At 40.3% G+C, this 72089-nt stretch overlaps 2 protein-coding genes across 3 annotated transcripts in view; both read right to left on the bottom strand.

The window, feature by feature from the left end:
- Window positions 1-235: 235 nt before the first annotated feature.
- Window positions 236-20896, bottom strand: USF3 (upstream transcription factor family member 3). The gene is made up of 5 exons (XM_068972638.1): window positions 20850-20896; window positions 19560-19588; window positions 16437-16519; window positions 9363-9459; window positions 236-6666 (listed from the first exon to the last, which is right to left on the bottom strand). The coding sequence occupies exons 1-5, from the start codon at window positions 20894-20896 to the stop codon at window positions 236-238; spliced, it is 6687 nt and encodes a 2228-aa protein (XP_068828739.1).
- Window positions 20897-58301: 37405 nt separating this feature from the next.
- NAA50 (N-alpha-acetyltransferase 50, NatE catalytic subunit) overlaps window positions 58302-72089 on the bottom strand; it is a 31350-nt gene continuing 17562 nt past the window's right edge. The window contains exons 2-5 of one of the 2 annotated variants that reach the window (XM_068966030.1): window positions 63024-63157; window positions 62488-62607; window positions 62118-62184; window positions 58302-61414 (exon numbers count right to left, since the gene is read on the bottom strand). In XM_068966030.1, the coding sequence (XP_068822131.1) occupies window positions 61237-61414; window positions 62118-62184; window positions 62488-62607; window positions 63024-63157 (499 nt within the window). In that variant the 3' untranslated portion in view covers window positions 58302-61236. Of the gene's footprint in view, window positions 61415-62117; window positions 62185-62487; window positions 62608-63023; window positions 63161-72089 lie in introns of both variants that reach the window. The other variant, XM_068966020.1, reaches the window with a different exon arrangement.

The raw sequence follows: 72089 nt of genomic DNA on the forward strand, positions 1-72089 counted from the left end.
TTTAAAGCACACACCGTGCAGTTAAAAATGAAAGATAAATTTTTTTTTGACAACCTAGTATGTGCCTCATCTCTGACATGGCTTTCTTACATTCAGAAGATAACTGGCAACTGATTAGACAAACACAAGGAGATACACTCACACAATCTCTCTCTTCCTGTGCATGTATGTGTGAACACACACACAAATATATTTGTAATCTCACTCATTACACTTATGTTTAGTCAGTTGGTATTTAAACAGCTGAACTGCAATCATGACCTAAGATATGGCTTATGTTGTGGGCAGGTCTGTTGGAGGACTGCTTGGAAGAGTCTGAGGCAGAGGAGTTTGCTATCGTAAGCAAAGGGGACATCGCTGAGCCGTCAGGAAGAGCTGTAGCTATTTCTGGAAACAAAGATGTCATATTAAAATTGGATAAGTGAGAGTTGGTCATGTGCATTGGGGGCATGTCGGGAAGAAGAGGAAAACTTGGTTGAGCAAAGCCAACAGGTCGGGGAGGAGACAGAATTGATCCAAATCGGTTATTCAAACTTCCACTGTTTACCTTCTCTGTGCTGGGATTTGAGAACATTTGATTAGAAAAATATGGGATTGAAATATCATTGGACAGCGTGGGATGAGCAGGAGAGTATGGAGGATAGAAGGAGGGGAGAGTATTTTGGGGATCCACAGGGATGAGGGCTGGGGTTCGAGTGGCACTAGGCTGAGTAACCTGTGGAATAAAAGAAGCATTAGCGTTTATTGGCGGGTTCATGCCACCCTCAGGGATAAAAGGAAAACCAAAATTTTGTGATAGCGTGTGCTGGTCAGGCACTGAATTATCATTAGGTACTTGTGGGCTATCTGGCATGAAACGAACAATACTTCCTCTCTTTTCTGCAGCAGGTTGTTGGCGTCCAAGAATCATACTGCCGCCAGTAGACAGAGGAAGGTGAGGAAGACTTGGATCAAAGACATTGCTATGTCTTGGGTTTCCAGAGCGAGTCCTTTCAGGTGGACGAATTTTGGAACCGCTGCTGTCTTGCAATGGATGCCTTGATCGCTGGGGAACTGAAGAACTGGTTTGACGTACAGGAGGCCCTTGGTCAGCATTTCCGTGAGACGCAGACGGATGCGGCAAAGCTGGCCTTACGACCCCATGCATGTTGGTTGTGACTGGAGGGTTCATGTGGCCCTTGGCCCCATGACTGTCAGTAATCCTCATGGGATTGGACTTCTGTACAGAAACATTGGGACTCGTGTTTCGACCTTGAATATCTCCTGAAGATGAAGAACTTGAAAATGGAATATTCAAGGTGCTGTTCCGGGTGTTAATTGCGCCTAGGGACATGTCACAGCTCTCCCTACTCTGACTCTCACTCTCCCTTCTAATATGGACACTTTCATGGCTCGGGGGACAGTTATATTCAATTGCAGAGGAGGGACCACACTGTGTATTCCTCTGATGTTCTGAGAGGGATCTCTGACTCCCAATGACCTGATCGCCCAGGTGAGGGGCAAGTAAACTCTGCATGAAACTTTGGTGACATGTATTTTCACTGTCCCTTGTTGGGATAGCATTTCCTGTTGGGATGCTCTGAACTGGTGGATAAGGTAATCGCTTTTGGCGGTCGACTGGTGGTGGACCAGGGTTTTGACTAATACGAAAAGCTTGGGGCTGCATACTCCTCAAGGATGATACAGGGTTACCTATTTCATTATTTCTTGAAGACTGTACTTCAAAATTATTCTGGGGCTGCTGACTGGCTCCACTTGGTTTAAATGTCTGACAGTCAGAAAGGCGGATATCTGAGGCAGTATGGTCCACACGACCCTGCATATTATGAATGGCTAAACTCTTGTTTCTGGGAACATCAAGGTAGCTTCTCATTTCAAGCTGATCTGAAACTCTGGAACCCTGAATCGATATACCCATTCTCTGCTCTGAATTAGAAGATGTTTTTCCAATGAGTGCCTCAGCAGAGTAACTTGAAACTCTGTTTCTCTCCGGCCTGTGTGGCGCACAGGTCATGTCTGAAGGTCTCGTCACAATACTCGATTGGGATGCCATTTGCTGCTCTATGCCTCTTGATGTCAACAGCCTCTGCATTGGATTATGCCCAGATACGTGTTCAGAAGAAACCCCCGGAGCTTGCTGCCGGCTTCCCACCTCCTGCTGGTGCAGAATATCTTGACTGAGATGGTTCTGGTGGTTCCGGCTGGTGGAAGGGTTCTCACAACCCTTCTCTGCCTGGGAGGTTCCAAAATGTTGCTGCACCTGTTGCTGCATCTGCTGATGGTGTGGGTGCGGCTGCCCGCTCTTAGGTCGGGATTGGTCAGCTCCATGATGCTTGGGTTGTAAAGACAGCTGAGAGGCCTGAGTGCCCTGAACAAGATTCCTTTTTTTTTGCATCTGAACTTCCTGTTGCAGGGTTCTCTGTTGGTGGACGCTGTGGGGCTGAGAGTGGACAGAGCTCTCTGCGTGAGGTATGTGACGCTGCAGCTGATACAAGTGATGCCTCTCTCTCAACTGCCCTGCTTGCTGCTGCTGCTTTAAGTAGAGGTGGTTACTATGTAGGTGAGGTACCCCTTGAGCTGGAACATGTTGCTGCAGGGCCTGCAGATGTTGGCCGGCCTGGGCTGGCTGCTGCTCAGCAATGGAAGCCTGTGAACTACACTGAACCTCGGTCTGCCTCAACGCGGGGACCACAAAGTTGTTACTAGGAGGAAATAATCGGGTAAGGCCGTCCCCATGTGCTGGGTTGCTAATAGGCACAACTGAGTTTGAAGAGTTGGGAGGGATCTGACCAACCATCATTTGAGTTTGATCGGAAATGCTGTCTGGAGTTCGGCTCATCAGGGACAGACCTTCAAGCCGGAGTGGGGCTGGCTGACAATGCTTCTGACGTTTAGCTGAAGACAGTAAAAGGTCATCCTGGACAGCACGCTTAGCAGAGTCTTTACGGCTTTCGTGACTTGGCTTTAAGAGTGGCTCTGGAATCGGTGTGTTTGGTACGGTACCAGCCATAGTATTTAGCTGTTCTTGGGAGTATTCGGTCATCAGGGATGGTCCAGGAGGCTGACTGCCATAGGAGCCAGATGAAACTGTCAGATTCACTGTTGTAGGAACAGCTGTTTGCCCTGAAGTTTGGGATAAACCAGTGCAGCTGACCAGAGGATGGCTGAGGGTACTCTGGTGGATAAGATTATTCACACTTAAACTGGTGATGCTTGGTGGTTGGGAAGTCGAAACCTGTAAAGAGGCATTTGATGTTTTCATTCCTATAGAACAACTTGGTTTTTCAAGGGGCCTATCCACAGTGGCTTCAATTGAGTCCTGAGAATTAAATTCATTTGGTGCTGCTTCTACCTGTCCTGGACCATTCTCTTTAGGTATCTGTGTTTTGAAAGGCTGGTCTCCCTCTAAAGAGGATGCTTCAGAAGGCTTTGAAGGAACTTCCCGTATATCAGCTGGTACCTGGGTACCAGCTCTTCCCTTCTCAAGGTTCTCCTGGTCAAAAATAGCTCGTGCTGCAAGAGCAACTATATCAGTTTGCTCCACAAAGGTACAGCTGTCACACGTATTAGTCGTTGCACTGCTGGTGACATCCTCTCTGGCTGTTTCAGGAAGCATAGATGCAACCGAGAAACTACGACTACTGCCAGAGCTGGTCGACATGGGCGAGTCAGCCTGCCTACTGGTGAGCAAAGAACCATTAATAACCTCCTGGTCAGGGATGCAGGAATGAGGCTGTCCTGGATCTCTATCATCACTGTTCATCAGTAATAGCTCCTGTTTGGGATGTAACTCAACATTTGAATCAACTATTTTAGAATTTTCTGAAGAGAAGTCAGGATGGTCCACCTGGACTGAAAGAGATGATTTCTGAGGGTCTTTTTCTTTAGCAAGACCAGACAGCAGTGCAGTTAAACCTTGCCCCTTTAAGAGACCTGCGGTTTGTACTGTATCTGATGACTCTTGCTCAGCCCTGCAAGGGTCGGCAATGACTTCTACCTCAGAAACACAGTTAGTACTTGTAGTGCTCGTGGCAGATGAAAGATGAGAAACCTGAGAGGCCAAGACGGGGGCATCATTCGCAGAGGAAATCAACACACTGGCCGACGTGCAGGATTTGGCAGCCTCTGGCAACGCCAAACTACTTGGTGGCTTATCCTGAGATGTCTCTCGTTGCGAAATGGGGAGAAAATCTTTGGATTTTGCTGGGGCCATTGTAAATTGCTCACTTGTTACAGATTCTTGAGAGGGTGAGCTAGACTCTTCGGCTGACTTAGATTTGGGTACAGACTCAGGCATCACTGATTCAGAATTCAGAACATTCAAAGAATGTGAACCAGAAACACTTACACTATTTGTCTGGGACACAATGGCAGATGGTAACACACCAGGGAGGCTTTCCAGAAGTCCGTCATTACAGGATGGCTCTGCGGAACCTTCAGTGCTGGGGCCATCTGACTTGCCCCCATCTCTGACTGGATTCAGGGAGCAGGCTGACTTGTTGGTGGCTAAGTGTTTCTTGACACCCGGCTTCTTATTCAACCTTTTTGCCTTCGTGTTAGGCAAACAAGCCACAGTGTTCACTGAGGGAGTAGTCACTAGGTTATAAGTACTGGGTGGTGTGGCTGAATTATCTGTTGTCACGGGAGGTGCTACAGTTGTTAATGAAATACAGTTAGCTGGGGTGATTTGACTATTTGCAGCAGTCTGAGGATGGACTGGCTGGCTAACAGACAACTGTACACAGCTTTGCCCAGCCATCTGCGATATGCTTTGATTGAGGCTGGCCAAAGCGCCAAACGTATTCAGGGCAACATTGGTATTTGGATCTTCGCTGGTGGTGGGCTGAATAATTTGCATAGGGGTTTGATTTGTAGTTCCTGATGAAGACATCACAGGCTGCAAAGCAAAGAGCTGTCCATTTAAAGAAATGGTTTGAGGCTGCTGTTGGCTGGATACAGTAACAGAAAAAGTTTGTGTGGAATTCGATGCTGATAAAGATGTAGGTCGTGGTAATATGTGGACAAGGTGCTTTCCTCCAAAAGTCTGCGGGGTGGAAACATTTTGCACTGAATTGTTAGACCCTATGATAGCACTGGCTCCATTGACAGGGAGTCGAACAGAACCAGGAGGTGGAGCAGAGAGAAGTGGCAAAGTATTCTGGTTAGCTGCCTGGATGATGACTATCTGCTGACCTACTGTTTGGTTGGGAACCTCTGCCCTCATCACTGTTGGGCACGGGGTGGTGCTGGGTGGTTGAAGAATGATAACGTTCTGATTAGCGGGAGCTGCATTAACAGCCGACCCCACTGGCTGAGCCATCTGAATCACCTGCATGGCGGAATTCAATGGGAGGATACTTTTTGGAGGCTGAGACTTAACTTGTGGCTGGGTGATCAGTGGCTGCACAGGTAAGGGTGGACAGGAAGGCAAGGTTACAACTACTTGCTCAACTGGCTGCCCCTCTGCTGGAAAGGAATTATTCAAGCTGATGCCTGGAGCCACGCATCTACTGTGGTTGGCTGTGGTGGGGCTAGTGCCAGACTCATTTAATACCGGGGTCACAGCAGAAGACGGTGTCTGGCTTAAGGGCTGAATAGTGTTTCCCGCCAGTTGCAAAGTAGTCCACGTTGTCTGTGTGTTTCCAGCTGAGGAAATTCGGGTAAGACTATTCATGTTTTTCAAATCTGAAGCACTGACAGCTGAAGAAGGCAAAGAGCAAGAAAGAGTCCAACCACTGTCCATAGGGTTTGCAGAAAGGGTGCTTACAGGCATGGCGGTCATCCCTCCTCCAGGGACAGACGGGGCCACCACCATGGTAACACTTGCGGAGTCTGCACCCTTGCTACTGCTTGCCACACAAGAATCACCGACAGGTCTGGGAGGCTGGGAGCAGACTGTGGTGGTGACAGAAACAACCAGGGTGGTTTGAAGATCACTTCTGTGATCTTGTGCGCTCAGGCAGGACTCACTTCCAGGCTGTCCTTGAGTGGCAGTTGCTGAGCAGCTGGAGGAGATGCTTGTGGCACAAGGGACTGTTTTCTTCAATACTTGGGGGCTTTCTTGCCCCTTCTTATTTTCAGAAGAATTTTGATCATTTAGACACGTGTGCGATGAACGATGCTGGGGTGGTTCAGGCCCAACAGGAACAGCGATCAGTGAGCTGCTGGTGGGACCAAGCACACTCGACTCACTTTCGGAGGTGGAGAGCTCGAGAATGTTTTGAGCAGAAAGAGCAGCAGGAAGACAAAGAGGAACAGGCTGGTTGGCAGCCAATGCAGAAACTGTGGTCTGATGCCATGGCTTGTTTTCAGAAGGGTAAACTCCAGAAATAGACACAGGAGTCACAAGATTGCAAGTCCTCTGCACTGGCACCACATTGGCAGTTTGCTTTTGTAAATTATGACCAACATTAAAGGTTATCCCCTGAACAGCTGTTCCCTGGCTGTTTCCACCAGGCTGACTCCCATTGGAATAAACAATGATATTTTTTTGAACCTGGTCACTGGGAATAACAACAGAGACCTTTGAATTTTTAAGATTTCCTTTCCAGTGGATTGTGGGGTCGTCATATAAACATATGTCATTTGCTTTTAGTAATTCAATATATCGGCCATTTTCCTTTTGAATTTCTTCCAGTTGTTTACGTAGCTTTTTAATTTCTTCAGCTATAATATCAAAAAGAAAAAAAATTTTTAAATTACCTCTAAATGTCAGTATTTACATTCATTTAAGAAAGAGCTGTATACTGAGCTACTGAATTCCAATTTTAGCAGCCTGAATACCTCAATTGAGAATCTTCAGCTCTTTTATAATATATGTTCTTTCTTCTTTTTAGAATGGTATCTCAAACCTCTACTCAATCCTTTTAAAGGTACATATCTTTAAAGATCAACAACTCAAAAGTCAAAAATTACTCATAATGTAGAAATCTCAAAATTACCGAATTCAAAATAGGGCAGCTAAAAAGGTGAACCAAGGAAAGACATAATGCTATCATGGAAACGTGCTAGGAAAATAACACTGAATATCAATATAGTAGCATTTCAATGTTAAAATAACAAACATTACTTATGGTGGTAACAGTCTTTTCCCCCCTCCCCCAACTGACCATACCTGCCACCCAGTTTGTGCAATCTCAGTACCCCAACTAGGGACTGAACCCATGTCACACAGGGAAAGTTCAGAATCCTAACCACTAGGCAACCAGGGAACTCCAGACAGTCTCTTTTATAAATAGCTTTGAAACAGTAGAGACCAAGTAGAACATGTAAGAAGTAAGGTGGGAAGGCGATAAGAAAGCATCAATGGTGAAACTTGCATTTTCCTTGGTAGGGCCATGTACTCTACTGAGGAATGAAGATGTCTGTGATGCCCTAAACCATTTTAAAAGAGACAGCCTCACTCATGGATCCTACTAAGGGTTAGGCTTGGCTGCTGGTATTTATGCTCTGTGACCCTATATAGCTCCACCTGCCTTGTCATAGTGGTAGGCATTCACCACTCCCTCCACCAAAGGCAGCTGATCCTCAAGACCAATACCCTACATGGTAGCCTGAAATAAAAAGTTCTGTTCCAACAAGGAGGAGCTGAGACTATCAAATTTCTTTTCTCAGGTATTTAAACAGGAGACACAGAAGAAAGATGCCAATGTGCTACAGACATCAGAAATTAAAGGACAATTATCATGGACTAAATAATAAAGATGACTGTTCTCACTTACTGGACACTTACTATATGCCTGGTACTTTTCATTCACAAAAACAGTAACAACAAGAGATAACAGATTACATTTATTAAGCATTTTCTATGTTCTGGGGTTTACTCTAAGTGCTTTACCTGTGTTATCTCTTTTAATCCTCATAACGACCATGAGATGGGAACTACCTTTGTCATCATTACTTTTAGATGTAAAACAACAGGTTCAGAATAACCATATAATTTGTTTAAAGTTGACCAGATAGATGTTACAATTATCTTCATTTTAAGATAGAGAGACTGAGACTTGGCGCTGACTAAAGGAACCCAAGACTCAAACCCTGGTGGTCCTGACTCCCAAGGCCACTGCTGTGGTCACGGCGTGAGACTGTCACATGGACAGTGAGCATGCGGAGGAAGCTGTTGGGAGGAGAAAAGAAGAGAGAGCAGAGGCACGCACACACACACACAAAGGATGATGACAGAAATGACAACACAATAGGACTTGAGGGGCCTCAGGTGGCCCCCAACTCCTGGTCTGGCTATTCAGCTCCTCTTGAATCCCATGCCACTTGAGTTTCCCTTCTCCTTAAGGTAACTCGATGGCCTCAGACACTGGGCTATGAAACCAGAGGAGCCCTCACTAGAAACGTATACACCACTCTAGCCTTATCATCCCTTTTGTGGGTGCCAAACACTGATTGGTTACCAAACATTGATTATGTATCTAATTGCCCGACAGCAGCATAAAACAGGACCTGGACCATAAAAGACAGCTGGCTGAGGCAGGTGGGGTGAGCTGTCATCTAACTTAAAAGTAAACAAGAATTCAGAGCGCTGACCTTCTAGATGTGCCTTCCAGTATCCTCCTCATTTCTTACAATAATCACTGGTTTGCATCATCTCCACCTCAACAAATTCCGCCTTTGTTTCTCTCCTTTTAAGGTGACCTACTGAGTTGTCACAGGAGATTCTCTCTCTGCTATTCTCAGAGACATAAATGAAACATGGCTCAAACTGCCCTACCCCTCAGAGCTTTATACTTGCCTGGGGTGTATTTCTTTTCAGCTGTCAAAAGGAAACCTTCCCTTCAGTGCAAGTGGGAAAACAGAACTCATCTGACAGCATTAAAAAAGTCACCTCTAAAAATTAATCCTATTAAATGATCAGGAAATCTGAGTCACACAATACACGCAGTACACACAGTTATGAACTGAATGCTTTGGCCTTTCGAGTTAATTCACAGTTGAGGGTTGACACAGGCATATGCCTGTTTTTACGTTACACTGAGCAGGACTCCCCCTACATCCTCTTATGGGATTTTCCCTAGCTGGGAGATCCATCTAGAATAAAGGAGAAACAGAACTATTCATGAGTTAAGCAAACAGAAAGTACAAAAAAGAGTATAAAATAAAAATTGTGTATGCCTACAAGGTAAGAATTGGGGAAGAGATATGCCTACAAAGAAGAGGGGAAGAGATAAACTTGAATAAAGGCTGAATTTATTTACAACACTATTCTTACAGACCCACTGAATACATGGTCTTAATAATGTTTCGGGGCAAAAAAACCTTCTGTATCCTCATACAGTATCGTAAGTTGCACTGTGTCACAAAGGCCTGAACACTGAAAAAACAATGAAAAGAAAGAATCTCAAAATCTTTACCTTGTTCATTGTTTCCTCCGTTAAGCAGGAGTTCATCGTTCTGCCTTTTCAGTTCTGTTATGTACTTAAAGGCTTGGTCCAGGATCATATTCTTGCTCTGTGAAAGAAAGTCAACCATTTAAAAGTTTCACTGGAGGTTAAGAACTTGCCAGAAGAAAATTAAAGCTTTGGTTTTTCCGATACGTATGATACATATCTTTTCACAATTTAAAACTGGCACTGTAATTCAAAAACTTCTACTATTCACCTTTTACTTATTTAGTATTTATTGAGGCTCTGTTCTAGGCACTGGGGATGTAATAAACAAAAAGGACAAAGTTCTTGACCTTGAGGAATATTACTTGTTTATGAGGAATTATTATATAAAAATATTTATATTTACAAATAAAATCAGGTGGTGCCAAGTGTTATGAAGAAAAATAAAGTAGGGGCTTTTACTCTTTTAATCAAGTCACCTCCCCTCCAGGCTCCAGTTTGAATTTAGATGCATCTTTCTCCAGGAACTCTTTCATGGGCCTCTCTGTTCTAGAATTCTGCGTCTGTCTACAATGAGGGAGACCTGGGTTCAATCCCTGGGTCGGGAAGATCCCCTAGAGAAGGAAATGGCAATCCACTCCAGTACTATTCCCTGGAAAATCCCATGGACAGAGGAGCCTGGTAGGCTACAGTCCATGGGGTCGCAAAGAGTCGGACACGACTGAGCGACTTCACTTCACTTTCACTTTGGGTAAACTGCAGTAATTGTTTCTCTCTTACTAGAATATTTACTGTATGCTAGAATCACAACATAGCATAATGGGTGGGAATGCAGGCTCCTCCACTTAGCATTTTTGTAACTTGGGAAAGTAACTTAGTCTTTCTAAACCTCAGTTCATTTGTAAAATGGGGATAATAAAAATGTCTACTTTGAAGGTGTGGTAATGTTAAAGGCTTTATACAGAGAGACTCTTTGAACCCGATGGGGTATAGAAAAAAAGTGCTTCATAAGTGTTAGGTACTTGTGGCTACTATATATCTGGTCCTATGTTAAGTACTTCAAATGCATTATTTCTTGGACTCATTAGAACTATGTTGTTATTCCTTACTTTTTTAAACTTTATTGAGGTACAATTGACTAAGATATTTAAAAAAAAAGTAATAGTAAAGAAGGGTAAGGAAGGAGTCACAGAGATGGCAGAGGTTACTCTGTGCTGTGGACTGAATGTTTGTGTCCCCCCATAATCCATGTTGAGGCCCTAATCCCTGAAGTGATGGGGCCTTTGGAAGATAATTAGGTCATGAGGGTCTATTCTCATGGACGAGCTCACTGCCCTCAGAAGAAAAAACATGAGAGAGGTGATTACTGTCTCTGCCATGTGAGGACACAACCAGGAAGAAGGCCATGAGGAACCAACCAGCTGGCACCTTGGTCTGGGACTCCCAGCCTCCAGAATTGTGAGAAATGCATTTCTGTCGCTTAAGTCACTCAGTCTATGGATGTTCTTAGAACAACCCAAACTGACTTAGACATTCTGCTACAATATATTTCATAACGGGAGGCTGAGGAAGGCTCTCTGTGAGGTGATGTCTAAGCAAAACTTTGAAGGGAGTATAAGAAGGCATGCCCTGTGCACATCTGGAGAAAGAAGGCTCAAGCAGCAGGACTGGCAAGGACTAAGGCCTCCAGGCAGGGTTGAGTTTGGCGTGTTGGAGGAACAGAATGAGACAAATGAGATGAATGAGACAAAAGGCAAGTACACAGGGAAACAGTGGGAGGAGACAGGGCAGAGAGGGCCTTTGCGGCTGCTGCTGCTGCTAAGTCGCTTCAGTCGTGTCCGACTCTGTGCGACCCCAGAGACGGCAGCCCACCAGGCTCCCCGTCCCTGGGATTCTCCAGGCAAGAACACTGGAGTGGGTTGCCATTTCCTTCTCCAATGCATGAAAGTGAAAAGCGAAAGAGAAGTCGCTCAGTCGTGCCCAACCCTCAGCGACCCCATGGACTGCAGCCTTCCAGGCTCCTCCATCCATGGGATTTTCCAGGCAAGAGTACTGAAGTGGGGTGCCATTGCCTTCTCCGGAGAGGGCCTTTAAGACCATGCAAAAATTTCAGATTTTAATGTTATCCTTTACTCTATCAACCACAACTACAAACTATTCTAAACAGTAGGTTGAGATAACAATGGCACTTGATTGGGTTTTGGTGCCATGCTCCTAGTATATTCCATTTCTAAGCTTTTACAGAAAGGTTGTATTTTACATCAAAGTCCATGTATACTTTATTCAAATTTTTAAAATGGAAAACATAATATATACATAATGCAAAAAATGTAAATAACGAAGAGATATATAATGAAAAGCACATTCCTTTTGACTTTAGCCCTCTAAAGCCCTTTCCAGAGTCAACCAAGTTACTTATGTATCTTTCCAGAAATATTACATGCCAATACACGTATATGTTATATATATGTATATGTATACACACACACACACACATATCTTTTTTAAAAAATCCAAATAGAAGGATACTATAAACTACGTTACATGGATACAACTAGAGATTATCATACTAAGTGAAGCAAGTCAGAAAGAGACGGACAAATACCATATGGTATCACTTTTATGTGGAATCTAAAACACAGCACAAATGAACCTATCCACGAAACAGAAACAGACTCACAGACACTGAGATGGGACTTGTGGTTGCCAAGGTGGAGGGAGGGAGGGAAAGGGATGGACTGGAAGTCTGGGGTTGGTAGATGCAAACTATTATATTTAGAATGCGTAACAAGGTTCCACTGTATAGCACAGGGATATCCCTGGGATAAACCATAGTGGAAATGAATTTTTAAAAGAGAAATATATATATGCATATAACTGAATCATTCTGCTGTACAGTAGAGATTGACACAATATTATCAGCCAACTATACTTCAATAATACTTCCCTGATAGCTCAGGTGATAAAGAATCTGCCTGCAATGCAGGAAACCCTGGTTTGATTCCTGGGTTGGGAAGATCCACTGGAGAAAGGGTAGTTTACCCACTCCAGTATACTTGGTCTTCCCTTGTGGCTCAGCTGGTAAAGAATCTGCCTGCAATGCAGGAGACCTGGGTTCAATCGCTGGTTGGGAAGATCCCTTGGAGAAGGGAAAGGCAACCCACTCTAGAGTCTGGCCTGGAAAATTCCACGGACTGTATAGTCCCTGAGGTCGCAAAGAGTCGGACACAACTGAGCGACTTTTACTTCATACTTCAATAAAAAGATTTTTAAGCATGTTTTAATTTTTAAAAACATACTTTGGATATTATGGTCATTTTAACAATATTAATTCTTTGAATCCTTGAGCATGGTATATCTTTCCATTTGTTTGTGTCGTCTTTAATTTTGTTCACCTGTGTCTTACAGCTTTCCAAGTACAAGTTTTTACCTCCTTAGTTAAGAGTTATTCCTAGGTATTTTGTAGCTTTTGATGCAACTGTAAATGGGATTGTTTTCTTAATTTCTTTTTCAGATAGTTTGCTCTTAGTGTACAGAAACATAACTGATTTCTGTATGTTAATTTTGTATCCTGTAAATGTATCATACAACTTTACTAAATTCATTCATGAGTTCTAGTAGTTTCCTGGTGGCATCATTAGGATTTTCTATGAAGAATACCATGTTATCTGCAAAGAGTAAAAGTTTACTTCTTTCTTTCCAATTTAGATTCATTTTCTTTGTTTTTCTTATCTGATTTCTGTGGCTAGCACTTTTTTTCTATTGGAAGATAATTACTTTACAATGTTGTGTTGGTTTCTGCCATACAACAACATGAATCAGCCGTAAGTATACATATGTCCTCTCCTTCTTGAACCTCCCTCCCACCCCTCCATCCCATCCCACCTCTCAAGGTTGTCACAGAGCACCAGGTTGAGCTTCCCGTTATAAAGCAACTTCCCACTATTTTACATACGGTAATGTAAATGCTTCAATGCTATTCTCTGAATTCATCCCACCCTCTCCTTCCCCCATGTGTCCCCAAGTTCTCTATGTCTGCATCTCTATTCCTGCCCTGCAAATATGTTCATCAGTATCATTTTCCTTGATTCCATTTATATGCATTAATATATGATATTTGTTTTTCTCTTTCTGACTTACTTCACTCTGTATAACAGGCTCTAGGTTCATCCACCTCACTAGAACTGACTCAAATTTGCTCCTTTTTATGGCTGAGTAATATTCCATCTATATATACCCATTCATCTGTTGATGGGCATCTAGGTTGCTTCCATGTCCCGGCTATTGTAAATAGTGTTGCAATGAATACTGGGGTGTGACTAGCACTTCTAACACTATGATGAGTAAAAGTGGCAAGAGTGGGCATTCTTGTCCTGAATAAATGCTTGCAGCTTTTTACCACTGGGTATGTTAGCTGTGGGCTTGTCATATATGGCTTTATTATGCTGAGGTATGTTTTCTCTATACCCACTTTGTTGGGAGCTTTTATCATAAACGGATGTTGAATTTTGTCAAAAGCTTTTTCTACATCTATTGAGATGATCATATGATTTTTATTTTTCATTTTATTAATATGGTATAAAACATTGATTGCTCTGCAGAGAGTGAACCATTCTTCCATCACAGGGATAAACCCTTCTTGATCATTGTTTATGATTTTTTAATGTACTTTCGAATTTGATTTGCTTATATTTTGTTAAGAATTTTTACATCTACATTCATCAATGATATTGGCCAGTAATTTTTGCACTCTTGGTTTGAAAGGATTAATATTGTTAAAATGAGCATACTACCCAAGGCAATCTACAGATTCAATGCAAAATCAAAATACCAATGGCATTTTTCACAGAACTAGAACAAATAATTTCAATATTTGTATGGAAACAATCTTGAAAAAGAATAAAGTTGGAGGTATCATGTTCCTTTATTTCAAATTATACTACAAAGCTGCAGTAATCAAAACAATATGGTACTGTCCTAACACACACACAGAGCAATGAACAGAATAGAGAGCCCAGAAGTAAACCTATCCATTTATGGTCAATTAATCTATGACAAAGGAGCCAAGAATACTTTGAGGAAAAAAGACAATCTCTTCAGTACATGGGAAAACTGGACAGCTACACATAAAAGAATAAAATTGGAAATTTTCTCACACCATACACAAAATAAACCAAAAATGGATTAAAGACTTCTGGAAACCATAACACTCCTAGAAAACTCAGGCAGAACATTCTTTGACATAAATTGTAGCGATATTTCTTTGTATCTGTCTCCTAAAGCAAGAGAAACAATAGCAAAAATAAACAAAACAGACTACATCAAACTAAAACTAAGATAATGTCCTTTCTTAAAGCAAAAGTTGAGACAAAAGCAATTGATAATGCCCACCTGCTGTTCTCTACTGCAGACAGGGGTGGGGACATGAGGCAAAAGTGAAGAAAGTCTAAATCTATTCAACTTCTAGAAACAAATACTGACTTCCACTGCACACTCTAGGGCACCAAGAAAGAAATGATTATGGTTTCCTTTCAGAGAAACTTGAAGGAATAAAAGCCAAGAGGAGGAATATTTCACTAGGCAAATAACAAAGCGTACTGAGCAGTTACTATACACTGAGATATGGGGAAAGAAAAACAATCAGGAGACACAGTGCCAGCCCTTACGTTTGCTTTTGTGTCAAGGAAACAAAAAGTATATTTTTAAGAAGACTGAAAAACACATTTAGGCAAGATGGGGTACCACCTTGCAGGGAAGAATGAAAATAAGCTGAATTATAAGAACTTGCTGAGGGAAACAGTGTTGAGAAGTGAACAAATTGATCTGGGCCTCCCCAACAAATGTCTGGGATGGTTTGGGACTGGGAAGCTCCAGCGACCATGGAAGGTGGGGTGAGGCACGGGGCTAAAAATGAGGAAACTGGTAGAAAGATTCTTCTTTTGTAATAAGAACCAGTCCCCACACACACCCTATGCAACTGGATGACTTCCACTCCTCCCCAACCACAGGAGACAAGTTTCTTTTCTGTGAAATTTGAACCCAAGGATTTCAGCCTCAGAGATACTTTCATGGCACAGAAGCGGGTAAGATGAGGCTCCTAAGGGAAAACATGGTGGGTGGGGAAGTAAAACGATGCCTCCTAAAACATGAGACTCTCCAGCGCCCGCTCCCTGCCCCAGCTCCCAGAATAATGGCAACCAGTCAGTCCTCTTCCCACCATCCCCACTGCTAGGTGGGGTGGTGAAGGATCTTTCTCCAGAAAATACAAATTAATAGCTACTTCCAAAAGAAGAAAATCTACAAATGTTGGCAGTTTTTCATTCAATAACAACAACTGCAACAATGCTAGACCATCAGACAATCACTAAACCATTAGGACCACCAAAAGATAACCTGCTCAATCAGCTTTTCAATGCCTCCTGCTCAAATGTGAAAAAACCAGCTGAGGTGTCACTAAACATTTAAGGAATGTCTCCAAAAAGAAAGACAGAACGTCAAAACAGAGGAGAAACATTTTTAAAAACCAAAACCCTTTATATTATTCTCAAAGATGAGATATACTGCATCATCATAAACAACATAAAAGGAACAAAGACAATAAGAAAAAAAGATGTGGGAATTAAAAATATGAGAGCTGAAATTAAAACCAGAAGAGTTGAGGACTTCCCCTGTGATCCAGTGGCTAAGACTGTGCTTCCACTACAGAGGGCGTGGGTTCTGTCCCTGGTCAGGGAACTAAGAACCCACATGCCGCCTGGCCAAAAACAAAAAAACAGAAGATTTGAAAGAGACCAACTAATTGAGACTGAAAAAAGAAGGGTAGAGGGTTCCAGAAGTAAAGTCTCAAAGGAAAAATAGGGAAAATGAAATTTCATGGCAATTTGACCATGCAGAAATTACACTAAGAGACTGTTGGGAGGTGTGGAAAGAATTAGAGATATGTACATAAAAAAATTGAGCAAATGAAAAACCATGAGGTAATTATTAATTCTAAAAAAACATTTTTTGACAGGGAACAAAAATAATCATTCTGAGCACAACAACTTAGGGAATTATCTGATCACAAGCAATTGGTTAAAGTATAAGAGGATTTCTTACCTGTTTCAGTGCAGGAGAGCATGGGATCAGCTCTCCTATTCTATTTATCCCAGCATTGATTTTCTTCTTTCTATGCCTCTCCACTAGATAGAGAAAAAATTCATTTATCAAACCTTGCAGTACTGCTGCCAAAGTGCCTCATTCTCCAAGGGTAAAGAAATTTTAGGTAAAGAAATCTCAAAGAAAGTCTTATCAAACAGTGTCTACTGAATACAAATAACCATAAGAAGATTTCTAAGAATGTCATATTCTAAGTTTAGTGTTATGGAAATCAATACAAGCCATACTTTTTTTTTCTTTTTTCCTCTCCCCCACCTTCCCAAGAGCTTTCTCCACCTTTAATCACCTTTTATTTGGATTTTAAATAAAGGGATCTGTAATAATTAAATTCAAATTACAAAAACAAATTACTAATACTATATTACTCTTAGGTCATTAATATATTTGAAGTAATTATTAGAGATTTTAATGATAACTAAATTTCAAGAACCCGCTACTAGTTATGTTACTAGAAAGCTGCTGCTTTATAGCAAACAGCAAATTAGACCTTTCCAGGCAGATTAAAGAACTTTAAAACACCTTTTTATGCTGACTAGACAGCATTTTTGGAGTAGATAGCTATTAGTTGTGACTTAAACAGATGAGAAAAGGCAGTGGCTTATTTTTCTCTATGGTGTCTGTGCTGTTCACCTTGCCCCATGTTAGGAGCTAGACAACTGACGACTTGTGAGAAATTTCCAGGCGTGCATGCTACAACTTTAAAAGCTGTATGAAAGAGGCAAGAAGATACAAGAGATGATCTAAACAGTTTCTATAAGTTAATGAAAACAGAAAAACTGGTTTACATTTTGTTAATTTTCTAAAATCTTCCTTTTAACAAAGGATTTCAGTGCTTCTAAGAAGATGACCTTTCAGATATAGCATAAGTAGGTCTTATTCCACAAATATATATTTTTGCCTCATAATCTAGCAGTGAGAATGACAGTGATTTACTTTCTCAATAAATTACTATCAGGACATATTTATTGTCCCATGTGACATTTAATTCCAATAAAAAGATTTAGCTCATAAGGCAAAAAAAAAAAACTTAGATGTACTGATAGGGCAAAAAAACCACACAGAGTGATAAAATAGAGCTTACCATTCTTCTGAATGCTCTAACAATAATATTTGTTGTTTTCTAAGCGCATATTTTCTAATGTGTGTAGATGAAACAACAGTAATAACATTAAGACTCTATCCACAGTGATAAAAGGGAATTGACATGCAGTGAACTCCCATTCTGAGGAACAGCAGTGTCCCATCAGTGTTCAACACTTCTTTCCATAAAGTTTTCCCCAGGTTCCTTTCCTTAGGGAAAGGAAGATATTCTTTATAGAGTAAAAGAAACAATATATATATTTAGATCTGACTACAGTCCCTGATGGAAAATAAAACGTTAAACAATATACCAAATTGTCAATGTATGCACAATTACTTCTATAAATGCTTACCTGGCTATGGCCTGTAATTCTGATATTTAAGATAAAAGCAAAGTTTTTTTTCTATATTTCTTCTTATAATTGAGGATTCCACAGCTTAATTTAAAACTGGTCATATTTCAAGTACCTTTAAAATCTACAGCCATTTCTTCCCAACTCCTGTAGGCAGCTAGCCTCCTCTAAAATTTCTGCAGACATATACCCTTCACTCTTTCCATAAGGAGTATACCTGGAATTCCTCAGTGGGGAAATCACTTAAAACACTAGCTCCAGCGGTATACTAATCCTTAAATTAATAAGGATTAGCTAAATAGACTAAATAGACTATTTAGCTAAATAGCTAAATAGACTATAAGCTATTAATAGCTTATAGTCTATTTAATAGCTACTAACAGTAGTATTCCCATCTCTCTCAGAATTTTCCACAGTTTATTGTGATCCACACAGTCAAAGGCTTTGGCATAGTCAATAAAGCAGAAATAGATGTTTCCAGTCCATTCTGAAGGAGCTCAACCCTGGGATTTCTTTGGAAGGAATGATGCTAAAGCCAAAACTCCAGTACTTTGGCCACCTCATACGAAGAGTTGACTCATTGGAAAAGACTCTGATGCTGGGAGCAATTGGGAACAGGAGGAGAAGGGGACAACAGAGGATGAGATGGCTGGATGGCATCACTGACTCGATGGATGTGAATCTGAGTGAACTCTGGGAGTTGGTGATGGACAGAGAGGGCTGGCATGCTGCGATTCATGGGGTCGCAAAGAATCGGATATGACTGAGTGACTGAACTGAACTGAACTGAATAATAGTATTATTAGTAATACTAATAGTCGACTAGTAATACTAATAGTCGACTAGTCTACTAATAGTAGACTAATTAGTAATACTACTAATAGCTACTAATAGTAATATTACTAATAGCTGCTAATAGTAGTATTATTAGTAATACTAATAGCAGACTAGTCTAATAGCAGACTTTTAGTAGCTACTATTTAATAGCTACTAATAGTCTGCTGCTGCTGGTGCTGCTAAGTTGCTTCAGTTGTGCCCGACTCTGTGTGACCCCATAGACGGCAGCCCACCAGGTTCCCCCATCCCTGGGATTCTCCAGGCAAGAACACTGGAGTGGGTTGCCATTTCCTTCTCCAATGCATGAAAGTGAAAGTGAAGTCACCCAGTCATGTCCGACTCTCAGCGACCCCATGAACTGTAGCCCACCAGGCTCCTCCGTCCATGGTATTTTCCAGGCAAGAGTACTGGAGTGGGGTGCCATTGCCTTCTCCGTCTACTAATAGCTAAATAGCTAATTAGACTATAAGTCTTCACGAGACTTAGGGAGTACTTTGTCAACTAAAAACAATACAGCACAAATCATTACGTATAAAATAAATAAGCTATATGGTACAACATAGGGAATACAGCCAATATTTTATAATGACTATACATGGAGTGTAACTTTTAAAAATTGTGAGTCACTATGTCATACACTTGTAATTTATATAATAGTGGACATCAACTTTACTTCAACTTTTAAAAATGAAAAATAAAACCCCAAACAATAAAAGAATACTTTCAGCTACAGTATAATTTCATTTTGAACACAAAAAATGCTAACAAATAAAATTTAAAGTATTGTTTCTACCTGCATTGTGTGTCTCCCGATTTTTCTTTCTGAAACAAAAAAATATAGATAATAGGAACATGAAAATAATAAGAAAACATTTTACTTTATATTTTGAGAACCATAAAAATTAATTTGATGATTTTGTATTTGTTGAATCAATAAGAAGCCATTCTAAAGAAAATTTTCTCAATAATAGATTATGGTATAAAAACCTGACTGCAGATACATCAGTATAAATTCAGAATTCACAACTGCTAAAAGTAACTACTATTCTCTATTTTCTCCTACCCCAAAGTAATTGGTTGGGAAGTAACTCAGTCATTGAAAACTGACCTGTTTGAAAAATGTAATTAAGGAGCTATTCAACTCCTAAAGTGATATGCCAAGTACTGTTGACTCTTAAACAACATGATCTGGGACTTGTTCACTTATACAGAGATTTTCTTCAACAGTGAATTCTATAGTACCATAGGAACCAGAGTTGGTTGAATCCATGGATATGAACAGCGGATATGGAGGAACTGTGAATAAGAGGTCTGGCTATACCCTAACCACCACTATGTTTAAGGGTTAACTGTAGCTGATTTCCACTGTTTGTTCTGGCACTGGCTAAGGGTTGGGGTGACTGTGTAAAGAAGACAAACAGTAAAGAGGAACCTTGTAATCCCAGGGAGGGAAGTGTGGCAGGCACTGGCACTCATACACTAACAACTGGCATCTGAGACATCCTTTGCATTTATATACGTTAGGTTATCCAAATTCTTACATTTTCTCAAAAGGTGATCTACTAAAATCACCAATTTTCCCGTATATACCATTATTCAATACATAAGCATTCTCTAATATCTATCTAATCTCTAACAAAGATTGTAATATTTAATAATGGAACCACTGGTCATGTAATTCTAAGCAGAAACATTGCCCAAAATGATGGTTCATAACATCACAAAATGTCCATTCAAACTGACTTCAGTCTAAGTGAGCTTTGCATCCACCACAAAGACTAATATTGAATGCAAGTAAAAACCTCAGAAGAAACTAAACATTTAGCATATATTTAGGTATTATATTAACTACTAATAGTCATTTAACCACTTACATGGTTAGCAGAATTCAAAGGACAGGTAAATTTTAACTATATACCCCGTTCTGTATATCTATTTATATTTATCCATGGCTATTTTTGAAGAGTAATGGTTTTCTAGACATCCAAATTAAAGTTCCCTAAAGGACTACCTATTTCAAAAAGTGGGGACCAATTCTGCTTATCTGCCAAAACTGTATTATTTTTGGACTGTGGCTTCATACCTGTGCTGCTTTTTTGTAGGAGTCTCATTCTCTGTCATTTCTGGCATGGTTACAGTGATAGGAACCTACAAGGCATGAAAAGACATGTCAGAAAGTCTAAAGGCATTCTAGTATCTGGGAGAAACTGATTAATAGCAATTCGGTTTGAATACCAAGATGCTAAAAAAATAAAAGTGACATCATGAAAAAGCACTGGATTAGGTATTGTGGACAGGAAAAAAAAGTATAAGAAGATAGGACAAAAAATATTATAACCAGCAGGGGGAGAACATGGTGAATGTCAAATGGGAGACATAGCCAGGAAGTGTTTCAGAACCTGGAGAAGAGAAAGATCATTACAGATTTAGAAATCAAGAAAAGCCTAAAGGGGGTACAGATTGGAGCAAGATCTGGAAAGACAGGTGAAACATACTTGAGTTGGGAGAATATGTTCTTTGCTCATGATACAAAACTGAAAACAATGGTCACTCTCTCTGAATGCAGAAAAACCAAAAGTGACAAGTACACAAATATATGCTATCCCATATATGGAAGCAAGCGTTCATTCATTTACTCTTTTGCTGGGCTTCTTTCATTTCAAACTGCTAGAAGTTTTAAACACTATCAGTTGAGAATCATTAAAATCTGAGTTTGAGCATGAAAATTCCATGAATACTTAAAATACCATGATACTAAAGAATACATATATTATATGGAAATACACTCAAAAAGCCTGAGAGCAAATATATTACAATATTAAACAAAGTTATATAAGCCCAGGAATATTACAGGTGATTTATCTCTCTTTTCTGATTTTCAAGAATTCTGCAATAACTTTAATGCCTTTAAATCTCAGGGATTGGCAATCTTTCAAAAGAGGCCTGTCAAGCTGGGCTACCTGTTCTGATACACTGCAAGAGGTTGCCAGTGCAGTTTCCCATTTTCTCTCTGAAGGCAGAAAGTAAGGAACTGGAGTCAGTGTGAGTTTAAAATCTGGTTCTGCCATTTCCTAGTTGGGAGGTCCTGGGCAAGTTGTGTAACCTCTTGGAAACTCAGACATTTCATCTAGAAAGTGGATCATAATCACAGTATCTAGATCACTGGGTTGTTTCAAGAAAAAGAAGATGAAATAATGCAAGGAAAGGACAACAGCATGATGCCTAGTTGTAGTAAGGATTTAATCAATGTTAGCCACGGATATAAATGACCTGGATAACCACAATGATGTGGTCACTCACCTACAGCCAGACATCCTGGAGTCAAGTCAAGTGGGCCTTAGGAAGCATTACTATGAATGAAGCTAGTGGAGGTGATAGAATTCCAGCTGAGCTATTTCAAATCCTAAAAGATGATGTTGTTAAAGTATTGCACTCAATATGCCAGCAAATTTGGAAAACTCAGCAATGGCCACAGAACTGGAAAAGGTTCAGCTTTCATCCCAATCCCAAAAAAGGGCAATGCCAAACAATGTTCAAACTACTGTACAACTGTGCTCATCTCACATGCTAGCAAGGTAATGCTCAATATACTTCAAGTTAGGCTTCAGCAGTGCATGAACCAAGAACTTCCAGATGTACAAGCTGAATTTAGAAAAGGCAGGGGAACCAGAGATCAAATTGCTAACATCAGATGAATCATAGAAAAAGCAAGAGAATTCCAGAAAAACATCTACTTCTGTTTCATTGACTATGCAAAAGCCCTTGACTGTGTGGATCACAACAAACTGCTGAATAATTCTTAAAGAGATGGGAATGCCAGACCACTTTACCTGTCTCCTGAGTAAGTTATATATGAACCAAGAAGCAACAGTTAGAACCTTATACGGAACAACTGGTTCAAACTGGGAAAACAGTACAACAAGGCTGTATATTGTCACCTTGCTTATTTAACTTCTATGCAGATGACATCATGCAAAATGCCAGGCTAATGAATCACAAGCGAGAATTAAGACTGCTGGGAGAAATATCAATAACCTCAGATATGCAGATGATATGACTCTAATCGCAGAAAGCAAAGAGGACCTAAAGAACCTCTTAATGGCGGTAAAAGAGGAGAGTGAAAAAGCTGGCTTAAAACTCAACATTCAGAAAACTAAGATCATGGCATCTAGTCCCATCATTTCATGGCCAATACATGGGGAAAAGTGGAAACAGTGGCAGTCTTTATCTCCTTGGGCTCCAAAATCACTGCAGATGGTGACTGCAACCTTGAAATTAAAAGATGCTTGCTCCTTGGAAGAAAAGCTATGACAAACCTAAACAGTGTATTTAAAAGAAGAGATATCACTTTGCTGAGAAAAGTCTGTTTAATCAAAGCTATGGTTTTTCCAGTAGTCATGTACAGATGTGAGAGTTGGACCATAAAGAAGACTGAAAGTCAAATAACTGATGCTTTCAAATTGTGTCCTGGAGAAGATTCTTGAGAGTCTCAGACAGCAAGGGGATCAAACCAGTCAAGCCTAAAGGAAATCAACCCTGAATGTTCATTGAAAGGACTGATGCTGAAGCTCGAATACTTTGGCCACGTGATGTGAAAAGCTGACTCACTGGAAAAGGCCCTGATGCTGGGAAAGGGTGAGGGCAAGAGGAGAAGGGGGCAACAGAGGATGAGATGTTCAGACAGCATCACGGAGTCGATGGACATGAGTTTGAGCAAACTCCAGAAGACAGTGAAGGACAGGGAAGCCTGGCTTGCTGCAGTCCATGGGGTCACAGAATCAGACATGACTCAGTGACGGAACAACAACAGCCATGGATACAGATGATGCATTTTGGGTTAAGGCTTTAGCTCTAGAAAGTGGGGGAAGAGTCCTGGGAAAGAAGTAGAAGTAGGTGCAGACAAGGTGCTGACAGAAAGTTCTGACTGAATCAGCCTGAGAAGCGTGTGCTCTAGATCTATTTCTGGCAGCTTATTTATTCCATTTTCTCCCTAACATTTATGAAGTCCAGATCAGCCTAAAAGCAGGTTCACATTACATAATGTGGGACATGTGAGTAAATAAATCAATCCCTGTCACCTTTCTCACCCAAGGGCTTGCAGAATCTCTTCACTTTTGATTCCTGGCTTCCAACGCCTCCCGTTTCTGATCCAAATCTATCATCTTCTGCCAGAAGATGGTCTATAAGTTATGTTTTCTTCTTACTACACAAGAGAAAAATCAGTGAATGTTTATAGGTTTCCATTAGCAGCATGAAATAAAACAAGGACTAGCAACCTAGGCCAGGCAGGCAGATTTTCCGTGGCTTACAGGGTGATCCTGAATTCTCCGTACCTCTTAAAAGTTAACGAACCTAGTTGCTTTCAAAAGTCACTTCCCAGTGGGTTATGCATGCTCCACCCCCATAAAAATGGTAGCACAGCAGCCATTGGACCATCTCCAGGAGGTGAGTCTCTCCTTTCTTATGATGGCTCACTGTCACTTGCCTTCAGCCTAGCTTTTACACTAATTGTCCTCAATTCTAAAATTATCTTTCCTTCAATCTCCTACTTCCGCATTCTCTCTTGTGAGAGTGACTGAAGGCTTATTCAAGGACCTTCCACGAAAGGCATCAGGAAGACAGCTCTCATATCTGCACATTGTATGTGCTCTTAAAAAATGTCAACATGGGGAGAATTCCCTGATGGTCCAGCAGGTAGGACTTTCCTTGTCGTGGGCCCAGGTTCAATCCCTGCTCAAGGAACTAAGATCCCACAAACCCTGCAGCATGCCCTCCCCCTGACCAAAAAAAGAGGGGGCTTCATCCCAGACAAATGAGAAGTGCTAAGGAGGGCCACAGAATTGGTGCTTTTGAACTGTGGTGTTGGGAGAAGACTCTTGAGAGTCCCTTGAACTGCAAGGAGAGCCAACCAGTACATCCTAAAGGAAATCAGTTCTGAATATTCACTGGAAGGACTGATGCTGAAGCTGAAACTCCAATACTTTGGCCACCTGATGCAAAGAACTGACTCATTTGAAAAGACCCTGGTGCTGGGAAAGATTGAAGGCAGGAGGAGAAGAGGACAACAGAGGAGTAGATGGCTGGATGGTATCACCAACTCAATGGACATGAGTTTGAGTAAACTCCTGGAGTTGGTGATGGACAGGGAGGCCTGGCGTGCTGCAGTCCACGAGGCTGCAAAGAGTCGGATACGACTGAGTGACTGAACTGAACTGAAGGAGGGCCCAGGAATCTGTATTTCCAAAAAGATCTCTTTGTGATTTTTCTTTTTGTTTTCTTCGTCTTCTTTTTTTTTGTACAAAAGAAACTCTTTTTTAGGGCTGCTGCTGCTGCTGCTAAGTTGCTTCAGTCGTGTCCGACTGTGCGACCCCAGAGACGGCAGCCCACGAGGCTCCCATCCCTGGGATTCTCCAGGCAAGAACACTGGAGTGGGTCAGTATTTCCTAAACATTCCTATTAATCTGAAGGTAACAGTTTAAAAATATAGATTCTCAGCTCATCCCAGATGCACTAAATCTGTCTCAAAAGAAGGAATTCCGATCTCCAAGGTAGTAGCCTGAAATTTAATGAGTGCCCCCAGGTGGTTCTTATCAGGACAACTTGAAAGCACAGGCAGTTATTTTGGTGAAATTCAGGGAGCTGACCAATACTTTACTGCAGGAGAGATTGTTTGGGATGTGGTATGAGAGTTGACCAGATATAAACCAGTAAGGTCAGATTTGCCTCATACCCACATGAGTCGGCATTTGGTGATTAATATCACTGTTCCAGTTGTTCCCCTCCAGATGTCCTTTTTCCTTTTTTTTAAACTTTTCAGATTCATGTTACAATTAAGATACATGAAGTAAAAGTGTTACTTTTTTTTAAACATCAAGAATCTTAAAGCAAATGACAATAGAGCCCTATCACATAAGTAGATACAATCAATATATTGCACTAGGGTGAAAGCCAGCAGTTTACTCAAAGAGGAATACAACCTCAAATCAAAGTCACCCGGTTTACCAAATGTCACTATAAATATCCATCTCAAAGCACATTTTAACCAATTCAGTTAACCTAATTCAATGCAAAATTACTTCCATGTCCAGTATCTCCTGATATTAAAGTTGCATTCCTGACACTGAAAAAGAAAAAGTTCTTTACTGGAACAAAGAACTGCATAATATTGTCGTGAATCCTTGTCCACTTATTACTCTACTAATAAGGAAACAGCATTTTTAATACAATATTTATATAACCAAATACAAATACACCCTTTAAAATATTTAAAGTATCATGAATTTTTAAAGAAAACTGTCAAAATGTTACATTAGTAATCTATGGATTATTATTTTTCATGGTAAGAAAGTTATTTCTGAAATTAGTGAAACTTTAGTTCAGTTCAGTTCAGTTCAGTCACTCAGTCGTGTCCGACTCTTTGCGGCCCCATGAATCGCAGCATGCCAGGCCTCCCTGTCCATCACCAACTCCTGGAGTTCACTCAGACTCATGTTCATCGAGTCAGTGATGCCATCCAGCCATCTCATCCTCTGTCGTCCCCTTCTCCTGCTCCCAATTGCTCCCAGCATCAGAGTCTTTCCCAATGAGTCAACTCTTCTCATGAGGTGGCCAAAGTACTGGAGTTTCGGCTTTAGCATCATTCCTTCCAAAGAAATCCCAGGGCTGATCTCCTTCACAATGGACTGGTTGTATCTCCTTGCAGTCCAAGCGACTCTCAAGAGTCTTCTCCACCACCACAGTTCAAAAGCATCAACTCTTCGGCGCTCAGCTTTCTTCACAGTCCAACTCTCACATCCATACATGACCACTGGAAAAACCATAGCCTTGACTAGACAGACCTTAGTCAGCAAAATAATGTCTCTGGTTTTCAATATGCTATCTAGGTTGGTCATAACTTTTCTTCCAAAGAGTAAGCGTCTTTTAATTTCATGGCTGCAGTCACCATCTGCAGTGATTTCAGAGACAAAAAAAAATTAAGTCTGACACTGTTTCCCCATCTATTTCCCATGAAGTGATGGTACCAGATGCCATGATCTTTGTTTTCTGAATGTTGAGCTTTAAGCCAACTTTTTCACTCTCCACTTTCACTTTCATCAAGAGGCTTTTGAGTTCCTCTTCACTTTCTGCCATAAGGGTGGTGTCATCTGCATATCTGAGGTGATTGATATTTCTCCTGGCAATCTTGATTCCAGCTTGTGCTTCTTGCAGCCTAGCGTTTCTCATGATGTACTCTGCATATAAGTTAAATAAGCAGGGTGACAATATACAGCCTTGACCTACTCCTTTTCCTATTTGGAATCAGTCTGTTGTTCCATGTCCAGTTCTAACTGTTGCTTCCTGACCTGCATATAGGTTTCTCAAGAGGCAGGTCAGGTGGTCTGGTATTCCCCTCTCTTTCAGAATTTTCCACAGTTTATTGTGATCCACATGGTTCTCAAAGTGTGGCCTTCAGATCCCCTGCATCAAAAATCACATCTTTTTTCTTTTTTTGATGTGGACCATTTGTAAAATCTTTACTGAATTTGTTGCAACACTGCTTCTGTTGTGCATATTCTGGTTTTTTGGCTGTGACGCTTGTGGGATCTTAACTCACTGATTAGGACTTGAACCTGCACTCCCTGGACTGGAAGGTGAAGTTCTAACCATTGGGCCACCAGGGAAGTCCCCAAATCATCTTTTTTCCCCATGAGGTAACTTTTTCCCCATGAACAAAAAAGCTTACATATTAGTAAAATGCACACATTTCAGTAAAATAATCAGTGAGTTTTGACAAATGCATATACCTGTGTGACACAACCACTATCTAGGCGCAGAACATTATTATCATCAGAGAAAGTTCTCTCATGACTCTTCCTGTCAATCCCTTCTCCTACTCCCACAGGGGCAACCATTTATTTTTTTCACCACAGAGCTTTATAATGTTTTATCTGAGAATTCTACTGTGGGGGGTTGGGGGCAGAAAGGGAACCTGGACCAGACTATAAAGGAATATTTTATGCCTAATGAATATGTTCAGATTGTATCTTAAAATCAGTGGTTCTTGAAGAGCAATCCACAGAAACTAGCCTAGCCCTGATCTGAAGTAAAATGAAGTCCCCTAGTCTACAGTAAAATGGAAAAAAGGACAATGCAGTTAGGATTTTTTTTTCTTTTTATTGATATATAACTTACATACAATAAGTCACTAATTTAAGTTCACTCTAATCACCTATTATTTATTTTCTCTCTCTGTTTTTTTTTTTTTTTTTGACTGTGCTGCACGGCTTGCAGGATCTCAGTTCCCCAACCAGGGGACTGAACCCAGGCCACAGCAGCAAAAGCCCAGAATCCTAAGCACTAGACCACCAGCAAATCCCTCATGTATTTTTATACAAGGATACAACCATATAACCACCACTTAGATCAATATATAGAACATTACCAGCATCTCAAAAGGCTCTTTCAAGGTCACTGCCACTTAATCCTCTGAAGTTTCTTTTAAAAATATATTTATATTCAAGGAAGAATATATATTCCAAAGAAGACATACAGATGACCAACAAGCATATGAAAAGATGCTCAACATCATTAATCATCAGGAACATGCAAATCAAAACCATAAAGATATCTTACTTCACACCTGTTAGAATGGCTATTATCAAATGTCAAAAGATAAGGTTTGGCAAGGATGTGAAGAAAAGGGAATCCTTGGACACCATTGGTGAAAACATAAATTGGTACAGCCATTATGGAAAACAGCAGGGAGGTTCCTCAAAAAATTAAAAATAGAACTACCATATGTTCTAGCAATCACACTTCTCGATGTATATCCAAAGGAAATAAGTCACTATCTCGAAGAAATCTCTGTACTCTAATTTGCTGCAACATCACTCACAGTAGCAAAGATACGAAAACAACCTACGTGCCCAATGACAGGTGAATGGGTACAGAAAATACTGTACTATATGAATGTATGATTTCATATATCATATGTGATATACATATGCTCATGCTCGGTCGTGGCTGACTCTCTGCGACACCTCAGACTATAGCCCACCAGGCTCCTCTGTCCAAGGAATTTTCCAGGCAAGAATACTGGAGTGGGTTGGTTGCTATTATCTATTCCAGGGTATCTTCCCAACCCAGGGTTCTAAATCTTGTCATCTTCCCAACACAGGGATCTAAATCTCATCATTTGCATCTCCTGCATTGGCAGAAGGTTCTTTACCACTGTGCCACCTGGAAAGCTCAACACACACACACACACACACACACATATGGAAAGCCCCCCAGCCCTACACAAACATGTTATTCGGCCTTAAAAAAACTGGAAATCCTGATACTTGTAACAACATGGATCAGTCTGAAAGCCAACATGCTAAATGAAATAAGCCAGACACAGGCAAACACAGTGTGATCTCAGTGTAGTCACTCAGTCATGTCCGACTCTTTGCAACCCCATGAATTGCAGCACGCCAGGCCTCCCTGTCCATCACCAACTCCCGGAGTCCACTCAAACTCATGTCCATTGAGTCGGTGATGCCATCCAACCATCTCATCCTCTGTCGTTCCCTTCTCTTCCCGCCTTCAATCTTTCCCAGCATCAGGGTCTTTTCAAATGAGTCAGCTCTTCACATCAGGTGGCCAAAGTATTGGAGTTTCAGCTTCAACATCAGTCCTTCCAATGAATATTCAGAACTGATTTCCTCTAGGATGAACTGGCTGGCTCTTCTTGCAGTCCAAGGGACTCTCAAGAGTCTTCTCCAACACCAGAGTTCGAAAGCATCAATTCTTTGGTGCTCACCTTTCTTTATAGTCCAACTCTCACATCCATACACGACTACTGGAAAAACCATAGCCTTGACTAGACAGACCTTTGTCGGCAAAAGTAACGTCTCTGCTTTTTAATATGCTGTCTAGGTTGGTCATAACTTTTCTTCCAAGGAGTAAGCGTCTTTTAATTTCATGGCTGCAGTCACCATCTGCAATAATTTTGGAGCCCAAAGAAATAAAATCTGCCACTGTTTCCACTGTTTCTCCATGTATTTGCCATGAAGTGATGGGACTGGATGCCATGATCTTTGTTTTCTGAATGCTAAGCTTTAAGCTAACATTTTCACTCTCCTCTTTCACTTTCATCAAGAGGCTCTTTAGTTCTTCTTCGCTTTTTGCCATAAGGGTGGTGTCATCGGCATATGTGAGATTATTGATATTTCTGAGATTATTGATACTGATCTCACTTTTAGGTGGGAACTAAAAGAGTCAAACTCATAATAAGAGAGGGTAAAACTCTTGTTACCAGGGGGAAATGGCAAAAAGGTACAAACATTCAGTTACTAGATGAAAAGTTCTGAAGATGTAATGTACAGCACAGTGACTGTAGTTAATATAAAGTATCATATATTTGAAGTTTGCTAATAGAGAAAATCTTAATCGTTCTCATCACAAAAAAGTAATTGTGAGGTGATAGATGTGTTAATTACCTTGACTGTGATAGTTGTTTCACAATGTATACAAATATCAAAGCATTATGTTGCACACCTTGGTGGTGGTGGTTTAGTCACTAAGTCGTGTCCGACTCTTGCGACCCCATGGACTGCAGCCCACCAGGCTCCTCTGTCCACGGGATTTACCAAGCAAGAATACTGAAGTGGATTGCCATTTCCTTCTCCAGGGAATCTTCCAGACCCAGGGATTGAACCCGGGTCTCCTGCATTGCAGGCAGATTCTCTTCCAACTGAGCTATGAAGGAAGCCCATTTGTTTAAATATTTATTTACTTATTTGGCTGGTGGTTGGAATTTACTTGGCTGGTATTTGGTGTACACCTTAAATACAAATAACTTTAATCTGTCAATCATACTTGAATAAAGCTGGAAAAAATGCATACATTCAGAAGTATGCAGTTATCTCATATTTTGCTGGTATGAATGTAAAATGGTGTAGTCACTTTGGAAAACAGTATGGCAGTTCCTCAAACAGTTAACACAGAGTTGCCTATAACCCAGTGATTCCACCTAGATATATAGCAAAGAGAGCTGAAAACACATGTTCACACAAAAACGTGTACATGTTTGTAGCAGCGATGTTCTTAACAGCTAAAGTGTTGGAACAAGAGAAATGTCCAAATGACAAATAAATAAAATGTGATATATCTACACAGTGGAATATTATTTGACAATAAAAGGGCATGAAGTACTGATACATGCTACAACATGGGTGATCCTTTATACTATAAACATTATAATAAGTGAAAGAAGTCTGACACAAAAGGTCACATATTGTGACCTTCATATCTTCCATTTATAGGAAATCTCCATAACAGGCAAATCCATAGAGAAAGAAAGTATGTTCGTGGTTGCCAGGGGCTAAAGAGGATGGAGAATGACTGCTAATGGTGGAGTGGGAGGGAGAGAAGGGGTCGGATTTTGGGGGATGATAAAATATTCTAAAATTAGACTATGGTGATGGCTGTACAACTCCATAAATATACTAAAAACCACTAAATTACATTTTAAATGGTAAACTTCATGGTATGTCAGTTATATCTCAATCAGATCTTAAAATTAAAAATAAAAAGAAACAGTTAATAGAAGCCTCTTTGGGTAATCTGAAATTCTCTACCACTCATCCTTTTCGACAGTTTGTACACCTGCTTTCTTTCAGCAGGTAACTTCAAATTCTACTTAGTTACCAGTCATCCCCAATTTCCCTAATATGGGAAAAATGGGAAACCACCAAAAGCAAGTACCAGCATTTAAGAGAAAACTCAGTTTAACTGTTCAGTGGCAAGTTGTGTTTTCATCCCACTGAGAAGCAAATTAGTGGTAAAAGTTAATTTAAATTGTGTCTTTAGATACGATGAAGAGAAAAACCTAATTCTAACCACAAAAATTTCAAACTGGAATTAAAGTGTCTTAATTGAAAATAGTTTATGGCACACTGCATGAACATTATTTGTCCATGAGTTGAGAAAAATCTTTTCAATTTCTGTGTTTACTTCTGTTCTGCTACCATGGAATGCATTCCTAAATATTTTACAATTACTTAAAATGTTTTGATGAGTGGGTATGCAGTTGTAAAATATGTTCCATTTCTTTATATGAGATCTATAATAAATCCATAGTCCTCTCCAATCAAAATGACTCACACTACTGAATATGACCCATGGAATCACAACACAATTAAGCGTAAACCCTGGTTTGGGTCACGGCCATTAAAATGTTAGGCCATGGGCAATGTTCTGTTCTGTTTTTCACTTAAGGTGGGCATTTTTCCATGTCGTTCAAAACTATGGTTACAGCATTTATGTTTCATATCTTGGATGTATGTACTCTATAATCTTATTCATGCTTTGAGGCATCTCTGCCCTCTATATTTTGCGAGATGAGCTATTATTTGTATTTATCATGTCCAGCATTTTAGATTAAGAAATTCCTACATGGTCTACCTGATTCAACTCATTAAGTCTTTAAATCTGTATTAATAGTACAAAAATAGCACAGAGGTGCTTTTCATGTGCAAAAGAATCCTTCTTCTATGCATGTGGTTGCAGCAGCTGCTTTCCATCTCGGTGGGAACTTGAGGAGCTGTTTATGAAGGTGCTGTGTTGTCTTCTGCTTTGTGTAAGTGTTATCAGAAATTCCAATTTCCTTTGCCATTAAAGAAATATTACAATTTAACAATGTCTGTTGGCTCCTTCCTCCTCAACATCATGCTGTGAGCCATCAGTCATGGAGGTTTCCTAAATGCCAACCTTGAGATGCTATGACATATAAACGAATATGAAACAATGAAGTCCTGCTTTCACTGTGCACTTGAGTGAAACAATACTTCACGAAAAAGAAATAAACCAAGGGTATAGTAATTTGCTCAGCATAGTTTTTATTTTTTTTATCTTTAAGCTATACTTGTAACCTGTTTATATAAAAAATACTTTATTGAGATATAATTGATATATAACATTAATTTTAGGTATACAACATAATGATTTGACATTTGTCTGTATTACAAGATGCTCACTACCAGTCTAATTAACATTCATCACCACACACAATCACAAAATGTTTTTCCTATGATGAGAACTTTTAACATCTACTCTCTTCAGTTCAGTTCAGTCGCTCAGTTGTGTCCGACTCTTTGCGACCCCATGAATCCCAGCACGCCAGGCCTCCCTGTCCATCACCAACTCCCAGAGTCCACTCAGACTCACGTCCATTGAGTCCGTCATGCCATCCAGGCATCTTGTCCTCTGTCGCCCCCTTCTCCTCCTGCCTCCAATCCCTCCCAGCATCAGAGTCTTTTCCAATGAGTCAACTCTTCACATGAGGTAAAGTACTGGAGTTTCGGCTTCAGCATCATTCCCTCCAAAGAAATCCCTGGGCTGATCTCCTTCAGAATTGACTGGCTGGATTTCCTTGCAGTCCAAGGGACTCTCAAGAGTCTTCTCCAACACCACAGTTCAAAAGCATCAATTCTTTGGTGCTCAGCTTTCTTCACAGTCCAACTCTCACATCCATACATGACCACAGGAAAAACCATAGCCTTGACTAGACGGACCTTTATTGGCAAAGTGATGTCTCTGCTTTTCAATATGCTGTCTAGGTTGGTCATAACTTTTCTTCCAAGGAGAAGGCCTCTTTTAATTTCATGGCTGCAGTCACCATCTGCAGTGATTTCAGAGCCCCCCAAAATAAAGTCTGATACTGTTTCTACTGTTTCCACATCTATCTCCCATGAAGTGATGGGACCAGATGCCATGATCTTCATTTTCTGAATGTTGAGCTTTAAGCCAACTTTTTCACTCTCCTCTTTCACTTTCATCAAGAGGCTTTTTAGTTCCTCTTCACTTTCTGCCATAAGGGTGGTGTCATCTGCATATCTGAGGTTACTGGTATTTCTCCTGGCAATCTTGATTCCAGCGTGTTTCTTCCAGCCCAGCGTTTCTCATGATGTACTCTGCATATAAGTTAAATAAGCAGGGTGACAATATACAGCCTTGACCTACTCCTTTTCCTATTTGGAACCAGTCTATTGTTCCATGTCCAGTTCTAACTGTTGCTTCCTGACCTGCATACAGGTTTCTCAAGAGGCAGGTCAGGTGGTCTGGTATCCCCATCTCTTTCAGAATCTTCCACAGTTTATTGTGATCCACACAGTCAAAGGCTTTGGCATAGTCAATAAAGCAGAAATAGATGTTTTTCTGGAACTCTCTTGCTTTTTCCATGATCCAGTGGATGTTGGCAATTTGATCTCTGGTTCCTCTGCCTTTTCTAAAACCAGCTTGAACATCTGGAAGTTCACGGTTCACATATTGCTGAAGCCTGGCTTGGAGAATTTTGAGCATTACTTTACTAACGTGTGAGATGAGTGCAATTGTGCGGTAGTTTGAGCATTCTTTGGCATTGCCTTTCTTTGGGATTGGAATGAAAACTGACCTTTCCCAGTGCAGTTCAACCAGTAACACTGAAGAAGCTGAAGTTGAACGGTTCTATGAAGACCTACAAGACCTTTTAGAACTAAAAAAGGAACCAAAAAAAGATGTCCTTTTCATTATAGGGGACTGGAATGCAAAAGTAGGAAGTCAAGAAACACCTGGAGCAACAGGCAAATTTGGCCTTGGAATACGGAATGAATCAGGGCAAAGACTAATAGAGTCTTGCCAAGAAAATGCACTGGTCATAGCAAACACCCTCTCCTCTCTTAGCAGTCTCCAAATATTCAATACAGTATTATTTTCAAAATCATTTTTGAAGCGTCTAGAAATATATAAAGTTAAATGAAAAAGTTACTTAGCTCTACAATTGCACTCTTCAGGAATACCTACTGTAAAGAGTTTGGCATTTTTTAGACCATTTCCTTGCTCTTATCCATACAAACTACAAAAACTTCTGGCTCAGAAACTGTATCATAATTAAATTCAGAGAACTTCATGCTTTCAGGATTTTTTTTTTTAATTCAGTTGCAAAAAATAATTCTTGCTCTTTGTAAAATTTTAAACAGCATAGATGTATGTATATAAAGTACCAATGCCCTTATACTTTTAACAATCTGGTAATATCAATTCCAAATATTTTTCCTATGTGAGTGAGTGAAAGTTGCTCATTCATGTCCGACTCTTTGTGACCCATCTCTAAGCAAATACTTATGCACATATTAGTAACTGTTAAACTAAACGAGAAGGACACATAAAATGCAAGCAGTATAAAATACCTTCCCAGTCCCACTTCAAATCTCCTCTGGTGGGTGATCCTACTCCTTGGATAAAAATTAGGGCAAATGCCATGACTCTACTGGTCACAACTACATAATAAAAATCGTCTAGTCATTTCTAGTTACAAAACAATCCACTGGGAATACATCAGTACAGTTCCGTTATTGTGAGTAGTGCCTCACAGCACACAATCTCTTGCACTCTGCTCACCCCCAACTTCTGTCTCTGTCCTTACAGCTCCCATCTCTTTCGCTGAGGTGCCCTTGTCCTGTCAGGAAGGGCTGTGGCTCAGTGCCCAGACCAACTCCCTCCTGACATAATATGGACCCACATCTGGTTCACAGAAACACATAACTCTTTTAATACAACATCTCCTAGAAATTTACCTACAAGTATATTCATGTATGTGCCAGCAGATACTTATTCAAGGATATTCAAGTAGCAAAAGACAAGGACAGGCTCATCAAAAGAAGACTGATTAAATGTCACAGGATCATATAGAACCACCTGAAATTGCCCATATTTTGTACTTTCTGCCTCTAGAAACTGCAGTTTCAGGTGGTTCAACCTAATAGCTCCACCTGTACAAGGCAGTTATATGTACCGATAGTCAAATGTATGAATTTATGTGTTTGTATGTGCTGTATCGTATCTCCCCCAGATTCACATGCTGAAGTCCTAAGGGCCAATACTCCAGAATGTGACTGCATTTGAAAACAGGACCTTGAAAGAGGCAGTTGAGTGAAAATGGGGTCGTTAGGATAGACCCTCACCCCAGATGACTGGTGTCCTCACAAGACAAGGAATTTAGAACGCAGGCCACACAGACGGAGAGTTGGCCATGCGAGGACACAGTGGGAAAGCAACCATCTCCAAGCCAAGAAGAGGCTTCAGAAAAAGGTAAACCGGCTGATACCTTGATTCTGGACTTTGAGCCTCAGGAACTTTTAAGGAAATTAATTTTTCTTTTTTAATCCCTTCAGCCTATGTATTTTGTTGTGGCAGTCCTAGCAAATTAATTAATTAATGTATGTATGTATGTATTTTACAAATAAACTTGTATATATCCTTTGGGATGGAGAGAAGAACATGTAAATAACGCACAGCTAGTCAATGAGGCACAGAATTCCTCTGGAAGGACTGCACAGGGGAAATGGGAGACAGGATACATGGGATATCTTCATATGCAATTTTAAGTTTTGCCACATGTATACATTATGAATTAATTTTTATCTTTCTAATAAATGCATTTATTTATACTATCTCCTCAAGGTACAACTTTGTCCATAGCTTGTAAATTTTGATATGTAGTATTTTCAAGTTACTAATTCCTAAATAGTTTATACAGTTTCAGTTAAATTTTAAATAATTTTTAAAAATGCTATCCAACTCAGGTGTTAGTCACTCAGTCAGGTCTGACTCTTTGCTATACTGAAAAACAAAAAGACAAAAAAATTACCTCTAACCACATCCCTTTTTCCAAGGAAGAAAATTAAAGTCCCCAGTACAACCTATTCATTCTACCCTCTACCAACGGGTAATCAATTTGATATCAATTTTCTTGATCTTTCTATAGGTGTACATTTACATATATATCTTATCATATGCACAAAAATTTTTTATAAAAATTTAATCATGTTCTATGTCAATCTGAAATATGCTTTATTTTAATTTAGAAATACACTATGGACATCTTTTTAACTTACTCTTTTTAATACCTGCATAGCATTGTGTAGCATGGATGAGCCATCATTTATTTAGCTGTTCAGTTCATATTGTCACCCTGCTTATTTAACTTCTATGCAGAGTACATCATGAGAAACACTGGACTGGAAGAAACACAAGCTGGAATCAAGATTGCTGGGAGAAATATCAATAACCTCAGATATGCAGATGACACCACCCTTATGACAGAAAGTGAAGAGGAACTAAAAAGCCTCTTGATGAAAGTGAAAGAGGAGAGTGAAAAAGTTGGCTTAAAGCTCAACATTCAGAAAACGAAGACCATGGCATCTGGTCCCATCACTTCATGGGAAATAGATGCAGAAACAGTAGAAACAGTATCAGACTTTATTTTGGGGGGCTCTGAAATCACTGCAGATGGTGACTGCAGCCATGAAATTAAAAGACGCTTACTCCTTGGAAGAAAACTTATGACCAACCTAGATAGCATATTCAAAAGCAGAGACATTACTTTGCTGACTAAGATCCGCCTAGTCAAGGCTATGGTTTTTCCTGTGGTCATGTATGGATGTGAGAGTTGGACTGTGAAGAAAGCTGAACGCCAAAGAATTGATGCTTTTGAACTGTGGTGTTGGAGAAGACTCTTGAGGGTCCCCTGGACTGCAAGGAGATCCAACCAGTCCATTCTGAAGGAGATCAACCCTGGGATTTCTTTGGAAGGAATGATGCTAAAGCTGAAGCTCCAGTACTTTGGACACCTCATGAGAAGAGTTGACTCACTGGAAAAGACTGATGCTGGGAGGGATTGGGGGCAGGAGGAAAAGGGGACGAAAGAGGATGAGATGGCTGGATGGCATGACGGACTCGATGGACGTGAGTCTGAGTGAACTCCGGGAGATGGTGATGGACAGGGAGGCCTGGCGTGCTGCGATTCATGGGGTTGCAAAGAGTCGGACACGACTGAGCGACTGAACTGATCCTTCTTCCTTTTTTATTTCCTTTTTCCTATTTTATTTATGGATTTTGTTTCACTTGGTTTGCTATTAAAAACAATGCTGACCAAAAAAAGGCTACAATCAATATCTTTTATGTTTTCAAATTCAAAGCAACAAAAAATATCATTATTGCTTAACCTGCACCTCCTTGACTAGAGAGGCTGAATATCATTTCATATGTTATGAATCATTTATATTTATTTTTCCAGAATTTGCTTGTTTTTATTATCTGGAATTTTCTTTCCTTTATAATTTCAACTTTTATACCCTCTTCAAACTGAGTTAAAGTAAAAAGCTTTCCAAATAGTTATATTTCTTCTTTTTTGGTTCCCCTTTTGTTAAGAGTGTGTGTGTGTGTGTGTGTGTGTGTGTATGTCTGTATGTCTGTTTCTTTGCATTATGACTGGCAATAACTAATTTTTCAGAATTTGAGATTTCCTGTGTAGCCCTGTTACATGACATATTTTTGTTATGTGTTAGATGAGTATTTGAGAAAAGTATGTATTTTAAGCTCCTTAGGTATATAAAGTTTTATCAATTAGTTTTCAATTAAATATTTACTGTGTGGAATTAAACTCTGTCTGATAAATTATTATGCATTATCTTCCATTCAACATTTGCCTGGAGTGGGTATGTGTTTATATTATTTTAATTTTTCTGCATTATTTTGTTCCTATTTGTCTGAAATAACACAAATCTGAAGATCTGTTTCTATATAATTCAAGAGCCTTTAAAAAGAGAGAATGTATTGCATTGCTACAATATTGCATTGCTACAATACTTTGTTTTTTTTCTCTTCTCTCCACTTCCCTTCTCTTCCCTTCCACTATCTTTTTACTTTTCCTTGGCTGATTTTTTTTTTCTTTATTTTCCTCAATATCATCTTTCCTTTTATATCTATTCTATTCATAAACACCCTTAACAATTTTAAGAAACATATTGTATGGACACTTGTTATACATTTTCTTCTGTTCATTTCATGAACTTCCTTGATTTTCACTGAAGTATGTACCCCTCCCCAGCCCAGTCACTGCACTTCAGCAGTAGGCCTTGGCAGGTCTTGGCAAATATTTTTTTCTGACTCTAATGGTCTCCAACTGATCCAATCAAAGCAAAGCTCAGGACTTTTCTTTGATGAAGCAGGTAGTTATACTCTCATTCCTTCGAAAAAGGATGTGATTCCAAATACTGCACTTGCAGATATCTTCCAAAAGAGGGAAGCCAGTCTGAGGATGAAATTAACACACAAAGAAAAGCAAAGCTTAGAGAATAAAGCCAACAGCAGAGGAATCACATATCGATAACTTAAGATATACTAGCACTGAATTCAAATATATTTTCTTCATATTAAAAAACAGTATCTATAGTCTCTTCTATCAATACAGAAGTTGTGACATACTTTAATTCTTACCCAACAAATGTGCACCATCTCCCCTCTGACAAAGACTTAACTGAAATTGTGCAGAACTTTAGCTTAAGGTGTTAGTTCTGCTTCTAGATATGTATTTCATGTCTCACAACTTAAAATTTTCTTCTTTGTTCTTCTGTACCATATTTCAGAAGAACTCCTTGGGTCTCATCTTCCAGTTCATTAATTCATTCAGTCTATTACAACCATGCTGCTATTCAATGTGCTATTAAATTTTTTTATCACAGAAAATATGTTTTTAACTTCCAAAAACTTTCTTGCTCTTATTTCTCTTTTATAGCGCCCCATTGCTATTTTATGGAAACTGTATTCCCTAAAATCTTTGAGGACATTTTTAAATAACAAATATTATCTATTATGTTCAATTTGTTTACCCCCAAATCGATTCCTCTATTTGTTCAGTTTGGTGTCCCTCTTTCACCCTCTTGATTTTCCTTAAATATTCAGTGAGTCTCAGTTAACTGAACTCATTGCTAAAGTTGGTTTCCCCAGCCAAGTGGTTCTCAGCTCTGGGTGCACTATAGAAATCACTTTTAAATTTAAAAAAATGGCCTAGGTGATTTTAATGGTCATCCACCTCTTAGAACCACTGCTTTAATAGGTGTGACTAGCACTCTTCTCTGCATCATGAACATATATGCTGATAATGAGAGTTCTGCCCATCAAGAGTGCCGTGCAGAGATGGAGGGGAGCAGCTAGGTGGGTAACTTGTAAAGAGAGGAGCCCTACATTCACAGTGGCAATTAGAAGTTCTCTGAGATATAACCCTGATTCTCTCTCGGGCCCTCAAGCCCAATGGGGATACACCTAATTTATATAAATAAGTTCTAGTAGGTTAGCCCAGGAGTAAACACTGTTATTAGCTATTCTAATTACTCCTAATACAGTTCCAAAATCTAGTAATTAATTACCTTTTGACCGCTATTATCACCTGAATATTTGCATCCACCCACCCCAACTCATATGTTGACCTCCTAATCCCTAAGGTGATGTCATTAAGAGGTGCGACCTTTAGAAGATGATTAAGTCATGAGGGCAGAGCCCTCATGAATGAGACTGGTGCCCTTAAGAAAGAAGGCCCAGAGAACTCGCTTGCCCCTTCCACCTTGTGAGGCTGCAGCAAGAAGGCAGTCTGTAACCCGGAAAAAGGCCTTCACCAGAATCTAACCATGCTGGCACCCTGATCTGCACTCCCAGCCTCCAACACTGTGAGAAATAAGTTTCTGCGGTTTGTAAGTCATCCAGTCTACGGTATGTTGTTAAAGCAACCAACATGGGCTAAGACAACTAACCTCAACTTTTCAGTCTCTGAGCTTTGGAGTTTTCCAGAACTGTATCGGAAAACTCACTTTTCTAGTTTCCCCCCCTTCAAGTCTACACTGGTCTGCAGACTTCTCAATGCCGTATGCTTTTATCATCAAACTGCTCTGCTCCTATGTGCTTTTCATTTTGCATAAAGTCCTCAATGTTTCTGATCCTCAGATGACACCTTTCCCAGCTTTCCAACACTAGTAAGGATGTGCTCTTATTCTCCTATTTTTCTTATTCTTGGTGCTACTTAACTAGATTTTTGTTTTCATTATACAATAAAACATCCTTATATTAGACTACTCAAATCATTCTGAAGAATTTAAGTTGTAAAAGTAGTAGTCATCCCCACCAATTGTCCTCCTCAAATTTCTTGTTAACACTATTCAAGTAGTTACAGTAATGCTACTATATTTCCCTTCAGAGTCTCTACGAAAGTGAATACTATTAAGTCGAGTCCACACTCAAAGAGAGGAGAATAAATCTCTATCTCTTGCAGAAGACGTATCAAAATACACGTTTTCCAGAATTCTTCTATGAAGGAGATTTCTCTCCTCTCTCTCAATCATTTACTCATCATTTACTTGTATTATTATGAACTCAGGATATTTATTTTATTCTTTGGGTCAAAATTTAATGCTATAGTTATTTTGTTGGTCAAACTGTTCAAACTTTGGCCGCTTGGTCTTTTTCCATGCCCTTCCCCTTCCTCCTCGCCTGCTTTGTAGTACTTCCCTATCTGTTGGCACTGTATGATGCTCCAGACTCTTCTTGTGACATATATCCTATTGTTTTTCTGGGGAACCTTGACTAATATAGTGGATAATCAAGGAGTAAGTTGATAAAGGAATGAGTGACAGGGGTAAAGTACAGGAATTTTTAAAGCCCCTCAAATGCTTCTGAGACACAGCCACTGTAGTCAGTAACACAGATGCTCTCAAGGCCCCGACACTCTTCACCTCACATTAATGAATGAATGGTAGAGGGTAATGAGACTACCCTTTGATATCAGACCAAGGATCATTTCTCAAAGTTGACATTCACTAGCTATTTGGTTTTAAAAATAAGTATTCAAGGGACTTCCTTGGTCCAGTGGTTAAGACTTCGTCCTTCCATTGCAGGGGGCACAGGTTGGATCCCTGGGGGGGTAACAAAGATCCCACGTGCCTCATGGTGTAGCCAAAAAAAAAAAAAAAAAATAGAGAGGAAAATTTAAGACTTCCCTGGTGGCCCAGTGGGTAAGACTCCATGATCCCAATGCTGGGGGCCAGGGTTCAATCCCTGGTCAGAGAACTGGATCCCACAAGCCACAACTAAGAGTTGGTATGCCGCAATTAAAGATACCACATGCCACAACTATGATCCAGAGAAGCCAAATAAATAAATATTTAAATATGTAAAAACTAGTATTCCTTGAAGTCTTAGCACTCTCAAATTTAAAACTGGCAGATTATCACGAATCCCTCAAAGAACTGTTAAGAGTTTACATGATAATATAAGGAATGGATCAAGCAAAGTAATCTGGTACATAGCAAGAGATCAAGACACCTTAACTGCCTTTCTTCCACTTTCCCCCTAATTCACTGGGAAGATAAAGGTCATCTGGTTCAAGTTCCTTAACTAGATCCTACATTTATCACAACAGACCTCAATCTATACATCTGTCTGTTCAGCTTACCAGAGCATCCTAAAGCTAACTCCACCATCTGTGGAGAGAGATTCTCTACTTCTTTCTCTTTAGTACTATATTCCCTCCTTAACCATTTCTCTCTTGCTTCTTCATATTAAACAAGTATTTACTGCTTTTTCTATTTATCATCCTGTTTCTCTCCTCCTATTTCTATGAAACTACTCAGCTTTCTTTCACTGGCCAATCTCTTCTAAACTCCATGGTGGTATGCCTTCTGACTGCTCCTGCCAATCAAAACTACTTTCTTAGCGGTACTATTAGGGACTATTTTTCAACAAGCCAGAGCCCTTCTCCTCTCTGCAGCATGAGGTTGCTGATCTCTCCTTTTGCTTGAAATTCTCTCTCCCACACTGTCTTCCTCTCTCCAGTTATGCAACATCTTTCTCTAACATGAATCCTGTCTTTCTCTCATTTTGACTTCCAAGGATGAATGTTTTTTCCTATTTGCTTTTTCCCTACAAAGTTTCAATTTCTTTCTGTATAAAAGCTGCTATATTTTCACAATACAGCTAACATTTCAATTCTGATCTTCTTCCAAATCTTTGGTTAGGCAAAACACTTCAGAACAATTTATTTCGAAGCAATAAACCAGAGTCTGTTTGCAACATGTCAAAATGGCCTTGCCTCTTAAGAGAACTACTTCCAATCTCCATTTTATCAACATCACCAAAATTTTAACCTGCTTTAAACCCCAAAATGACCTTCAGATCTTCTCACTGAATCCTATCAATTTGTTTCACAATGCTCATCGCCTAATGTTTGTTACTGCCTTAGAGTAGTCTCTCTTTTACACAGGTCTGGGACTTAGGGGTCTTTTGCTCCCAGTCTCTCCCTATCCTTCAGTGATTTTATGCTCCAGTGTCTCTGTTATCCTTCCATTGCACTGCAACCCATCATGTGCCTCTCCTGCTCCAGAGAGCAGTACCGTTTCCCCATACCTACTGCATCAAATCCAGACTCTTGGGTCCTGCCTTTCCTGACCCTGCTTCACACTGCCATCTTTTCTGGCCAGGCTTGCTTGTCCACATCTCTTAGTACAACACACAGAGGAGCAGGGTTACACAGCTGATCACGTCATCAACTCCTCCCTCCTCCCCACTTCACACAGGTTCTTCCCTATGCTCCTTACCAGTTAGTTTACTTTTTGCTAAGTTTATACTATTTTCCCACTGGCATAACCTCTCCGTTTTACTCTGCTTATCCAAACCAGATTAACTCCTTAAAGCCCAGTGAAATCTGTCTTCTACAAAACCTTCCCTAATATTTCCAGCTAACATTTCACCTTCTACCTTTATTCTGGACTCTATCACTCGCACTTCTTAGCAATCTTGTTACAAAAGGATATCTTATCTTTCATATATTATTAATCTCTCCTTCTTTACTAGTGCTTTAACATTAAGATACATTCATTCTTTCCCATTTAAAAGTCTTTAAAATTCTTTTTTATCTTTCTGACCTTGCCACAGATTCTAGGTATTTCTATTCTTTTCTCCCTCCTTGCCATCAGGCTCCTTGAACAGTTTCTACTCAGGGTCCCTTCTTCCTCACTTGCTATTCACTCTTCAACTCCCTGTTATCTGGCTTTTATTCCAAAAACTGTTTACATCAAGCTCACACATCAAGACCTCCACATGGCCAAATCCTGTGAACTCTGTAGGAAATGTCTTATTTGGGGCCTTCTGGCAATACCACCTCACTTGTCTTTTGGAGAGCTTCTCTGTCTCACTCCTGAGATCTGATATGACTATTAAAAGTGGGTTCACCCCAGGGATGGGCATGGGGCTGACCAACAGGACTGGACAAGGAAGGAAACTGGCTGAGGCTGCGTTAGCCCCATAGGCCCATGTGATCCTAGAAGCTGCTTTCTCTGGTCTTCCCAAGGCTTCATATTTGACTTTCCTTCCACTTCTGTGCGCTTACCCAGTATGTATCCATAAATCTCCCTTTTCCACTTAAGTTAGCCAAAAGCAATTTCTGTTGCTCACAACCAAAGAGAAATTTATCCTGCAACTGAAGTAGAGGTAGAAGTGGTACCTCTCATGGTTACAGTACAAATTTCTTCTCCCTGTCCCCTTCACTACGGATGCCTGCTGTTCAAGAAATTATAGTAGCTAAAGGGAGAATGTTTTTGCCAAGGGACCCAATAATGGCTTAATTAATTTGGAGGGAAGACTGTCTAAGGCTCCTCATGCAGCCAGCTAATAGACAAACGGGAAGTCACAAGGAGCATAGGTGGGAACTGACTGAACCTGGGGGTACCTCTTTTTATTAACACTAGCAGCGAAGTTACCACACTACTGCCACATTACACAAACAAGGTCTGTGAGGGCTCAGATCTCTCAGGAATAAAAGTTTGCAAACCACACGTGTCTGACCCCAAAGTCCATGCCCTTTAACATACCACAACAATCTACTTGCAGCTCCTTAATCAAGAAAAGCCCTCTCTCATTTCCATGCCTTCATACCTGTCACTCCACAAAGTGTTAAGAGGAAATACACTCTATATTCTTATTGGGTATTCCCAGTAGATTATAAACTTCTAAATGGAAGAAACCAAAGCTTCCACATTTGTATCCTTAACAACTAATACTCAGTATGGGGGTGATAAATGTTGATTAAGAGTATCTTCTCTTAATTTTCCATGGTATTCATCACTGCAGCATCAATTCTGAGTACATATTTTAAATTAGCTAATGAATATTGTGTTCAGTCCCTTATTTGATATGATGTTCCCCAATCCTCCCAATAAGTCTAAAAACTTCTTCAGAGCTGAGTCCAGACCATTTACTACTTTTATATTCTCTTTAATACCTAAGAGTATTGGGCACATGGTAAACACTCAATAAATACTTCATGAACTGAATTAAAAACACAGTATTAGCACATTAATAGGAACAACTTATCATCCCCTACTGATCTAATTAAAAGATCTGGCCTTCTGAAGTAGTGCAATTGTACCCATATGGAAAACTTAATGAGAAAAAGAAAAATTATCTAATTGGACAGTTAACAGCTTTTCTTTTAGCGTTACACAAATATTTTATGGATAACAAGAGTCAACTTCCAGAGTTCAGAGTAAAAGACTCAAGGTATATATCTCCATGCATATTGGAAAGAAGATTACATGTTTAAGGGATCCGTCATAACCACAATTACTTAAATTCCATTAATCCTTAACAAATCCATAATAGGACATAAAGAATATTTAATGGTGAAATCAATTAATGCCAATTCAACCTATGCTAAAGATGCATATGGCTATCTTCACATAATATATAATACAATAGTCATTTACACACTTAACAAACACTTTTTGAATGCCTACTAATAATTAGTGCTACTTTAGGTCCCGAAAGTACGAAGATGAGAGAACACAGTTGCTATGTTGGTGGGGTTCTATCTCCACCAGGTTACAATGGTATGCAAAAATACAGTGTGAATTATACCTCCTGGAGCCTTCAATGTGGATGCTCCAGGGGTAGCAGGCTCATAGAGAAGGTGGATAAACACATACTTAGGGGCAATGTGATTGGTGTTAACAGAGAAATAAGTACAAACTGCTATTGGGACCACAGAAGAGAAAATAATCAACTTACTGAAGAAGTCAGGAAAAGACATGGGAGAAACTGACATACGTGAATTCTGATGTGAATTTAAGGTGTGAGGAAGGTACCAACATAGAAACATTCAGAATGGAATCAAACCTGAAACTACGGCTGCAAGCAGTGCTGGGGAGGTTTCAAAGCAAATCAATCTGACTCAAAGCAAACTGCTCTAGAAGAGCAAACAATAAAACACTCCTTGCCATCAAGTTTAATAATAATGAAACACAAACACAAAAGAAGCTAAACTACCAGGTGATGTAAGCATAAAGGGAGTCTCTTAAACAATATGTCGATGAAAAGTTCAAAGGGAGCCAATCACTAAGGAATTAGAGAGAGCAGTCCAGGAAAACCTTCATTAAAGTAGAGTTAAACTACAGTCACTGGAGAGGGAGCACAGGGGGGTATCCCAGTGCTGAGAAAGACCAACATCGCTAACAAAAGCCAGGATCTGAACTGCTGATGTGTGGGACCACGAGGAGGCTCATGTTGGGAAGCAGTGGGGGGAAAGCTGGACACATGAGTGCAGGCCTGATTTAGAAGAGCCTACAACACAAGTTTATTAGACTGGACATTTTTTTAGACACATAGTAGTTCTCAACCCTTATTGCTAAATGGAAACACCTGGGGAGCTTTAAAGACTACCCCTATGGCTGAGGTTCATCCATATCAAAAGTAAGAGAATCTCTGACACAAGCAGCCTGGGTATTAAAATGTAAAAGCACATAAAATGATTCTACTATACAGTCCAGACTGAGAACCACTGGGTCAGAGGGTAGAAAGGTAAGGCATGACAGATATGGTTAAGACCCAAGTGGGAAGCTTCCCTGGTAGTCTAGGGGTTAAGAATCCACCTGCCAGTGCAGGGAACATAGGTTTGATCTCTGGTCTGGAAGACCCCACACGCCTCGGAGGAACTAAGCCAATGCGCCACAGCTATGGAAGTTCACGCACCCTAGATGCCGTGCTCTGCAACAACAGAAGCCACCGCAATGAGAAGCCCAGGCTCCCCAGCAAAGCGTAGCCCCCCACTAGCCACAACTAGGGTAAGTCTGTGCGCAGTGAAGACCCACCACAGCTAAAAAATAAAATAAGTAAATATATCTTAAAAAAAAAAAGACCCAAGTTTGATTCAGTCCCTAGCTTCGAGCTGACTGCCTGTTGAAGCTTATCTCCTGAGTTAAACATTCTGCCTTCTTAGAGCTTCTTTTCCCTTGTTGACAATGCTAAACTCTGAAAATAGCCCATCAATTTCTCTTACCTGACTATTTCACTGACTGCACAATCTGCAACTTTAGAATTTTATTTCCACGTTGTCCCACAGAAAACTAACTTATAAAGTAATTATTCCAGGGACTTCCCTGGTGGCCCGGTGGTTGACTCCACACATCCAATGTAAGGGGCATGGGTCTGACCCCTGGTAGGGGTTGGGGAACTAGGATCCCACATACCACGCGGAGCATTAAAAAAAAGAATTTTAAGTAATTATTTCAATTCTATGCTGCCCTTAAATTGCTACAATGGGGTGCTTTTATACTAAGGAATGTTCTAGGCTGCAGGCTTGTCTGGATTTTATAAAACTTTTAAAAATATAGAGAATGTAATACCTGTGTATAAAAAAATTCATACTGCTTAGATTAGAGCAAAATATGAGAGTAAGTTCTTCTTTACATCGTTCCTAAGACCAGGTACTTTTCCTGGTTTCAGGAGTGCAATGATTACAACGTATTTTGCTTATTTTGTAACAAATACTTTTAAACTACTTCACAAAAAAGGAGAAACAATAAATGTATCCCATATAGCTACTCTGTACTATATTAAATATGTGTGCTGTGTAGGAGGAAAAAGTCAAGGTGATTAGAGTGTGTGCCAGCCTGTTGATCCTTCAAAAAGCAGGTTTGCTTTTTTGCTTGCTTGATTTTTTTGAGAAAAAGCAAAGGTACAAATAAGCTTCAGAATCCATGTTACTCACAGAAATGTTTATTCAAGAAATCTGTACTTTGTTAATAAGTAAGCAACTGTCCTTTTTTATGCAAACTTAAGTTAACCACAATTGTCTGGTGTGGTGTTAGGTCAATATATCTACTATTGGCAGTAAAAACTGCATGGGAACGTAAGTTTAAAGTCTATAGCTGGGATCATACGTATAGGTTTAGGTTTATAGTTAATAAATCGGAAGGATCATACTCCAATGTAACAGGGAGGCGGGGGGTGGGGGGAAGGGGGCCGTGAGTTTGGGAGAACCGCTCCAATTCAGAACGGGCAAGAAAGGCTTCTAAAAAGACCTGCAAGCCTAGCTCCACTACATAGAAGTGAGAGTTAAAAAGCAAGTCACATGAGTCTGACCGCTGGGTCCGAAGGAAATTCGGAAGGCAAGGAAAGAAGAGGGAATGAAGGAGACAGAAAAAGGTGAAGGAGGCGGGCAAAGGCCATCCGGTGTGAACCTGGATGTCCAGCCCTTTATGCACCCGGGGCAGCGTGGAGCCCTTCTCGCCCCGCGCGCATCTGGGGGCCGGGGCGCAGCGCGAGCCCCCCACGGGCCTGGCACCAGAGGGAGAGGGGCGCCGAGAGTGCGGGCAGAAGAGGGGTGCGCGCGCCTTCTGTGCTCGCGGCCCCCAGGTTCCGCAAGCAGGGGTCCTCAGGAAGAAGACACTCTGCGCAGCCCTAGCCTCCGGGAGCTGGGAAGGGGTGGGTGGAGCAGAGCCCGGAGCCGCCCCCCGGAGCCGCCCCCGCAGCCCCGGCCCCCGCCCCGCGCCCCGGCTGTCAGCGGCCCCCTCCCTCAGTCACTCACCCGCGGGCTGCGTGGTCTCGGCCGCGGCGGCGGCGGCAGCGGCGACCCCAGCCTGGGTCATGATCCCAAGCGGGTTCCGCAGGGGTGTCCGACCGCCCGGGCCAATCTCTCCGTCCTCGGCCGCCGCCTGCTTCTCTGGGGCTGGGGGAGCGCGGGCCCAGGCCCTCCTCTCCCCCCGCCCCCGCCGCCTCTTCTAGCGGCCACCGCCGCCACTGCGAGCCCGAGCCCTCAAGGCCGGAGACCCGGCGGCAGCGCGGCCTCAACTTTCCCAGCCCCCCTCCCCCCGCCCCTCCCCGGCCCTCCCCGCCCCTCCCGCGGTCGCTGCTCGGCTAACGAACAGCCTACCCTGGGTGCACCGCGGTCCCGCCCCTGCCACTAAGCTCACCAATTCTAACCCGGAGAGGCGTAGTGATAGCCAATCAGAGCCCGAGACGCCGTTGCGCTATATAGGGGGCGGGAGAAGGTGGAGGGAAACCAAAGAGAGAACGGGCCTCGGGCGGCCCAATGAGGAGGGCCGGGGGCGGGTGCGGAGGTGTGCAAGTTGAGTTGAAGGAACAGGAAATATTCTTAAAGGTAGAGTGATGGGCAGGACCGAAAGCCAGTAGAGGAATGGGAAAGAGGTGGGCCTGGTTCCTTAAAGGGGACGCCTTGAGAACCTAGCAAAAGAGGTGTTTGAAGAAACTTCTTTGTATCCTGTTCTCTGTTCTGCTTATACACGTCTTTTGTAGGAGTTTGAAAAACTAGAAAGGAATAGGACACGGAAGGCTTTCAAGAACGATTAGAGAGATCCTCTTATCCTAGAGGGCAGGAAGGCGGGATGAAGCTCTGTAATAGAAAGTGAGGAAGAATAAAAAAGAATGCAGATGTCTCCGGCTGCCATTTCACTGGAAGACCATTGCCGAGCTGACTGCTCGAATTTGTTGGCTGCGATCGTCTATCATTTTTCATTTGCCCCAAAGGCGGATTCCTGCGAACTGGAGATCGACCGTGTTAAGAAGGGTCCTGGGAGGCTCCTAATTAGAGGAAGCGAGTATGTGGCACTGGAGGATGGATTTGGAACTTCAGGCTTGGGTTCCTAGATACCTAGATACCTCTGGAAGGTACAGAGCCGCGGATGATAGCATGGAGACCAGGGTCCGCTAATTCCAAGATGGGTTTGGGGCCCTGGAACCGTGGTCACAATTCCCTTTTCCTGGTTTCACTTCCTATTTCATAACCCCTCCTCTTCTGAAACAGGTGTCCTCCGCCTAGTGGTGGTGAAAGATTTCCAAGCGCTTTCACCTCCAGGTTTGGAAATGTCCCAGATCTTAGACTTCCGGGGACTAGACCAGGTAACTTCCAGAAGGTGCACACGGGGCATGGCATGGTGGGAATTACTTGAGCCTGTGTACAGAGGAAGCTGACCTTGTGTTGGAAAAAGGTGTAAAGTTAAACAGTAACCGCACCTTCTGTTTCTACAGCAGTTTAAAAGCTATGATGAAACGAATACAAGGCTTTTAGTGTTATTTCTAAACTATGGCACTGTGAACAGTCTGGAAATTTTCTTTAACTTTTGCATCTCAGCATATGAATTTCTAGTTAGTCTCTGAATACATTTAGCACACCCAAATCAAAGCTGCAGATAAGAACGACCCTAGGATTCAGAGCTTAATAGTAATGCTAATAGAGTACCTCCATGAAATTGTATAGCATTAGTTAGTATGTCCAGCTGTAGGAAATAATTTCCATTGTGATCAGAATATAATGCATTCTGTTTAAAAATTATTCCAGTAATAAATATAATATTTAGGGTATGTATGATTTTCTAAGAAAATACAATGCATCAAGTCTAAAGTAAAATAACAAATAGTTTTGTTTGTTCAGAAAACACGTTAAGAGTTTCCTTGGATCACCACTGGAATACACATGAATACCTTTCTGGCAAAATGTAGAAGTGTTAAATAAGAGAAATTTCTATTTGATAAAATGTGAGGAGAGGGATAAATTGGGAATTTGAAATTAACAGATACAAACTGCTACAAATAAAATAAACAATAAGGACCTACTGTATACCAAAGGGACCCTATATTCAATATCTTGTAATAACCTACAGTGGAAAAGAACCCAAATCACTTTGCTGTACACCAGAAACATTGTAAATTAGCTATGCTTCAAAAAAAAAAGTAACACAACAAAAAGTTCTAAATGTTTGCTTTTTAATTTAATCCTCATTCCTGACTGAAGCCCAAATCCCAATCATAGATCTTTTCGTTGACTTTGCCGATTCAATATTGGTTTTTTGCTCTGCATATGAGAGGATGACATCAAATAATGGCATCCGTCCTATTTCAGGCTAGCTGCCATGTGCTTATAGTGCCGTTTTTTGTTTTTGTTTTTTAAGCTGCTCAGTCCTGTCCCACTCTTTGCCAGAATACTGGAGTGGGTAGCCCTTCCATTCTCCAGGGGATCTTCCCAACCCAGGGATCAAACCCAGGTCTCCCGCATTTCAGGCGGATTCTTTACTAGCTGAGCCACAAGGGAATCCCCCTACACTGATAATAAAATATGGTGGTCAAGTGAAACTGATCCCTTTGCCTCCAGGCCAAGTCCATTTTTCACAGGGTTCAAGTAAATCTGATTTTCACCCACATACTTAAGATTCTTCACAAGCCCCTTGCTTGCATCCCCCGTTTCATTTCCTGACATCCCTTTTTTTTTCCTGTTCCTAGGGATGAAAGACTGGAGAGGGGCGCCGACATCCGTAGGGAGGGGGGCGTCTCTAAGTTCTGCTTTACTGAACCCGTCCCTGCTCCCCGAGTAGGGGACTGCGCAGACTGTGCCTAGTTATGGGGGACCGTTGAGTGCAGAGCTTGGTGGGGCACGAGAACGGGGTGGGTGGGGCGGGGCACGAGAACGGGGTGGGTGGGGCGGGGCACGAGAACGGGGTGGGTGGGGCGGGGCACGAGAACGGGGTGGGTGGGGCGGGGCACGAGAACGGGGTGGGTGGGGCGGGGCACGAGAACGGGGTGGGTGGGGCGGGGCACGAGAACGGGGTGGGTGGGGCGGGGCACGAGAACCGGGTGGGTGGGGCGGGGCACGAGAACCGGGTGGGTGGGGCGGGGCACGAGAACGGGGTGGGTGGGGCGGGGCACGAGAACGGGGTCGGGGGGTGGGGGCTTGCGCGCATCCCTCTTCTCTCCAACTTCTGGGCGCCCTATATCCCAGGATGCCTGACACTTGTGGAGCTCCCGCTGCGCCCCAACCCCACCCCCGCTCCAGATGCGCGGCGGGCGGCGGGAGAGGCTCCAAGCTGGCATTTTAAGAAGCTTTCAGAAATGAATGGCAACGGTACATGCGAACCGTCCATTGTTTTCCTAAACGGTCGTAGTATTTCTCATTGTCAACAGAAATACAGGCTGATTCCAGGTACTCCTCCTCCTCGCCAGCCCTTGATATAGTCAGTCTTTCTCATTCTAGCCCACATAGTGAGTATGAGGTAGTCTCTCATGATTTTCACTTGCATTTCTCTTGTTACTACTGGTGTTGAGCATATGTTCTATGTTTACTGGACACATGCACATCATCTTTGGTAAAATGTTCAATTCTTTAGCCCATTTTAAAAGCAGGATGCGGGTGGCTCAGACAGTGAAGAATCCACCAGCAATGCAGGAGACACTGGAGACGCAGGTTTGATTCCTGGGTGGAAAAGATCTCGTGGAGAAGGGAATGGCAACCACTCCAGTATTCTTGCCTGAAGAATTCCATCCATTGGGTCGCAAAGAATCAGACAAGACTGAGCCTCTAACACTAACACTGTCTTATTGAGTTGTAAAAGGTTTTTTACGTTCTGGATAAACGTTCTTTCTCAGATAAATGTTGTGCAGATATTCTCACCTATTCTGTACCTTAAAAGCAACAAAATTGCTTTCTTGAGGTATGACTGATCTTCAATAAACTGAACGTTTAAAATGTACAACATGACAGATTTTGACATTTGCAAGCAGCTGTGAAACCATCTCCACAATCAAAACTGAACATATATGTCCTGCCCTGTCTCCTTCATCCCTTCATTCACTTGCCCACATCCTGTTCTCCAGGCAACCACTGATCTGCTGTCACTATACATCCTTTTCATTTTCTAGAATTTTATATAAATGGCATCTATTTATACTCCATTTTGTGTCTTCTTTCATTCAGCATGGGTAGGGGGAGATTAATCCATTTAGTTGTGTGTATCAATAATCCATTAACTTTTGTTGCTAAGTAGTATTCCATTATATAGATATGTCATGTATACTCATGTTGGTGGACAGTTGGATTGTTTGCAGTTTTTGACTATTACAAATAAAGATGCTAGAACAGTTGTGGACAAATCTTTATATGGACATTTGCTTTCATTTTCCTTGGGTAATAACTGGGTAAATATCCAGTGGAATGGCCAAGTTATATGCTAAGTGTATCTTAAAAAAAAAAAAAAACCTGCCAAATAATTTCCCAAAGTTGTACTAATTTATATTCTCACTAGTACAATTTGGGGATCTGAAATGTGCCATATCAACACTTAATAAATCTTTTAAGATTTTAATTATTAAAATAGGTAGTATTTCATTGTGACCTTAATTTGCATTTCCATAATAACTAAAGATATTGAGCATTTTTCATGTACTTATTAACCATCTGTATATCTTTTGTGAAGCTGTTTTAATCTTTTGCCCATTTTTATTGGGTTGTTATTTATTGAGTTTTAAGAGTTCTGGATTCTGGACACATATCTTTCATCAGATATGTGATATACAATATATTCTCCCAGTTCTGGGTTGTCTTTTCATTCTTTTAACTGTGTTTTTCAAATAGTTGTTCTTAAAGTCCAGTCTATCAATTTTGTCTGAGTCATGCTTATGGGGTCATATCTAAGAAGTCTTTGACTAACACAAGTTCACACAGATTTTTCTATTTCTCTTTTAGGAGTTTTACAGTTTCATGTTTTATATTTAGATCTACAGCATACTTTAATTGTTGTGTATTCAGAAGTATGGTAAAAAATCCTTTTGTATGAAGAATATGGATTGTATGTTTACATAAAGGAATCCCAATTCTTCAAGCACCAATCGTAAAGACCATCCTTCCTCCAGTTGGCTGTCTTTGAATCTTGGGCAAAATCAACGTATGTGTGGTTATTTCTGAACTCTATTCTGTTCCATTGATCTATTTGTTGATCTTGACACCAATATCAGACTGTTTTAATCACTGCAGCTTTGTAAGTCTTGAAGTCAGGTAGTGTAAGTCCTCCAATTGTCTTATTCTTAAAAATTTAACTATTCTAGGTCATTTGCATTTTCATATAGACAGGCTTGTCAAGGAGTAAAAAAAGCCTGCTAAAATTTTGAGTGGGATTTACAATTCAATTTGAAGAGAAATTGTAACTTAATATTTGGATGAATGTATTCTCTCTCCATTTATTTGGGTCTTTTAGATTTTTCTAAGGGTATTTTATAGATTTCTGTATACAGGTCTTGCATATAGTTTGCTAAACTTGTCTCTAATTATTTCATACATTTATGCTATTGTAAATGTTATTTATGAACTTAAATTTCTAATTTTACTAGCTGGAAATACAATGGATATTTGTATCCTGTGGACCTGTTACACTCATTATTAGTCCTAATATTTTTATTAATAATTAGCACTTTCTACTTCATATCAATACAAATAATAATTTTCTTTCTATCCAAAGTTTTTATATTTTGGCTGCCCCAAAGGGCATGTGGGATCTTAGCTTCCCAACCAGGGATCAAACCCACATTCCCTCCATTGGCAGCACAGAAGTCTTAATCAATGGACCATCACTGGATTGGCAAGGGCTTTCAGAGCAGTACTACACAGAAGTGGTGAGAGAAGTCATCCTTGTCTTCTTCACAAGCTTAAGTATAAAGCATCCAGTTTTCTATCAATTTTACTTTTTCAAAGAAGTAGCTTTTTGTTTTAATTCTCCTACTCTGTTTTCAATTTTATGGGTTTCTGCCTTTTTATTTCCTTCCTTCAGCTTACTTTAGGTTTAATTAGCTCTTTTTCTAGTTTCTTAAGGTAAAAGCTTAGATCTTTGATTCAAGATCTCATATACAAACAAGGATTTACCATACCACAGGGAATGATACTCAATATAACCACATAAAATATATATATACACACACTTTCATGCACCTGAAACTAACAAAGTATTGTAAATCAACTATACTTCAATGGCAAACAAGAACTCATATACACATTTAATGTTATCTTTTAAGCATTTTAATCCTACAGCATTGACATATTGTTTTCATTTTCCTTTTTTTTCTAACTTTTCTTGCAATTTCTTTTTTAGACACAAGTTATTTAGAAGAATGTTTAATTTCCAAATATTGGTGGGGGGGCGGGACAGGTTTTCCAGACTTATTTCTTGTTACATTCTGGTGTAGGTTAAAGGACATAGTTTGCACAGTATAAATCCTCTTTGTAATAAATGATAAATTTACCAGTAGTTCAATATCACCAAAATTTTCTTTTTTAATATTTGGCTGCACTGGGTCTTAGTTGTGGGATGTGGGATAGATTAAACCCAGGCCCCTGCATTGGGAGCTTGGAGTCTTAGCCACTTGACCACCAGGCAAGTCTCCCAAATCACCAATTTTAGTTGTGAACTTGTCTGTTTTGCGTCAGTTTGTTCTTCATGTATTCTGAAGTTGCTATTAGATTCATATTCATTGAAGACTTTTATTCTCTTGGTAGACTCCTTTATCATAAATATCCCTCTTTACCCCTGGAAATATATTTTGTTCCAAAATCTACTTTCGTATTACCTACTCCAATGTTGCTTTTATTAGTGTTTACATTGTCTTTTCCATCTCTTCTGGTTCACTTGTGTTTAGCGAACCCATGCCCACTGAATTAACCACTGGACCACCAGGGAAGGCCCTATACAGTAAGCTTCATAGGACCATCATATTTTATATAAAATATAACTTTCACTAATCTCCCTCCTTTATGATAATTGTGAATGGGTTAATATTTCATTATCTAGTTGATAAGTGCTGATAGTATGTTAATACTTGTGTCTCACTTTTATTAATCTTAGTTGGTTCTGTATTGAAATACTGTTGAATAACTTGGGCTATTAAGATCACCAGGGCAGGGCCATGCCTATCTTTTCCACTGTGGTACTGTCAGGCCCTCAGACATTGGGGGTACATTCTTTGACCATGCCTCTGTACTAAGCCTTTTAATTTACAAGAATTTTTTTTTTTTAATAATTTTAAGGACTGGCAATAACCCAGGAACCATGCTCTAAATTTGTCCAAGGGGCTACCTCAGATATGCAGATGACACCACCCTTACGGCAGAAAGCAAAGAGGAACTAAAGAGCCTCTTGATGAAAGTGAAAGAGGAAAATGAAAAAGATGACTTAAAGCTCAGTATTCAGAAAACTAAGATCATGGCATCCGGTCCCATCACTTCAAGGCAAATAGATGGAGAAACAATGAAACAGTGGCAGACTTTATCTTTTGGGGCTCCAAAATCACTGCAGATGGTGACTGCAGCCATGAAATTAAGATGCTTACTCCTTGGAAGGAAAGTTATGACCAACCTAGACAGCATATTAAAAAGCAGAGACATTACTTTGCCAACAAAGGTTCGTCCAGTCAAGGCTATGGTTTTTCCAGTAGTCACGTATGGATGTGAGAGTTGGACCATAAAGAACTGATGCTTTTGAACTATGGTGTTGAAGAAGACTCGAGAGTCCCTTGGACTGCAAGGACAGCCAACCAGTCCATCCTAAAGGAAATCAGTCCTGAATATTCATTGGAAGGACTGATGCTGAAGCCAAAACTCCAATACTTTGGCCACCTGATGCAAAGAACTGACTCATTGGAAAAGACCCTGATGCTGGGAAGACTGAAAAGGACAGGAGAAAGGGATGACAGAGATGAGATAGTTGGATGACATCACCAAGTAAACTCCGGGATTTGATGATGGACAGGGAGGCCTGGTGTGCTCCAGTCCATGGCGTTGCAAAGAGTCAGACATGACTGAATGACTGAACTGACATCAATGAAAGGCAGCTAACTTTCTCACAATGGAAGATGGTTAAGGAGAAAGTGAAAGTTTTATAGTAGCTTTTAGGTTGCTATAATAAAGTTCTCATCTTACCAGATTTTACTCTTCTGAATACTAATTATTTCAAGTTGTGTATTCAAATTTCACCTGCATAAGCAGTTTTACTTGTGGTACCTATATTTAGTATATAGTTTTATTTCATTTAGTATATGGATTACTAGTGACAAAGAGGATTCAAGATTGTTCAAATCTTTACAGAGAATTTTTGATATTGCTAATATGGTTTCTAAAAGATGAATTAGATGGGCTCATAAGTTTGGTCAAGGAAACAAAAACATTAAGTCATTTTCTTGATGCTATAGCCATTTAATATGATGTGATTTAAACTATAATTGAAATTGGAAGTGTTAGTCACTCGGTCGTATCCAACTCTTTGCAACCCCATAGACTGTAGCCACCAGGCTCCTATCCATGGATTTCTTCAGGCAAGAATACTTGAGTGGGTTGCCACTTCCTTCTCCAGGGGATCTTCCCAACCCAGGGATGAAACCTGGGTGTCCTGCTTTGCAGGCAGATGCTTTAAGGTCTGAGCTGCCAGGGAAGGGGAGAATTAATTTATACTTAGATTCCTTTAAAAAGGATGTCTTGAGTTTTTGAAGACAGTGGTATGTGGAAGTTTTCAGCTTATCAGGAGTATCTAATTCGAAGTTCACTAACCTCAAATAAACCCACCCAACAGACTATTTTCCCAAATGCTGGGTTTAAGCTTCATCACAAATTAATATAAAACAGGCTGTATGTCTTTGAGATTTAAATTCTAGGTAGTGATTGATTCATATTAACTTTATGCTCCCAATGACTGATTTCAGATTTTTATCAAACTGCTTTAGAGAACTGAAAAGGTTGAGCATTTCTGCCCCAGACTTCACGTTTCTCCATGTCCCATCAAGGTAACTACACCTACATTTAAGAATCTGACTCACACCTTTCTCCATATGGCTGTTACTTGGTTGTATCTTGAACAAGGACTAAATTCCTATAGCATGGCACTGTAAGGAAGTCCAATTCAGGACTCTCTTCTATATGGCTTATTATATCTGCAAAGTTCTTAAAGGCTCACCACTTCTACTCATCATCACAGGACTCAATTTCCCAGGAATGTTCAAATTATACCGCTAGAAAAGTTAGAATTATGTAAGAGTATGGCTTCTGCTTACTCTCCAGGATCATTCGCTCTGGGGCCAAGTCCGCTGGCAGCTGTCATTCAGGAGGTGCTGTGGAGACACCCATATAGAAAGGAACTGAATCCGTCCAACAGTCACATGAGTCAGCCATCTCCAGAGTAGCTTCTCCAGGCCTTGATGACAGTACTGTAACCCGATGAGACCTTAAGCCAGAATCGTCCAACTAAGCTGCCCTTGGATTCCTGACTCAGAAACTGTGGGTGATGATGCATGTTCATTGTTTTAAGCCACGTTTTTAAAGAAAAAAATCTGAATATAAGTTATCGCCAGTCGATGAACACTGCTAATTAAATCACAGCCTAAAGTGTCTAGTGGTTTTTAACAACTGCATTCAAAATATGGCAGCAGTAAGACAGCCCTTTGGATCTTACTTTTTTCTCTCGTTGGGACTGAACTGTAGATACTGAACAGTGTTTCTATCAAGTTTCAAAAGGTCTGAATTAGGAGGCCTTGATTACATTTGGCCTGTTTTAATTAAAGTTAGATCTTAAAGAAACGTGAAAGTACATAAAACAGTATGGGCAACAGGAAGCAATGACTACATATAGCTGCTGATCTCAGAATTCAACACAATGCATTTACATTTCTTTGACATTTACCAGACATCACAGATTTCTACCAGAACATCACATAAGTTTTATTTTCAGATGTAACAGCAATGTTAAAATCAACAAGTTTAAATCTTAACCGCACCAAGTAAACGTAGCTATTTAAGTATTTTTAAAGTTATTCCCTCCAAAAAACTGAGGGAGCTTTTCTTTTCCATCCCACATTCCACGGTTTCCCAATAGTTAGTTCTATTTTTGGAGGAGTCTGAATTGACAAGTAAACTGCTTTGGGGATATTTCAGAACTTCTTTCCCCAAATGAAAACTAATCTGGACAAATTATATATTGCATAGATTTCTCTGCAGATTCTTTTCTTTAGAACCTAAATGTAATTACCATATGATATAATTTAACCTATTTGCCCCAGAGAAAAGAACTATCTTCCCTAAAAAATACGATGGGTACATTTTGTGATCTTCTAGTTAATAGAATTATTTTACCTCAATGATAATTATCACATTTCAGAATTAAGCAACTCAACATGGGACATTATTTCGGTCTTTACTGACTTCTAGGCACATGAAAGAGTGCCTAGCTTCTACCTCTTCTACATCCTCCTCCTCCATAAACGGATGGAATTATTTCATGTAAGTCTGATGTAGGACAATTCACGTTTTACAGACACAATTTAGGTTAAAGTCAGTGACTAGTGTGGAGAAAGAAACACTGAAATGATAGGGAGCCTATACACTCAATTCAAAATTTAATATTTTTTCCTCCATAAATAATATGTACTTAGTTGTCATGAGGCAGCTATTCGGTTTTCATTAACCACATTTAGGGATACATTCATAGGACTGATTAGATAGTCCAGGTGAAATGGTTATAGAAATAGAGGCAGTGTCATCTCACAAAACTCATTTATATATCAAAATCTATTTTGACATCTGAAGTTTACAAAAAGACTGAATTCTTCAAACTAATCTTGCCTTCTGTAACTCAAGCATTCTTCTCTTGGCAAGAGCAAGCTGAAGCTTATCCATGAAGGTAAAGGTGCTCAATGCTAAACTTTTCTTCTAAGCTTAGATTTGGACTGCTTAAGAAACTGATACCCAAGAAATCAGCAAGGTCTTTCTACATGTTTACTATCTTAAGATTAGAACTCTATGAACTCACTCATCAACTATCTTCCTTTCCTATATTATTCTTGGCACTCAACTAAGACGGTTGAAGTCTATTGTACCTTGCATTTTCACATTCTCAAATAAGAACTTAAGATTATAAGATGTGCATAAACATTGTGTAAAATAATCTTGTCATTCAATGTATTTGAAGAGATGAAACTTGTATGCCAGAATTTACACAAGAGGACAAATGTTATCAACCAACCTTCTTTTTAAAGTCAAATGACAGAAAATTCAAGCTCTGTGCATTGTTTTAAGTCTAATGAAAACATTTCTTAGGCCACTGGTATTGGCAATGTAGAAAATTTTGAATATTGGAGATGGGATTATGGAGGAAAGCCTGAAAATTTTAGAGGTCTTCTATCTTACAGAAAGTTACTGACCAGTCAAAGCCACTCCCTAAGTGCCAGAAAATGATCTGGCATAAACCAGTCCTTTTGGTACAGGAGGTCACAGTGACATTCGTGTTATTAACACTTCTAGACTTCTACTTTTCCCAAGAACAGAAGCAATGAGTTTAATAATTCCCCCTTCCCCAAATCCTTAAACTCAGTATTACAGGCACAGAATGTAAGCAAATCTGGGATGTTCTCCAACAGATAAGCAATAGCACAGCTATGTTATTCTCAAAAATACTGTCTAGATATTCTTTCCTCTAAAATCAAATGCTCAGTGGCCACACTTCTAACAGTCTGCGTTAGCTGACATTAAATGCATTTATTGTGCCACAAATCCATCTAAGCTTCCGTTTAGGTGTTTTTTTGTATGTCCAGGAGACAATACCTACTTCAGGTTTATTTAAGGGCACTGACCTATCAAGGACATCAACTCCGTTTTTAAGGTCTGACCAACTACTGTGGGTTTACTGAAGAAAAACAACAGGAGAAAAAAAGCGGATCACAACAAACCTCTTTAGGTCAGTTAAAGGCCATATCTCTAGCTGGGATATTAAAAAAAAAATTAATCTCACCAGCCCATATGCTAAAAGATAATGCCACTAGTAACAATCAACAGCAGGAAAAACAAACCTGCTAACCACCAGCCCACTCATTAGCAAAAAGCAGTTTAACTCACATACTGAGACCAAAATCTAATACTACCAATTCAAACTGTCCCACCCACCTTCAGCCACCAGCAAGGAAGGAAGAAATAACTGCTTAACAGAACAAAATAAGCTTAGTATTTCTTACAAGGATAACAATGGCCTAAATCCTGAGATAATACTCAGAAGGACAAAAGGTGGAGTGAAGGCAATGTATAGGGATTAGTATCCCACAAAATCTTTAAAAACCCAAAGTACCACAAACACACTAAACTTGTCTAAGAGTTAGAGAACAAGATATTGCTGCTGCTGCTTTTTGTCCTTTGAAATATACAATATTTTGTAGGCTCTGCCCTTCAATGTGAAAGCAGGACATTTGAAAAAAAATGGAAATTTGACACTCAAATTTTTGGGACCCTATATATCTTAACTGTGAAACTAAACTGATCTATACCTTCTCCTTCCTACAATCAAACCACCTCACAAAAATAAGAAAACTAAAACAATCCAAACATGATTAATAAGTCCTTAAAAGTTTAAAACTTTTAGAGGAAAGGGAAGCAAGTTTTGAAAGGAGGAAAAGAAAGAACAAGGAAGGGTGAAAGTTTTAAAAGAAAGGAGGGGTGGGGAATCAATGGGCCTCTCTTTTATTTGGCGACAAGCAAGTGCAAGAAAAGTTCATCTGAAATTTGTTCAGTTGTCTGTCTTTTGCACGTCTGCGTTCTGCCCAGTAGGGACTTTGAGGTTTTTCTGCAGCACATGAGCATCTGCGGGCTCTATCCTCTTATAGTAGTTCTTCTTTGTCTCAATAATCTCAAAGCCAAACTTTCTGTAGAAGTCAATTGCAGACTCATTGCTGATCTGGACATGCCTGAGATGTAAAAGGGTATCAGAAAAAAGAAATGAAGATTTCATCAGCTTTTATGTATCCTCCACAGACAGCTTCAAACTGGCTGAAAATGAGAATAATCTTAATATCTGTATTATAAAAGAATCCATATTAGAAGCTATATCCAATATCCTATGATAAACCATAATGGAAAATATTGAAAAAAAAAAGAATGTAAGTGCGTAACTGAGTCACCATGCTATGAGCAGAGACTGGCACAATACTACTGCAAACCAAGTAAGCTTCAGTGAAAATACAAGAGGCCAAAGTCACCATCTTCGCCTTACTCTTAAGATTCAAGTATAAATCAGCTAAGTACCCTCTGATTTTGATGATTAAACTCTACTACTAAAGAGCGTGTCACTGAAAGCCCTGAACGAAACTCAGAATGACATGATAAAAGTAATATTCATGTTAATCATTTCTTAAATTCTGAAGACTTAATCTTGGCTTCACATATGTGACTTAGGAACTCCCACTCCGAAGTAATAAAGCAAAGTAAGAATGTTTTATCGAAGGTTCCTTATCTATTATTAAAGCAAAACAAACTTCAGAACTATTGTTAATACTTCCATGGTATTTCCAAAAGACAATAAGTGACCAGATTTAAATTTGTCTAGTAAAGATTTCTATTGCCAATTTATTAAATTCTTTAGATATGATCATTAAGTATGACTTTACTTACAGATAGATGTTGTCAAAAGTGCCATCCTTTTCACAGATGTTTAAGACATGATTTAACATTTTAGTTCCTATTAATGAGACAAACAACAAATAAGTAATCTCATAAAAATCAATCTTTAAATTAAACATCTTTTTGAGTCCTAAAGGAATTTGAGGTAAACATCAGGCAGCCTGATTTTCCAAAATTTTGTTCTCTCTACACTACCTACTATGTTTAAAACTTCTAGCAGAAAAGCAATCTTACACCCTTCCAGTAATAAGGAAAACAGAAAAAGAAGAGGTATTAGTGACAAATCGATACAGGGCTTGCAACGGAACTATGTTAATAAGCGTCTGTGAAGAAGAAAACAAAAACCAGAAGTAATTGTTACCAATTCCTAGCCTTCGGTATGGCGCCAGACAGCCTAGTGTCATGATGTAAAGCCGCTTCTGATTCTGTGAATGATCCACCCTACAGCACACTGCACCCACTGCGATATCATTGAAATAGGCTGCCGTAGAAAACAGAGACACAAGATTTAGCAGACACAGTAACATATTTTACTGAATCTTCCCTTGCCTTAGACAGCAGTTAAATTGCTGCTATCAGAATTAATTACATTTTTATTAGCTACTCTTATGTATCAATACCCTCAAAAATATCCTAAACCTTAAGAATTTAAGACCCCTTTTGAGTAAAGCTAAATATGTGAAAACACAGACACAGCCTAAATAAGAAAATATTTAGCATTTCCTTCTAAAATTCAAGTATTTATCTTGATTCGTCTCAGAACCTGGACTGCCCCCACTTCCTCACTTGTAAAACAATGAGATTAAATTAGTTATCTCTTTCCTTTGCTCTAATTAAAACCAAGGTGTCAAGAACATGAATAAACAAATGAAAAGAAGAAGAAAAAGCATATCCTACCAAGTTTTGCTAGTTCGCCAACCTCCAACACATCCTTGTAGAACTTGTCATTGTAGCTGACTGGAAAGATGACCTGGTTTAATCTCTTCAGCTGCTTAATATTGTGTGGTGTCACATCTCCCAGCTCGATCCGGCTACTGGAACAAACCAAATGTACTCAATAAAATATAATAAGCTTAGTTTGTTATGATGGAGATTAAATTAAAGTAAAAGGGTACCAAGGCTTTCTAACATGACTGATAAAGTCGACCGTTTCATACCACCTTCTCTTCCTATGAACATCACCATTTATAAGTAGATTTTGCCTGTCCTTCCACCCGGATTCCAACTCCTAGCTTTCATACAATTGTGCATACGTTTTGAGACAAATGCAATAAACAACAATTACTAAAAAGGCCGGAATAAAAATCCACATAAAGGCCAACATTTTCAGAGAAATTTAAAGATACCTATGACTGATCAAAAAGATTGATGACACCTAATTGGCAAAGGGGTAGCAAGACTTTTACACTCAGCTGGCAGGGATGTAAACAGACACAGCATCTCTGGAAGACAACCTAGCACCACTGAGAGGCCTAAAAAGCACACTTCCTTCGTCAAAGGAACCCCACTGCAGGAATTTATTCTAAGAAAACGCTCAAAACACACAAAAATCATGTGCATTCTGTTCACTTGACACAGGAACCACACATGGGGTGGCAATCAAATGCAGGTTACAGGAACCACCCACTCCCACCACGCGCCTCACCCCCACCCCGTCTCCGCCAGCTCCCACCACACACACACACCTTCAGAAGCACGATCTCTGGAAATGGAACGTGGGAACCTACATTTTGAAAACAAAACCAACCAACCAAAACAAACACCAGCTTGAAAACTACTTATCAAAAACACAAAAACACACAAAAAAACCCTACTTATCAAAAACAGTAGCACTGTTAAGAAACTATACTTAACTGAAACAACTCGTTCCATGGGAAAAGCCTAAAAAGTTTTGGGACTCACAGTAATAAAGTTGTTTTGCCTACAGTGAAAGTCAAAGTCACTCAGTCTTGTCCAACTATTTGAGACCCCATGGACTACACAGTCTATGGAATTTTCCAGGCCAGAATACTGGACTGGGTAGCCATTCCATTCTCCAGGGGATCTTCCCAACCCAGGGATCAAACCCAGGTCTCCCACATTGCAGGCAGATTCTTCACCAGCTGAGCCACAAGGGAAGCCCAAGAATACTGGAATGGGTAGCCTATCCTTTCTCCAGTGGATCTTCCTGAGTCAGGAATTGAACTGGGGTCTGGTCTCCTGCAGTGCAGGTGTATTTTTTACCAACTGAACTATCAGAGAAGCCCAACCTGTCAACAAATGAAATTTTTTAGAAGCTCAAGTCAATCTCACCACCACGAGCTAAACGTTGATCAACAGTGACAAGACAAACCTAAAATTTTAATAGTAGGTGGTAAAAAGATTTACAGAAAACAATGTCAAATCGAACATTGAATTCAAAAATAAACAAAACAATCCCAGACCAACCAAACTAGAAAATGATGGAGGTCCTACTGTTAGGTGATAGTTCCAGATCACAATGACACTGGTCAATAGCAGGAAAATGCAAACAGTGTACCTTAATTAATCATTTACATCATATGCACAGAGGTTTTGAAAGCTCTCTGTTGGAGAAATGACTAAATAAAAAGGTTAATCATTGCACTTTTATAATGACATTAAAAAAGGAAAAGAAAAAAATCTGAGTGTCTACCATTAGAGGACTGGTTAATTAAATACAGCATGATACATTTATACTACTAGCACAGAAAAATATTGATATATTGTTTTCTGGGGGGGAATATATGTATGTATCTTTTCCCAACTTTTGTTAACATATAGAAAAACGTTTGTGGTGAGAATTGTAGCTAATTTTGATAACAATGTTCTCTGAAATATTATAACACAAAGAACCTGATTACAGAGCATTATGCTCATTTGGAACATTAGTCTTGCTAACTCAATTATTTCATTTTTCTCATATCGATTTTTATTGTTCACTATGACTGACCACACTTGTATATCTGGCATGTCTTAAAATGTAAGCACACTGAATTTCTTAGCAACCACACAAAATTTTAAGATACAGACATTCCAGTAAAAAACACAGTCTACTCTTTTTTAAAGCAGGATTCCTTTCATTTAGTTAATTAACACATCCATCAACTTTTTATTTTGGTGAGAACATTTAAGTTCCACTGTTAGCAAACTTAAATTACACTATAGTGTTATCAACTATATTTTAGATTCTCTGACATTATTCATCTTATAGCTGAAAGTTTGTACCCTTTCACCAACCTGGCAACCACTTCCCTACTGTTTCTATGAGCATGACACTTTTCTTTTTTAAAGAGTCCACATGCAAGTGATACTATCCAGTATTTGTCTTTATCTGGCTTATTTCACTTAGCCAAATACTGCTCTTCAGTACTCTACTACAAACTGGGTGCAGTAATTTATTTTAAATATAAGACAGGTTATATTGATTATATTTAGAACATACTAAAAATCAATCCAGGGGAATTTCCTGGTGGCCCAATAGTTAAGACCCCACAGTTTCAGGGGCACAGGTCTGATCCCTGGCTGGGGAATTAACATCCTGCCTGCTGTGCAGAACACCAAAAAACAGTATCTCCATGGCTCTTAAAAGCCAGTCTCTGTATTTTAAGTGACTGCAAATTTACATTATGAACTCTAATAGTAGACAACAATAAAGGAAAACAGAATCCATGAAGTCAAGCTTCTAGACAGTAATTTAGAAGAACTTGAGTTTTAAAGAGTTTAAGAATAATTTCTAGGTAATTACCATGCTGATAGTGACTGCAGCCATGAATTTAAAAGACACTTGCTCCTTGGAAGAAAAACTATGATAAAATTAGACAGTGTATTAAAAAGCAGGGACATTACTTTACCAACAAAGGTCCATATAGTCAAAGCTATGGTTTTTCCAGTAATCACATATGAATGTGAGAGCTGGACTACAAAGAGAACTGAGCACTGAAGAATTGATTCTTTTATTTTTTTTACTAACCACCATTCATTTTTATTAACTGTGTGCTTAGTTGCTCAGTTGTGTCTGAGTCTTTGCGACCCCATAGACTGTAGCCTGCCAGGCTTCTCTGTCCATGGGGATTCTCCAGGCAAAAATACTGGAGTAGGGAGGGAAGTAGGAGGGGGGTTCATGTTTGGGAACACATGTAAGAATTAAAGATTTTAAAATTAAAAAAAAAGTAAATAAATAAAAAAATAAAAGGGATTAAAGAGGCAGGAAAATTAAAAAAAAAAAAAAATACTGGAGTAGGTTGCCATTTCCTTCTCCAGAATTGATGCTTTTAAACTGTGGGGCTGGAGAAGACTCTTGAGAGTCCCTTGGACAGCAAGATCAACCCAGTCAATCCTAAAGGAAATCAGTCCTGAAAATTCATTGGAAGGACTGATGCTGAAGCTCCAATATTTTGGCCACCTGATGGGAAGAACTGACTCATTAGAAAAGACCCTGATGCTGGGAAAGATTGAAGACACAAAAAGGGGACAACAGAGGATGAGATGGTTGGATGGCATCACTGACTCAATGGACAGGAATTTGAGCAAGTTCCAGGAGATGGTGACAGATAGGGAAGCCTGGCGCGCTGCAGTCCGTGGGGCAGCAAAGGGCTGGACACGACTGAGCGACTGAACTGAACCATGCTTCAAGATTATAAATAAATTTTTTAAAAGATAATAACCAGGTACTGTGTGATTTCATATAGAAGAAAAAGGTGGCTGTGGTGCAGTGTGATAGACTGAAACTAAAAAAGGTTACTACTAAAAAAGTTTCCATCAGGGTGGGCAGTCATGACTGAACATAGAACTTTCCTCAGTGGTCCAGTGGTGAAGAATCCACCTGCCAATGCAGGGGGCACAGATTCAATCCCTGGTCCCAGAAGATTCCAATCCCCTGCCGCAACTAAGCCTGGTGCCACAACTCTGGGCCCATGTACCATGAAGCCCAGGCTCTCCAACAAGAGAAGGCACTGCACTGCAACTAGAGATAAGCCCTGGTTCAGTGCAACTAGAAAAAGCCCCTATGCAGCAACAAAGACCCAGTGCAGTAAAGAAATAAATCTTTAAAAAAAGAATAATATAGAATACAATTTAACTTATATGCAGAGTACATCATGAGAAATGCTGGGCTGGAGGAAGCACAAGCTGGAATCAAGAATGCCAAGAGAAATATCAATAACCTCAGATATGCAGATGACACCATGCTTATGGCAGAAAGTGAAGAAATAAAGAGCCTCTTGATGAAACTGAAAGAAGAGAGTGAAAAAGTTGGCTTAAAGCTCAACATCAGAAAACTACAATCATGGCATCTGGTCCCATTACTTCATGGCAAATAGATGGAAACAGTGGAAACAGTGGCTGACTTTGTTTTCCTGGGCTCCAAAATCACTGCAGATGGTGACTGCAGCCATGAAATTAAAAGACGCTTACTCCTTGGAAGGAAAGTTATGACCAACCTAGATAGCATATTCAAAAGCAGAGACATTACTTTGCCAACAAAGGTCTGTCTAGTCAAGGCTATGGTTTTTCCTGTGGTCATGTATGGATGTGAGAGTTGGACTGTGAAGAAGGCTGAGCACCGAAGAATGGATGCTTTTGAACTGTGGTGTTGGAGAAGACTCTTGAGAGTCCCTTGGACTGCAAGGAGATCCAACCAGTCCATCCTAAAGGAGATCAGTCCTGCGTGTTCACTGGAAGGACTGACGCTGAAGCTGAAACTCCACCAATATTTTGGCCACCTCATGCGAAGAGCTGACTCATTGGAAAAGACCCTGATGCTGGGAAAGACTGAGGGCAGGAGAAGGGGACGACAAGAGGATGAGATGATTGGATGGCATCACCAACTCAATGGACATGATTTGGGTGGACTCCAGGAGTTGGTGATGGACAGGAAGCGTGGCGTGCTGTGGTTCATAGGGTCGCAAAGAGTCAGACATGACTGAGAGACTGAACCGAATCATTAGTGAATACACAGCTTAATCTTCCCCTGCCTAATTTAAATCCAGCACCACAGAAATAAGTTAGGTATATACAGTCTTCCAATATTCTTCTCTGCACACACACTAACAAATGTTTAAGAAAGAAATTAATCAAGTCTGATTTTTTAAATTGAAGTATAGTTGATTTACCATGTTGTGCCAATATCTGCTGTACAATAAAATGACTCACATATATACATTCTTTTTAAAATATTCTTTTCCATTATGTTTATCCAAGCAGATAGGATATAGTTACATGCACTATACAATAGGGCTCTGTTGTTTATAATCAATTTTTATCATTACCAGACTGTCAGCATATGGGAGAAACAGAATTTCAAAATGTCTATTAAATGTAATTTTGTCAGCAAAATTCACCTTCAAATACAATTTAACCCTCTTGAACATGATATTCTGATTGAAATGGAACACTTCGATAATCCTGATCACCTAGTTCCAAATTATTCCAAGATGTGGATATTCTAAATATATCAGAGTAGTATCAACTTATAAACTGAGAATGTGTAGTGTCAACAGCATAAACAGACAGAGCTATGTAGAAATGTCAAGTAATTAGAACACCATTTGACTATAAGCAACCAAAAAGGTTTAAAAGTCTGAAAGAATTTGATCCAAAAATAGCTTTAAAAAAATTTTGAAATCGAAGAAAATTAATAGAGCTTTTAAGAATTCCATCTGTGAATCTAAAAATTTCTACAGTTCTTAAGAACATAGTAAGTTACCAATTAAAGCATAAATCAGGTCCATTTTAGTGAATATTTTAGCATCTTTGTGCTAATACCTGGAATGCAAAGGAGTTTACATCTAGTAGAAAATACAGGTATATATACAACAGCATGACAGTAATAGCAAACACATCAGTTCAGTTTCCTTCACTTGGATCCGACTCTGCCACTCCATGCACAACAGCACGCCAGGCCTCCCTGTCCATCACCAACGCCCGGAGCTTGCTCAAACTCGGTTCCACTGAGTTGGTGATATCATCCAACCATCTTATCTTCTGTCGTCCCCTTCTCCCCCTGCCTTCAATCTTTCCCAGCATCAGGGTCTTTTCTAATGAGTCAGTTTTTCCCATCAGGTGCATATGTATATAAATATGAAATACTAGAATGGAAGTGATCCTGGGAAACGTAATGGAGGATGACTAGGAGTTTGTTTTGTGGGAGGGCAAGAACTGCAGAATATACCCCATGTTCAAGGGCAAAGGAGAAGCCCCAGCAAGAGTAGAAGGGGGAAATCGCATTTACAATCAAATCCCGTACCTGGCAGAGACACTCAGAGGGCTCAAACAAAACCTTGGGTATGTGCACCAGGAGACTCCACAGAGACTGAGCCAGACCTGCCTCTGAGGGTTTGAGTGTCTTCTGTGCAGGTATGGGTCAGCAGGGGCCTGCCTCAGGGGCAGGGGCTCTGGGTGCAGCAGACCCGGGTATGGCATAAGCCCTCTTGAAGGAGGTCATCATTCACCCCACTAGAGAGCCGCTAGAACTTAACACAGGACTGTGGAAACACACTCTTGGAGGGCACAAACAGAATCTTGTGTGCACCAGGACCCAGGAGAAAAGAGCAGTGACCCCACAAGAGACTGACCCAGACTTGCCTGTGAGTGTCTGGGAGTCTCCAGCAGAGGCATGGGTCAGCGGTGGCCTGCTGCAGGATGAGGGGCACTGAGTGTGGCAGTGCCAGCAGGTCACCATTATCCACATTACCTCCATCATAGTCTGGCCTCAGGTCAAACAACAGGGAGGGAATAAGGCCTGCCCAACAACAGAAAATTGGACTGAAGATTTACTGGGAATGGCCCCGCCCACCAGAACAAGACCCAGTTACCCCCTCAGTCAGTCTCTCCCATCAGGAAGCTTCTATAAGCCTCTTTATCCATCAAAGGGCAGACAGACTGAAAACCACAATCACAGAAAACTAACCAATCTGATCACATGGACCACAGTCCTGTCTAACTCAGTGAAACTATGAGCCATGCCCTGTAGGGCCACCCAAGACAGACGTGTCATGGTGGAGAGTTCTGACAAAATGTGGTCCACTGGAGAAGGGAATGGCAAACCACTTCAGTAATCTTGCCCTGAGAACCCCATGAACAGTATGAAAAGGCAAAAAGATAGGCCACTGAAAGATGAACTCCCCAGGTCGGTAGATGCCCAATATGCCACTGGAGATCAGTGGAGAAATAATTCCAGAAAGAACAGAGAGACAGAGCCAAAGCAAAAACAACACCCAGTTGTGGATGTGACTGGTGATGGAAGTAAAATCTGATGCTATCAAGATCAATACTGCATAGAAATCAGAAATGTTAGGTCCATGAATCAAGGCAAATTGGAAGTGGTCAAACAGGAGATGGCAAGAGTGAACACAGACATTTTAGGAATCAGTGAACTAAAATAGACTGGAATGGGTGAATGAATTTAACTCAGATGACCACTATATCTACTACTATGGGCAGAGTAGCCATCATAGTCAACAAGAGAGTCTCAAAAGCAGTAATTGGATGCAATCTCAAAAAGGACAGAATGATCTCTCTTCATTTCCAAGGCAAACAATTCAATATCACAGTAATCCAAGTCTATGACCCAACCATTAACGCTGAAGAAGCTGAAGTTGAATGGTTCTGTGAAGACCTATAACACCTTCTAGAACTAACATCCAAAAAAGATGTCCTTTTCATTATAGAGGACTGGAAGCAAAAATAAGGGAGTCAAGAAATACCCAGAGTAATGGGCAAACTTGGCCTTGGAGTACGGAATGAAGCAGGGCAAAGGCTAACAGAGTTTTGCCAAGAAAACACACTGGTCATAGCAAACACCCTCTTCCAACAATACAAGAGAAGATTCTACACATGGACATCACCAGATGATCAATACTGAAATCAGACTGATTATATTCTTTGCAGTCAAAGATGGAGAAGCTCTATACAGTCAGCAAAAACAAGACCGGGAGCTGACTGTGGCTCAGGGCATGAACTCCTTATTGCCAAATTCAGACTTATATTGAAGAAAGTGGGGAAAACCACTAGACCATTCAGGTATGACCTAACTCAAATCTCTTAGGATTATACAGTGGAAGTGACAAATAGATTCAAGGGATTAGATCTGTTAGACAGAGTGCCTGATGACTATGGCCAGAGCTTTGTGACACTGTACAGGAGGCAGGGATAAAGACCATCCCCAAGAAAAAGAAATGCAAAAAGGCAAAATGGTTGTCTGAAGAGGCCTTACAAACAGCTGTGAAAAGAAGAGAAGCGAAAGGCAAAGGAGAAAAGGAAAGATATACCCATTTGAATGCAGAGTTCCAAAGAACAGCAAGGCGATATAAGAAAGCCTTCCTCCGGGATCAATGCAAAGAAATAGAGGAAAACAACAGAATAGGAAACAATAGAATGGGAAAGACTAGAGATCTCTTCAAGAAAATTAGAAACACCAAGGGAACGTTTCATGCAAAATGGGAACAATAAACAACAGAAATGGTATGAACCTAACAGAAGCAAAGATATTAAGAGGTGGCGGCGATAAACAGAGGAACTTGAACAGAAAAGATCTTCATGACCCAGAGAACCACGATGGTGTGTGTGATCACTCACCTAGAGGCAGACATCCTGGAATGCAAAGTCAAGTGAGCCTTAGAAAGCATCACTATGAACAAAGCTAGTGGAGGTGATGGAATTCCAGTTGAGCTATCTCAAATCCTGAAAGATGATGCAGTGAAAGTGCTGCACTCAATATGTCAGCAAATTTGGGAAACTCAGCAGTGGCCACAGGACTGGAAAACATCAGTTTTCGTTCCAGTCTCAAAAAAAGGCAATGCCAAAGAATGTTTAAACTACCACACAATTGCACTCATCTCACACGGTAGCAAAGTAATGCTCAAAATTCTCCAAGACAAGCTTCAACAGTATGTGAACTGTGAATTCCAGATGTTCAAGCTGGATTTAGAATAGGCAGAGGAACCAGAGATTAAATTGCCAACATCC

This window comes from Capricornis sumatraensis, chromosome 1, assembly GCF_032405125.1.
Source record: "Capricornis sumatraensis isolate serow.1 chromosome 1, serow.2, whole genome shotgun sequence".
Classification (NCBI taxonomy): Eukaryota; Metazoa; Chordata; class Mammalia; order Artiodactyla; family Bovidae; genus Capricornis; species Capricornis sumatraensis.

Excerpts from the sequence above, each read along its gene's own strand:
- USF3 (XM_068972638.1), bottom strand. The coding sequence starts at position 20,896 with ATGCCAGAAATGACAGAGAATGAGACTCCTACAAAAAAGCAGCACAG. Across the intron at positions 16,520-19,559 it reads TCGGGAGACACACAATGCAG|TGGAGAGGCATAGAAAGAAG; the intron begins GTAGAAACAATA and ends TTCTCTATCTAG. Across the intron at positions 9,460-16,436 it reads GCTCTCCTGCACTGAAACAG|AGCAAGAATATGATCCTGGA; the intron begins GTAAGAAATCCT and ends TTTCTTTCACAG.